The sequence below is a fragment of the Coturnix japonica genome, chromosome 1, assembly GCF_001577835.2.
Source record: "Coturnix japonica isolate 7356 chromosome 1, Coturnix japonica 2.1, whole genome shotgun sequence".
Classification (NCBI taxonomy): domain Eukaryota; kingdom Metazoa; phylum Chordata; class Aves; order Galliformes; family Phasianidae; genus Coturnix; species Coturnix japonica.
This window is the reverse complement of record NC_029516.1, coordinates 153791471-153863559: the sequence shown is the minus strand read 5'-3', so window position 1 is coordinate 153863559 and position 72089 is coordinate 153791471. Positions and strand designations below refer to the sequence as shown.

Here is a 72089-nt window from a genome sequence, read left to right as displayed (position 1 = left end):
TAATTTTACATAACAAACCTTCTGCAGATGAAATCAGGAGAGAATTTCCATGCTACAATTGCAAACCTAAGCAAAACTTCACCACAGAGATGACAGCAGGAAACAAGGAATAATGAGTGAAGGCTGTATGAGACAATGGGAAAGCAGCATTGTTTCATGGTTACAGAAGGCAAGGCAAAGAAAAGGAGGGCCTCTGAAGTGTTTGGATCTGGAAGTAAATGAAAGCAAACTTATTTAATGTTTTCCTGTTAGCTTTTGCTTCCAGGTACCACCAAACCTTTAATGATTCCCAGTTGTTTTCTCAGTGTCTACATTTCATTCCTATCCTCTCTTGGTAAGTGGTCAGGATTAGCAGCAGGTGCTCATTGCCAATATGGATAAACACCAAATTTAAGTACAGATGTACAAAAACTTGAGCCAACGTTGAAAAATTAATTAAAGGCTTTTTTTTTTTTTTTTTTTTTTTAATGAATATTAGTATTTCCATTTGATATAAGAACATTTCTATTTGGGGAAGGTAGTAAGGACCTTTACCATGGTCTTAGAGGCATGGAAAAAGGTGAAAAAGTAAAAAGGGATGATAGAATGGGCAAATTGCATGGCCCAGGCTGTTAAAGAGTAGCTACAGTTGTGGTCCCAAGGGAGGAATCCAAGCCAAACCTTCTAGTTTACCCATGTGTTAATGGTAAGAATAAATTGTGGGTATAGCAAGTATGGCTGTAGAAAGAAATTAAACTTTTAATAATTTTTTAACGTGAGATATCATTCTGTCTATATATATACTGAGTAGAACAGAGAGATGAGATTTTACATACTCAATAGTCTAATATTAATACGAACTCCTCTCTCTCTTCTTTTAATCAGTCTCAGGGCTTTTCCATATGGTTTTCTGTCCAAGTCTGATTGAAAAACAAATCACATCTTCATTAAAAAAATGTTGCTTGCTTCACCAGTAATTGCTCCTCTTACTATTTCCTAATGTCTTTCAATTCAAATTACCTTTCAAACTCCTATTTAGTTTTCATGTTTTCTTAGATATAATCTCAGTTTTAAACTGTTGATGAAAATTTACAAATGTAAAGGTATTTTAGCAATCTGTGCTTCAGTTCTCCATAATTTGGGAATGGTTAATATTTCATAGGTGAGTTGCTAATTTAATTGAATTTAATTAAGGATCTCTTCCATTTGAATTCATAATTAATTAACTTGTGCTGAAAATCACAGAATCACAGAACTGTAGGGGTTGGAAGGGACCTCCAGAGATCATCGAGTCCAACCCCCCTGCCAAAGCAGGATCTCTACACCACGTCGCACAGGTAGGCGTCCTGGCGGGTCTTGAATGTCTCCAGAGAAGGAGACTCCACCACCTCCCTGGGCAGCCTGTTCCGGTGCTCAGTCACACTCACACGTAAAGAAGTTCTTCCGCACATTCGTGCGGAACTTCCTATGCTGTACTTTCATCCCATTACCCCTAGTCCTATCCCCACGCACTACTGAAAAGAGACCAGCCTCAACACTATGGCTCCCACACCTCAGGTATTTATAAACATGGATCAAGTCCTTTCTCAGCCTTCTTTTCTCAAGGCTAAACAGACCCAGTTCCCTAAGTCTCTCCTCATAGGGGAGATGCTCCAGGCCCTTCACCATCTTAGTGGCCCTCCGCTGGACTCTTTCCAAGAGATCCCTGTCTTTTTTGTCCTGGGGAGCCCAGAACTGGGGGGGGGACAAAAACCAAAAGGTTTTTTTTATTTTCCAAGGGGAATGTGAGGCTCACCAGGGCAGAGTAGAGGGGGAGGATCACCTCCTTCGACCTGCTGGACACGCTCTTTTTTAATACACCCCAGTAATGCCATTGGCTTTTTTGGCTACAAGGGCACACTGCTGGCTCATGGCTCACATCGGTCGTCCACCAGGACGCCCAGGTCCCTCTCAGCAGAGCTTCTCTCCAGCAGCTCTTCCCCCAGCCTGTACTGGTGCATGCAATTATTTCTACCCAGGTGCAAGACTTTACACTTGCTTTTGTTAAACCTCATCCGGTTTCTTACTGCCCAGCTCTCCAGCCTGTCCAAATTCTGTCTGTCTCCAGCCTGTCAAAATTCTGCTCTTTACAATTTTTATGGTGCCTGCAGACATCATGGGGGCACATGTCCTTGGATACTAGATGATGTGAAAGAGATAATTTAAATTATTTGAATTAGTTCCACACCAAGCATGAGTTATTAAACTGAAATTGCATTTTTTCTCCCTCTCAAAACAAGCAAGCAAACAACAACAACAATAACAACAACAACTAAACCAATAGTGAAACAGCTCTTAAAAAACTACAACAACAAAAATAACCAAAACCCAGTGTTCTTGCATTTGTGGTGGCTTTCATCTGCTGAGGCTTTCTGAAATAAAATTGCCACAGTTTTTATCTGTATATTCCTACAAATCATAAAAAATATATTTCACCATTCTCCGGAGGAGCATTTTTCTTCTGCTATAAAATATACAGAATATACATTTGTGCTAAACTTGTTTGTTCTTTCTCTCTTGGTATGTCCTCTTTGATGTCCCTGTTTTCCAAGACTTTCCTATTTGTATACTCTCATCACAGCTACATTCTTTTCAGGAAAATTATTGCCTGCTGCTGACAAATCTGTTGCTGGATGTTATATATTGAAGGACTGTTGTTGTTTTTGTTGGTTTTTTTTTTTGTTGTTGTTTTGTTGTTGGTTTTTTTTTCCCCCTAATTCAATTAGTCATTCATACAAAACAGGAAAGAATTCCAAAGGTTTTAGTAAAAGTTTTGAATGTAAGTTCATGTTTTCCCACAGGGCTGAAATTTAATCAAAGGAATAACATGAGGGGAAAAACACCCAGCAAAGTAAAGAAGTGCACAGATGTGTTAGTCTTATTTTTGTCACAATGGAAGGAGGTGTATCAGCACAAAAGCTTACATCACTGACTGAAAATTCATTATTCATGGTATTACAAAGCTAAGTTGTTAATACCTCTGTTTACAGCCTCTTGTTCAGCTGTCTTATTTGTATGCTGACTTCAATGATATTGCTTGAGGAAGAAAGATCTATTTGTATGATGTGTCAGGACACTTGCTGACCAGCCAAACCTCATAAGTTTACTTTTTTTTCCCTAGGCTTGGATAATTTTTCTGTCATTAAAGGGCAAATTTTAACTTTCCATTACCATAAATGAGACATTTTGTCCTTTAACTTCCTGACTGTAAATGAGATTAAAACTCTACATCCATTGCTAAAGTCTTCATAGAGTTTTGTTCTAGGTGAAAGTTAAGAATTTTTCAATTTTTCAAAAGGAGATGGAAAACTCGTAAACCAGGAAAAGTCCAAGTGTACCATGTACAGTAAACTCCATCAGGGAGCAGGGCTGAATATTATTTGTGGTGCTCTAGAGAGATAGTGTGATGGTCACTGGAATCAGTACAAAACTCAAATATAAGGTCTCTGTGTAGCACAGGACCACCTATGAAAACAAGAGGATATTCCCCTTTCTGAAGGTTTTCTCATCTTGCAGTGTACTGCATATGCAACTCAAGAAGAAAATGTTCTAATATAGGGAATCCGACATACCAGCCACAGTAGGTCACATATTTTTCTCAGTGCATTTCAGTCTATGAGTCATAATCACTCAAGAAAGCAATATTATTTAACCAGTATGTTTCCAAATATGATGAGAATATAGCAATAGGTATCATTAGTGTCACCAAAAGAAGCATGGTATTTTAAAAGAATGAAATGGAAACCAGACCCTGAACAAGCGTTCATGGCAATGGGTCCTCCTTCTCTCCTGCTGTTCCCTTTTCTGAGAGTAAGGTGATAGAATTCTTTTATGGACACCTTGGAGCTCAAGCTCCACCTGCCCATTCATCATCTCTTTTTGAAAAGGCAAAAAGTCAGTCCTTCCAAAGACTCAGATTGACTAGATTTTTGGATACTTGAACTTGTAGATAAGTATGAAGGGTATCTTCCAGAGCACCTTTCACCTAATCTCCATCCATCAGCAGCACAGTTGACACTCTCAAAGTTCCTGTGCTTGCTTAGCTGCACCTACAGGTGCTTAGGGCAAGCCTGCAGGTGCAAGAAAAGACAATTCCAAATTGATAAAATCAAAGCCAGACCTCCTCTCAAAGGTAGTGGAATGCAGAGTTATGGTGAGAGACCATTCCCTACCTTGGTATGATGAAGTACACTAACCAAAAAGGTCCTTTGGGGTGCAGCAAGACATTAGCCCAATTTTGCTTCATCTACACAAAATCTGCCTTTTGACCGCTTAGGCATCCCTGTGGATCCCAAATGTAAATTCAGTCCAGTAGAAATACATTAAAATAGATCCACAAATAGGATTTGTGCTGCTGAGGCAAACACTCTTCTGCTTGATGAAAAAAAGAGTTAAAATATAACAAATTGGTATCATTCAGTGTCTATGGCCTTGAGTTTTTTCACTCCTTTGCTTATTAAAATTTTGATGTACTCACAGAGAAATCCTCACAAATTCTTCATTTATTCTTAATATTATTAATATTGTTCTGGAAGGTAATTTCTCCTAGAAGCATGCACCAAATATGTCTTCTGTAAGATAATTATTTTAGGTGTATTAATATATGTATATATTTCTGCTCTAAGGGCACAAGGAAAATTTCTGTAGTAAAAATGAAGGTGACCATTTGTTAAGTTGTCTTTGTTATGTAAGCTTTTAATTTCTAGACTCCCTTTAAACTCCTACTGATTCATTGTTCCCAGAGATATACGAATGTTCCAATAGAAAATAAGAAATTCTTCATCTTAACCCAAGTATAGCCTGCAATCAGGCTTTGCTTTGCACAGCAGGTATCACGTTTCATTGGATTTTTTTGTACTTTTCTTGATACATTCCGGTAGCTTGTTTGGCTCTTACTGCAATCATACATTACACTGATGTTTCCTATCATTTATACTTTTTTTTATTTTTTATTTTTTCTCCCAACTAACTGGCTAACTAATTAACTAAATCAGCAAAAGGCTCCTCAACCTTTCTTCACAGGAGTGGTGTTCCAGCCCTTTAATCAACAACCTGGATATAAAGTCTTTGACCACATCCCAAGTGCTCTATCAATTCCTTATCCACCAAACCTTCAAATTCATATCTTTCCAAGTTAAGAAGTTGATGTGGAACCATACTAAAGGCCTTGCAGAATTCCACTTACCGTTTCATACGTCCTCATCTTTCTTCTCCAGCGACTATGCTGTTGATCTTTCTGAATCTAAAACTTATATGCAAAGATGGACCCTTCTAAAATGCACTCTCATAAGTAATTATTTCAAAGCTCTATAGGTCCAAGGATCAGACTTCCTCTAGAAGGGAACTGTCGTTCTGTAACATGTTCAAACTAAGCTGAATTTTGCATCAGAGTTCAGCTTCCATTTTCCCCTGGTTTTGCTGCAATTAAGCAAAAGCTACAGTCTGTTTTCTTTTTTGTGACACCCAATTCTCTTATTTTACTGTTTATTAGATACTGTTAAGGATATTCACAGATACAATTAACCAAAAAGCCACATTATACTCCTAAAGAAGTGCAGCACTTTTATTTTAGGGAAAGTGTCAAAGTTTCCACTGATTTGTAAAACAAGTTACTTGCTAGGTGTAAGTGGGCAGATAACTTAGTAGGAAAGGGGCAATGTGAGATCAACTTGTTATATATATAATGATGCTCATCTCTGACATCTCTGTTTTACTAAGTGCTCAGCATACACCACCACTAGAGAAAATTGACTATGGTTATTGTAGCAGCTTTTAGGATTGTGGTCATGGCGGGAGACAACATACTTCTTTAATTTATTTATTAATTTATGTGGTCTTCAACTTCTTGACAATCTAAGACAAGTAGGGAAAGCAACAAGGGGCATGTTCCTGCCACTGAACTGAAAGCTAGTGAAAGGGAAATCCCTGTGACCGGGTAGGAGAAAGCAGGAATGCAAGAAAATTATCCTGCTAAATGAATTTGTCATATGAAAGTTTTTCACATATTTCCTACTTAAATTTTGTTATGTGTAACTTTTACATCTGCATATTCACTACTAGCTTGGGATTTAAGCAGTGGGTTCCCAGACCCTTTTCAGTTCATAAATTAACTTACTGACTTTTTTCTGAGTTGGAGAGCACTCAGCTTTCTGGTAGGAATATGTCCATCTTGTGCTGCAGAGCTTCCAGAGTTCACTGCTTTGGGGCAAGCCATTTAAACACAGAAATTTGTGCTTACTTTTCAAAACAGAGGTCTTAAGAATCAGGGTGAAAGAATATAGTACTTCCCAGCAAAGCCTTGAGGAGTACCGGATGATGAGTTTGAAGGGGAGCAAGGCTGTCTAGATCAGTGCTGTGTTCAGGGAAGACCTTGTTGTGCCAATCCTTCATTTCATCCAGCTTAACTGAATAAGGAGGAAATATAAATAAAATGATTTTGATAAAAGGGACCTGTGTACACAGCTTCTCTCTCCCAATCAGTTTTTTCTCCTTTTGACTGATACTGTGTCTCATCTTCCTTCCCTTCCAGTATCCTGTGCGCTCAACTCTGTAGTGCCAAAAACTCAACAGACAAGGTGCTGTTGAAGCACCCTATTTCAGCAGGTCCCAGAGAAGATAGACATTGATACGAAGCTCTTCAGACAGAGGCAAAATGCAAGTCTTCTCTTTCCTCAATGAGAGCAGATTGCTAAGTAAGAGATTACTGCCTCTGTCATAACCACTCCTGCCTCCTTCTAGAGCATTTCGAAGAAATAATGTCAGTATTCCACTTAACACTAGTTAACTAGTCAAAACACATTCATGCTTTCCAGATCTGTTGAGAAGCTTAGGCAGATGAATGTTTAGATTTCAAATGAATTATAAATAAGGAGTCAGTTTATTTAACTCTGAAATGTTTCAATGAGTATGAACCCAGATTCCTAGAGAACTTCAAAGTTACCTACAGAAATTCAGTGTTCCTAGTTTTAGGAGATCTGTCCATTGAAGTGGTGTTTTCTAGATCAGTTTAGGATTTATGAAGCTAAATTCCATTTAAGTATTATGTTAGATGCGTAAGTCTTTTCCTGGATTTCGTCCAGTGTCTTAGCTAGGAAACTATTTAGACTAGTTCTTTAATGGGTATCATACTGTGTGAAACTTATCAGCACCCTGTAGGGCAGACTAAGAATGCCAAGATCTCTCAGTTCCACAGATAAAGTTCTCTAACCTCCCAAAGCCCTTTCACATTTACGCTGAAACACCCTAGGAGATTTAAAATAAGTTAAATAATTTCCTTTGACAAGATTATTTACAACATTTCTCTGATAAATGGCAAAAGAAGAACTAATTGCTATATGTTAATGACGTATATTCATGTTTAAAGAAAATGTTAATAGTTTATGACTTGAGACTATAAGAAAGCTGTAATAGGGAGAAAAAAATAGGTAGCTTGTAAATGTCTAAAGCCAACTTCAGCATGTTCCATTTGCATGGGTCTGATGCATGTACATGTCAGTAATCTGCCCAGATATAAACTGTTATTGCTCTGAGAATGCTTTCAGTGACGCACTCCAAGAAATGGTATACCTTCTTACAGATTTGTAAAGAAACTCTATTTACATTATTTCATTTCTGAGAAAGCACAGAGCTCCCTTCTTTGCAATAGGCTGTCTGGACATGGTTCTAAAATGAATGTTAGCGAAAGAGGCTTGTGACTTCAGTCTTATATGGAGTTACAATTAGTCTGCCTGAAACTTACTGCACTCTAGGTGAAAGAGACCAAAAATGAAGGGGAGATTTCCTATCAGAGAATTTGCCGAATGTAGTTGGGAGAAATACAGGTGTTAGTCAGGAAAAAAATGGTGAAAATGTTCTATTTTGCTAGCCTGTTGGTTTGCTAGACTTGTTGAAGACTAGCAGTGCCTTTGTCTGTGAAAAAGAATGCTTTTATTGTCCATACAGTTATACAGCAGCTTGCAGTGGGCAAACAATCCTGCTACGATTGCACAGCACTGTGTGTGACACCTAGAGAACTGCCTTTATTTTCTGAAGTTCTCAGTGTAAGACACCCAGAGTACAGAATTGTCTTCCTTCACAGTAGGTCGCTCAAGAAGATCTGCATCTGAGAGCAAGTATTTGATGACAAGAGAAAGGGCAAGCCAGCATTTGGGCACAGGAAAAGCAGGGTGTCTTCACATACAGTCTGTGCATGGCCAGAAATGGTATCTTGGAAGGAGGATGGCTTTTGATCTAGCTGTAGGACAGCTACTTTGCCAAGGCTGGGGCATCTTGAGACTTACTCAGAACTTTTTGTGCTGGGGAAACCAGTAATGTGTGAAGTCATAAACTGCTGTGAAGTTTAGGAGCTTCCATTGTTTAGCAGAAATGGTTGAGGGAGATAGAAATGATAACTCTGGATTCAGGGATATAAATGCTACTCAAATTCCACTTTCGATATGTGAATTCTAATTAAAACCCAGATGTTGTTGCTCAGTGACACTGGCAAACTTTCAGCGAATATAGAGATTTCTGATTTATGTTACTATCTGTTTTAGAAAAGGTTGGCAGACTGTGCCAGTAATGCAAATGTTGTTCATTACAGTGTCATAGTGTCATTAGTTTGTTGTTTTCCTTTGATATCTGGAAAAGGGTAAATGTTATTTTTATCTTTCTTTAAATGGGAAGGGAATTGATTTCCTTTCTACTAAGACATGGAGGATGTGATACTATTTGTGAAAATATTATTTTATGAAAATTGTAGCCTTGTATTTTTAAATCCAAACCATATTTTGAGTGTTGATTTATTAAGGATTCGGGAAAATTTCAACCATGAGATTTTGTTAATCATTAATTAAACATTTTTGCAGATCATTTCAAATGAAAAAGGATTGTGTCATTATTTAGTGAAATGGCAATGAATTACCTTCATCAACTTTCTAAACTTTGCCAGATTGTAAAGGACCTCTGAAACTTCTGGAGCTGAACTGAGGCCAATGTACTTAAAATATGTTTAAACAGATCCAAGTTCAGCAATTTCTTCTCTGAGTGAGAGATCTAATTAGACTGCCATGAGACCACCAATGAATTCTTGGTGAGTGAGTGAGTGAGTAGCTGAATCTATACTTGCAGTCATGTTGCAATCTAACATTTTTTTTCTCCAGTAACTATTGACCGAATGATTACTGCATACTATTGTAGAAGTCAGATCCTCTATCATTTTTTAAAATAAAGATTAAAAAATAAAGTTAATAATTAATTTATTATTTATTTTTGCTTTTTATTTCGAAATCTCATTTTACAACACAAAATGAAAGGATCTGAAAATTCAAAAATTCCATGAATAAACATTTCTTCCATGTTTTAATCAAAATTGCTGTTTGAGCTTTTCATGGATTTATAAATAGGATTAATATAAAAAGTATTTGTTGCATTTGTTAGGCATCTAAATAATTTCCCCCTTTTCTATTAAATGCACTTTAAGGTTTCATGAATTTTATGTCCTTTGAACTTTTAAGATTAGATCAGTAATACAAAGTAGTTGATGTGCTCACAAATACAAGGAGACAAAAGATCACAAGGTTTGCAAAGAATCCTTAGCGGTAGGGCAAATGACTCATGAAGCTATTTATACCTCATTGGAGTCCTTTGTGGAATTCATGAGACAGAGCTGTTGGTCTGAACATTAAAATCAATCACCTGAGATTTCTGGATCTTATTTAGAAAACAGCTAGTTTCGTGTCAGTCTTTTTTTGCATCCCTACTGCACTTGCTGCTTTCTTTATAATAATTATGGTTTCAATTAGGAAAGTTTAGCTTGATGAGCCCCACCAGAAAATATCCAGATTGGCAGTAAGGTAGTTCAGAAGAAAAGCTATTCATCTATTTCTTTGCTGTCCTGCTTTCATTTTCCTTGATAGAATGAGTAGAGAGCATATGATTTACAGTTGAATTTATAAACTGACCACTGGCTTTTAAACATTTCCCTCCTCTTCATCCAACAAACTGTCAAGGAACTTGGGAAATATGCAGATAGCCAAAATTGGATAAGTAGTACTGAATGATGAAATGCATAAAAGCCACCCATGACCACGAAGGGTCCAGTGCTGAAGTATCCACCTGCCTTCCCATTCAGCAAGTCTACTCTAGTCTTGTAAGAGCCAGGCTGAAATGTCCTCCTTGTATTTGAGAAGCTCCAGGCACTTTGTATGATTTATGGGATGATGCGAAGCAATAAATCTTTGCTACAGCTAAATGTAACTATGATACTGTTTGTATAATACTTTTCATCAGTTTTGCTTGACCACATCTGTGTAAATTCTGAATTGCTGAACTCTAGAGCAATGACTATACGGGGAGTGTGACTGAAATAACACCATGCTCCCTATGCCTCACAGAGGGACTTTCCCAGCCTCCCAGAGAATTAGCATTGTTTGTATAAACAGGCACCAGAACTCGAGTTAACCTCTAACTTAGTGACCTTCTTTGAAAAACTAAAATACAAAATAAGACTTGCTTGGCAGAAACGTCCTAGAGCAATGCCCAGCTGAACTCTCCTTCTGACACAATATACTGCTGACTGAGCAAAAAGAGATCTGTGCTGGAATGGTAGCTGGGATGTTCTTCTAGCAGAGGGAGGGAAGAATCCCAATTAGGTGTACTATACCTGTTCTGAAGACAACAATTCTGTTAGAAGAAGGAATAAATGAAATTGATCATATGGGAAAACAGCACCAAAAATGCTATCTCAAAGTAATTAGTGCTACAAATGAAGTATAGCTCTTGGCATGGCAAGAATATCTGTGAACTGAGATGTGTCTCTAAGAAAAACTGTGTCATGTGAGCACTGAGACAGACAAAAGCAGTAACATGAGGATAAGGTGTATTTGCAAAACCTATCTATGAACCGAGTCCTGCAAAAATCCTTGCAGCTGGAAGAGAACAGATTGAATGCACTGTGCTGCACAATAATGGAAAATGAGGCAGTCTGCTAGCTCCCAGCATAAGCATTAAACTCAAACAGGCTTCTTAGAAAATAAATGAGAACTTATCTATTCAGATATGCCAGGTTTGGACTACAAGGATTTGTTGCTAAAGTAGTGTAATAAGATGCAGATTTTAAGAAAAAAAACAAACACATTTTTTGAACCCAGTAGGTTTTTAAAGCCCACAGCTGGCAAAAGGCAGAAGTACGTAATTATCACATTAGAGATTTGATATTTCTATTAATGTGACTGCATAACTCATCTGAAGAAAGTACAGGGACAGGGGTGCTTTATGGAATGGTACATGTGGGGAATGGAAAAGGCAGGGAACATGCAAGAGAGGGGATGAGTGTCATTTGCTTAATGGATTGTACAAACAAAACATTACATTAGAAATTCTATACGTTAGTACATATTTGAGGACTGCAGTTCTTTGTAAAGTTTCCTAATCCTTAAGGTTAAAAAGAAAAGCATATGTTTATTATATGAGAAGAAAGCTTTGTGCAGAAATGTTCTATCAAATCACAAAAATAAAACAGCAAGAAATGTAGCAACAGCCTTTGTCAAAAATGCATGTCAAAAATAAAGCTGCAAAACAAAACTTTTTTTCATCAAATTTTTAATTTATTTTTTTATTTTTTTCATAGGGAAAGAATGAAATAATCTGTTGGCTGAGAAACTCCCATGTTGATCTCTCCTGGAAACTTAGTATAGGTATCTGACACAAATGTCGTCTGTAGCCAAAGTCGAGAACCACCACAATGCATCACAAGACTCAACTTTCCATTAGCATCTTTTACTACTGCTTGCTGCCTCCTCTACTAAGAAACTCATTGTTACAGGGATACTTTATATAGCTGATTCTGCCTGCTGCAGAATTTATTATTTTCTGCACTGTCTGTGTCAGGGCAATCACAAGCACAAATACAGACTGAGTGAAGGATGGTTTGAGAACAGGCCTGAGGAGGACTTGAGGGTGTTGGTTGATGATAAAATCAATATGAGCTGACAGTATGTGTTTACAAGACAGAAAGCCAACCATATCCTGGGCTGTGTTGAAATAAGAGGGGAATAATTATTCCTCTTTACTATGTTGTCCTACCACCCCACCTGCAGTCCTGTCTTCAGCTCTGGGACCCCAGGATATGGACCTGTTGGAATTGATCCAGAGAAGGTCATGAGGATGATCAGAGGTCTGGACCACCTCTCCTAAGAAGACAGACTGAGAGAGTTGAGGTTGTTCACCCTAAAGAAGAGATTTTCAGAAGACCTCATTATGGCCTTCCAGTATTCTAAGGTGGCCTACAGGAAAGATGGGAAGGAATTATTTACCAGAGAGTTTAAAGACAGGACAAGGGACAATATTTTTAAATTGAGAGTAGACTTAGATTATACATTCAGAATAAACACTTTCCTCAGAGGGTGGTAAGGTGCTGACACAGGCTGCTCAGAGAGATTGTGGATGTCCTATCCCTGGAGGTGGAGTGATCCCTGGGGCTCTGATTGACTTGTTCTAGTGGGAAGTGTTCCAGCCCACTGCAGGGGATTTTAAGGTACCTTCTAGCTCAAACCATTCTATAGTTCTATGATTACATGATGCCATGATCCTGTGATCCCATTTAAAGGAAACCACGGCTTTGGAATCACCAGATTTCTTTGTGCCAGTCCTATCCAGTCCTTCAGTTTTATTCAAGTTACCTTTTGTCCCTTGGAAACTTCTATGATTTTATGACTTTTATCCACTATGTGCAGATAATACAGTTCTGTCAATGACTTCTAATAGTTTATGAGGCCATAAGTATTTATTATGTTTCTTTTTTTTTTCATAATTATTACATTAAAGATGATAGTTCTTATCAGAAACAATGCTTTCTCCAATATTACTCCACTTAATTATTAATTACACTTATTATGTGTATAGGATTTGTTGACTAGTTTTTCTATATGTAATTTCAGCTTGTGAACACTCCTTCAAACATTTTTACAGCTAGATAAAAACCAAGCCTGCCTGAATGTTTTAGAAATGAAGCTTAAATACTAGAGATTAAATCTGACATTAGATACCTTAAAAGACTTGACAAAGATAGTTGAATGCTGTGCACATTTTGCATCAGATTTACGTTCATTACAATGTCTCTTCCTTTTTTGGGTGAAGGACACTCACCCAAGCCAAGCAAGAAAAAACAAATTCCCAATTTAGAATCATGAAGTATCCTCTGGATAACTCAAGAGCTTTTGTTTACTGGAAAGGAGACCAAATTCATTATAGAGTGCCTCACACTTATGCAGACTTACGTATGGCAAAAAGCCCTACGAGCAAAGGTTAGTGAGGCAAAGTTTTCCTTCTGGGCCAGGCTGCCTGAATGTGCAGGCAGTGTACATATGTGGTGATTACACTCACAGCTGCACTTTTGGCTTTTGCAAGTATTCTGAAGGTACGGGAGAATGCATACATGAGCAAATCCACGCTTCCCTGTAACTCACTCAGTGCTGCCACTTCAGCTAGAATAATGTATGGTGCAATTTCAGCTGAGACCAGCTTCTGACTAAGTGTAAACTAGCCACAGTCTAACAATATGAGACTGTGCTAGATTAGAGGGAGCCTAAGGGAAGCAGAGAGAAGGAGACATTACATAATATAACCTTCTATAGGGGATGTGATCAGAAAAACTAGGATAAATATTATCCCAGAGTTTTCTGCCAATATGTTGGAACTATCCTTTTCTAAAAGACTGTACTGGGTGATCTGCAGTCTTTGATCTCTTTAGTATGTAGCTGGTCAGTAGTGTCAGAAGAACCCCTGTAATCAAGCTGACATGCCTCCATTTCTTCTGGGGAGGACAATAGGATTCACTCATACATAGGTCAAGCCCTGATCAATCAGTTGCTCCAGTTCAGGCCATATTATCAAAATCTAAAATAAGAGAAAAATGTTAAAAATTAGCTGGAAAAATGTCTGATGTATTGAAAACTATAGTAAAAAGAAGAATTTAGCCACTGTGAAAACTGTGTGTGGCTTTGTGTGACTGTCCAAACAGATGTGCTGTTTTCTTATCAAGCCTGACCACATGTGTTCCCTTAGTTCCTAGGCTTTCTGACTATGCTATTAGCTAGTAAGAATGAATCAGCTTCAGGAAGTGATTCCTAAGTGCATTATTATGTTAGGACAGTCTTTGTGGGCATGCTGTTCAGAGACTATTTCCTTTACAATGGGTTGTTTTATTCTCATAGCACATTAAACTTAGCCTTCTCTCAATACTGCAATTACTTGGCTTGTGTCACTCAGTCTAGAATGTTAAAAACAAAGTGAAATCTGTATTGCAACACAGCAGAATGACATCATGAAACTGAGGGCAGGTGTGAAATGTTATGGGACAGGATACGAGTCCATGTAAGAGGGTCTGAGAATGGAAAGGCTAATGCCTTGTACAGCTGTCTTAAGAGTACCCATGAACTGAGACCACAGAGTGAGCTATCAATTGGCTATTGATAACCAATTTCCATTCTACAGGGAGCTTCAAAGAAACTCAAGAAGTAGACTAGCACTTCTAGGTAATGGACAACCAAACAAGACAGAGGGATCTGCTGTCTTTGATGGCACAGATTTACAAAGTGATCAGTCCATAGTCTTCTAACCAGTGGCTCTATAATTGTTCTGTGTATGTCTTATACATATGTTTGCTGGAGAATGTCTTATCCAGAAGTATTTGCTTTCTTATTTGTTTTCAGTTATACTATAACCCACATAACTCCAATATAAAAAACCCTTATTTGGGTTGCACCCAATATTCCACATCTGTCACATGACTGAAATCTGATAATGTCATCTTAACCTCTTGAGTACTTTTGAAAACGTAGAAAGTGGCATACTGCCAAGCTTCTAAGCATATCAGTTGTGATGAAAAGGATTGTTTGGCTAGGGACTAGGGGAGCGGAAAATAAACCCTAAGAGTGAATTAGCTGGGTCTGTTTCTGAGAACTCTGGAATGCAGTTATCCAAAATGGAGTTTTTTTCTTCCTTGGAAGCAACATCAGCAAGTCAGCAAATCAGATTCCCCAGTTACAGTGCTCTTTTAGTAAATTCTGTAACTTGTTCCTCTGAAAAAGAACCAAATATGAGAAATTTACATTGAGCTGCATTTTGACTAGTCATACTTTAGGCCATAACCCAGGTTCTATTTCTCATGCTAGCACTATAAGATCAGACACTTCTGTGGATTCATGTAGGTGATAGTCGTAACTGCAGACCTTACTTTTTTCTGGATATTATAAGGCTAAAGAGCCATAATCTGTATACTATGGGACACATGATAGACTTAGATATTTGTGTCAGTTTCTAAGTCCAAGAGAATGATATGGATCCTTTCAGGACCTCCCACTCATAATGCCTTTGTTGCAGTTAGCAAGTGCTAACAAGACAATCAGATATTTCAACCTACTTACACCATTCGTTTAAAAACTTCATTCAGATTCAGAGTCACAGGTTTGCTTCCTCCTTAGGAAACATAATAAATTAAGGTTTGAGAGAGGAAAGGAAAGATACTGTGATGTAACCCTGCCTCCACTAAAATTAATGACAAAACTCCCACCGATGTCTGTATGGATAGGTTTTCTCCACTCAGATGTTATCCACCTACTGTATCTAATGACATAGCTGGTAAAATCTTAGTCCCAGCCATACTCTTTCTATCTCCCAAGTTAAGCTCATGAAGTGACTTATCTTTCCAGTACTGTGTGACTCAGTTAATGAATACTTCCACTTCAACACTGACAAAGGTTTATTGTATCTGAAATTTTGTCTGCTGATTGTAGCTATAGCCATTGCTCAAAAATCTCTTGCTTTCCTGGAGATTCTTTAAAGTGACAACTAAAATAGAATATCAAAGGAATAATGGTATCATAGAGGGAAACCTAATTAGATTACAGAAAGAAATGTTTACTACATTGAATTCTGCAGAAAAATGAATATAGCTGAATCTGTCATATTTAGGAAGGAAATCTGTTAACTTGATCACAGTATTCTCCACATGAGAATATTTCCGAGGTGCTGAGGTTGTGTGTATCACAACATCATCCCTACATTGGGGTGAGCTTGTGTCATACAGGGATTTCCCCTTCCCTCTGAGGCTTCCCTACAGGGGGTGTGGTGACCAGGGGAAAGAGAGGAGCCAGGTCAGTTTCTAGTAGTGCCTCATCACCCATGAATGAATAAAAGAACACCCAGGAATAAGAAAGATGTAAAAATCTGGCTTCCATCTTGAACATTTGTTACTCCTAACATGGTAATTTTCCAGTGAAAATATACTTTTAATAGCTTTCACACAGAAACCACAAAGAGTTAGATCATAACCTCACAATCTCATTAGATGGCAGTGTGTCAGCAGGACTGGAAGAAGAGTCACAAACATCACCAGCTGAGCCTATCTTGATCCCTTGTTTTAGTCTGGGATTTTGGTTAGAGGTGGAAATAATAATAATAATAATAATAATAATAATAATAATAATAATAATAAAAACAAACCCAAAGAAATGTTCAGCTCTGTGCCTAAAAGTGCTGAGGGATACATTATAGTCAGTGTAGTGCATTTTAACATATAAAACAGAACCTATCATTCAGAACTAAATGATCGTTGAAAACAGAGGGTGGAGAATACAAGACAAATGGCTTAGTTGGGCTTTCCAGTTTAGAAAAGTTTAGCAAAGAGAACCAGCCCGTTCTATCTACATAAATCCAGATCCAGAAGAAGCTAATGCTGAAGTTCCTGTCTGTGACTTTTCCCCACACAGGGGCTACTTCATGCTAAAGAGTTTTGGACAGTCTATGATTGCCCTGAAAGATCTCCACATAAGCTTCTTCTGGGGAGAGTTATCTATAATGTGTAGCAAAGTAAAAGGACAATCTAATTGGTCATTGCAAAATGCTTGGAAAACTTCTAAGTGACATCTACATAACAGAAACTTTTCCTTCAGAGAAAGCAGTGATAGAACTGCTGATTTGATTTAATTGTCTGGTGACCAGAGGTTTTGTCCAGGAATGGAAAATCTGAGGCCTTGCCTCAGTCTGAAGGATTTCAGTCTCTATTATGTGGCTGTTGCTACAGGGGCAGATCTCAGCCAGGACTGGAAGGGGTCCTTGCTCTGCCAAATGTCAGGCATTATATATTAAAAAAGAGGCATGGAAAAGAGGATACTATCAGCTATGGCTGGTGTGAACACAAAGAATTTTTTAATTTTAGATTCTACTTGTGGCAGACTGTAGTAAACAGTAATGAATTCAAAGGAAAGCTAATTGTGTAGAAGGTGGTTCTTGGTGACAAAGCTCTGCTTCCTGTTCTAGCAAGCACCATTTTCTAGTCATTATAACCCTGCAAAAGGTTTCTACAGCTCTTCATCTTTCCTTGTGCATGAGGAGAAGACAACTTCTCTCCTCCTTGTACTTGGGTAAGCACAGTTGCATATCTCATTAATGCTCTAAACAGTGGCATTAATACCCCATTCTCCTGAGCACATCCTAAGACAACAAATACACTCCATTGTCTCTCTATGATCAGCAAATACACATCAATTTTCTTTTTATTTTGGTTAGCTGAGTTCCTTTTCACAGGCAGTTCTGGCTGTGACCTCAGGAGTTTAGGGCCTTTCTGATTTTCATGTCCCAGTGTCATAGTGCCAAGAGCCAGATGACTTTGAAATGGGATTTTGGCTGCCAGATTCTCAGGGCAGCCCCTGGAGCCCTTGCTGCCAGAGGATGAGGACTCCAGAACTTTCAGACAAGAACATTTTTCAATGATGAAACTACTAATGCTGAATTTTATAGTCTGCCACACTTCTACTGCCATAACTCCACTTAATTATGGGGAGCTCAAATGATTGCATGGAGTAATTTCTCATTGCACTGGTATTTGAAAAGTACTTTTTATTATAGGAGAAGGAGAAAAATTACATAGGGGATTTTCCAAATGAGTCTTTAAGCATTTTTCAAGACTGTAGGTGGGCCCAGCTTGAGTGGAGGGACTGGACTAGATGAACCTCAGAGGTCCCTTTCAATCTCAACTATTCTGTGATACAAAATACTGTGAACTATGTATCCTAAATTTTTATGGTACCACTGAAACAAACAAACAAGTCAAACCTATGAGGCCAATCCATAAATTAAAGTCATGGATTGTTCAGTACTATGATGGGTCTCAAATTGTGCATATGTTTCAGGAAAGTATGAGTAAGTTTGTTACTGGCGTGAATAGGGATGCTCACACTTTTTATGGCTAAAACAGTTGTCTTTTCTAATGAAGGCGCACTTACTGGAATATGTGTCTAGTCTGATGGCAGCTAAACCAGGAAGAAGAGCGGAATATTGGAAAGTGACACTGAGATGACTGTCAGAGAGAGACTGTGGGAGGGTACCACTAGTCTGGGCAAAAACATTACTGACTGCAACAGTGGGGAACAATCCAGTCTTGGCTAGCAGATCGATAACGTGATCTTAATAATAAGACATTTCCATCTGTAATGTCTCTGATCTGCATCTGGAGAAGTTATAAATACACATTTGATGTAAAGCTGTTTTCTTCCAGACTTGCTTCTGTTTGTATTTTGGCTCGATGTCTCTCTGGCTCATGTTTCCAGAGCCCTTGATGAGGACTGGAGATGTTACACAGTAAGCACTCAAGTATTGTCTCAGTAGAGTTTGGGCATCACCGGAGCATACACCAGGACACATGATCTTGGAAATGTTCCTGGGGCTTCTGCAGAATTACACAGTAGGTATGTGCCTTTCAGTGGTCCCACGTTCTTTTGCCAAAGGCTCAGGACTGCAGAATAAGCCTTCCCAGAGCCACTGCAATTTTAGCTGCACCTAAGTAAAAATGTGAAAGGAAAAAGGACACTAATATACATCTTATTTTCAAATACTCGTTTGCCAGGATTCCTGTTTAATTTGTACTTGCTGTAATTCCTACATCTGACTGGCTGAGATCAAGATATGATCTCATGTCCTTCTGCCCTCGTTCAAAAGAATGGTCCTTCCCAGTTAAATCATAGCTGCCGCGTTCTAGAGCAGAGCACAGGGACTCACTCAGCAGTCTCACATGCCTCAATGTATGTCTGTATCTTCCACTGCTATATGGATTCTGTAATGAAAGCCTTCACAAAGGAGTGCTGCTACATTCTTCAGAGGAATGGATTTATGTGCCTATTGAGGTGGATCTCTACTTGCTGCTGAGAATGAAGGATCTGGATTTGCCAGACTGTAATAGACCAATAGTGTCAGGCTGACAATGTCAGGCACCTGAGCTGTGGGGAATTGCAGAAATGGTGAGAATCTTAAGATGTCTCTTAGATCTCATTTGCAGCACAGTCAGCAGCTGCAAGGGCATGGGATAAACTGCAAATCATACCTTAAGTCATTGCTGCCTGTGTCCCTGAAAATCTCCTCATCTTTTGCCAGTAGTTTTTGCATTGATGTATTTTTCACACTTAATAAACATGCTGTTTTAATTCTATTTAGAATGGCTTCAATGTGGCCCTGACTCAGGCCACATGTCTCTCTATGGAAAATAAAGCTGTTGAAAATACTGTCAGACATTTTTGCTGAGGGAAAAAAAAAAAAAAAAAAGAGAGAGAGAGAGAGAGAAAAAAAAAGAGAAAAAAAAAAGAAATTAAAGGGCTAACTGCCTGTGATTCAACCCAGACATGACTAAAACAACCCTGAAAAGTATCAGCAGGAGTTATTATGAAGAGCATGATTGTAAAGCAGGCATGGATTAAGCAGCATTCCTAATACCTCAAACATCAGACACACTATGATCAGAAGCATCTTTTGTTTCACAGTGTGTACCCCAGCAGTCATTGTGGGGCCCAATATTATTTAACAGCTACATTAACATCTTGGACAATGGAACAGAGTGCACCCTCTACCCTACAAGTTTGCAGAGATTACAAAACAAGGAGTGATCATCATAGAGGTGTTCAGAAGAAAAATTGTCTGACATAAACCTCATTAAGTTCAGTGAAGGGTAAAGCCAAGTCCTACCACTGGGGAAGAATTATTCTGTACAGGCTGTGGGCAAACTGACTGGAAGGCATCTCTGCAGAGAAGGAAATTGGGTCCCAGTGGACAGAACCAGGCTGTCCTGGGCTGCATTAGGAAAAGCACTGATAATATATCAGCAGAGGGCCATTAGGATTATGAAGGAACAGGAACATGTGGCAAATGAGGAGAGTCAAAGAAGGAAGCACAAAGTTTTTTGTATTCTTTTTCTTCTTTTTTCTTTTTCTTTTTCTTTTTTTTAATGAAAGACCTGAATAGTGCATTTTTTTAGCTAAATATGATCACCTCTCATCCCTCTCATGTGAGCCTCGTGGATTTCTTTCCACAGATGAGTTAATTATTGGAAATTAAAAATAAAGAGAACACTTGGTAGAAATGTGTCTTTTCTTCTTTCTTTCTTTCTTTCTTTAGAATCATAGAATCACTGAAGTTGGAAAAGACCTGTAAGTTCATCTAGTCCAATCTTCCACCTACTGCCAATATTGCCCACTGCACCACATCCCTCAGAACCGCATCCACATGCTTCTTGAACACCTCCAGGGACAGTGGCCCCACCACCTCCCTGGGCAGCCTGTGCCATTTCTCAACCACTATTTTGAAGGAGTTATTCCTAATATCCATCCTGAACCTTTCTAGCACAACTTGAAGAGAGTGAACCCTGTCTCTCTACAACCTTCTTTCAACTTTTCTTTGTCTCCCCTCCGTCTCTCCCTCCCCTCCTCCCTCCTTCTCCTCCTTCCCTCCCTCCCTCCCCTCCTCCCTCCTTCTCCTCCTTCCCTCCCTCCCTCCCTCCCTCCCTCCTCGCCTCCCTCCCTCCCTTTCCTTCCCTTCGCCTTCCTTCCTTCCTTCCTTCCTTCTTCTCTTCCTTCCTCTCCTCTCCTTCTTCTTCCATCATCCTTCCTTCGCTTCCTCCTTCCTTCCTTCCTTCCTTCACTTCGTCCTTCCTCTCTTCCCTTCCTTCGTTCCTTCCTTCCTTCCTTCCTTCCTTCCTTCCTTCCTTCCTGCCTCCCTGCCTCCCTGCCTTCCTTCATTTTAGCACTTGATCCAGACCAGCTCAGCTGGAGTTAAATATTAGGTACACTATATAAAAATGTATGATAAGATTCAATTTCGAGTATCTTAGTCCATAGTTACAACTATACTTCACATAGGATATGAGAATGAAGTACTGGACACATTAGTTTGCTGTTAGAGCACTCCATAGCAAGGTTTTGGCCCGTATTTTTGTGTACATTTTGAGCCAATTCCACACATTAAACTATGAAGAACATGTTCCAGAAAACGTTCCAATGGTATAGGCAAGACTGCACATATGTAGCTTTCTATCTTCCACCAGTTCTACCTCAGCTGGCTTTCTCTCTCTTGGTTAATTCCTTATGCTACACCACAGTGCACACAAAGGAAAACTTCACTGTCAAGTAAAGACAGCATTCTCAAAGCATCATCTTAATTCACACCCTCTAAAACAGGAGGAAAATAAATCCCCCCTTCCTTCAAGAAAATTAAATCACAGTGGTAACAGGTAGTAAAAGAATCTGAAAATGCTTTGTAGGGTGGATACACACTGCATGTGCCACTATATGTAATCATAAAAGCAAAGCTCCTATATCTGTTTTTGTTTAGCAGATCAGTTTGTATGAAATATCACATTTATCTTTCATACACAATGGAAAAGCCAACACTGAATACACATGAAATATGTCTTGATTTCAGGAAAAGACCATGGAGAAGGGTGACAGCTTCCATTTACCCTCTGAGCAGTGCTGTGAGGTTTCAGTCTCACCTAAAAGTTCTAACACGGATTAGCAGCCATCCTTCCATCCTTCCTTTTGAAGGAGCCCTGATTGCAAAGCAGTGTAACATTACACAACTTATAGGTGTCATATTGGTCACCTCACTAAAATACTCTATTAGCTCAACAGGTCTACAAAACATAAGAGATTTACCCCATACCCCCTGAAGAGTTTAAGGGAATAATGCTCATAGTACATGATTACAAATTTAAGGGAGAAATTAACTCTGTCAATGGGGAGGCATGAAGTTAAAGGGCACTAATTTGTGCTAAATGAGGAAGTGAAGCATCTGCTTGCTTCTGTGCAGGCATGTTTTTATCTAAAACTGTACCAGTAGCTTAGGAATATTTACAGTTTGCTTAATCATAAAAAAAGATTTATTTACACATAGAATAAAATTTAGCCAAATTCTTTATTGAGTATTTCTTTCAAGACAGAAATATAAAAGCACATCAGATGTTCCCTCTTAAACTTTGGTTTGCAGAATTAAGGCACTTCAAACATGTTTTTTCATACTCCATGAGTAATTGTTTTCCAACTTTCATTAACAAAGTAAACAATTTTTATGAGTACAACATTAGAGTTATGGAAATGATACAATTTACAGACAACTCCACATTAGTACCAGACATTAGCAAAGCATGATTTGATATAAAAGCTTTTAGACCTAATCTCATCTTTGTGACACCACTTTCCATGCAGAGTTAATTGTTTGCATGCAGTTTATTTATTCACTTTAAGAACCAAAGGACATACTTAGGGAAAATTTGGGAAACCTTCCTTTATCAGGAATGATTTTTCACATAAATAAAGTTCAATCTGGTCTCAAATACATTTTAGGAAGATCATAACATTTTTTCCCCCTTACTAAGAGCATCCATTAGCCACATTTACCATATAACATCTGGATATTCAATGTAGAACAAAGAGAGATACACTGAATATAAGGCTTATTTCTCTGTTTAGAAAAGGTAAGTTATCCATTTCACTATGACAATAAAAACATGACGAAATCTGACTTATAAATGACATACAATTCTACTGAACCAAAAGTGCTATGTTAACGCTCATATTTCCTTACAACACTCATTCTAAAAGTCACCTGAGGTGATTTTTTGTCTAGAAATGATCTGATTTCATTTATATTCCTTATTTAGTGGAAATAAAAATAATTAAAAAATATACATTCTGCATTGTTCCCTGCTGCTTTTGAATCCAATCCTGCAAACATTTACTAACCGATTTAGGAGTGAATCCTGGCTCTACAAAAGTTGGAGGAAGTTTTTATTGTGCCTCCAGCAGTTCCAGGATTCCTCCTTGCATAATGCTTACTGTTAGGAGCATTTATAGCACCTCCAATGGAATACCCCTAGTGAGCATTATGCCAGTTGTAAGCATCTGCATTTTCACATCTTTTTGTGGATTCATGGTTCAGTTTACATTATTATACAGAACACATTTTTCTATTGTTCTTTTTTTTTCTTATTTTCTTTTTTCTTTTTAAAAAAACAAAAACCAAAAACCAAAACATTTTCTTTTTCTCTCCAAGACCACGCTGTTTGTTTGTAATTCTGTGGATTCTATCTTGAAAACCTTTTAAGACTAAGCTAGTCTTGTCCTCCTTCTTGCTGATCCCCCTGGAGAAAAAAATGAAAAGAAAATATAACACATAATTATATGTGATATAGTTACTGTGTTTACTGATGAAATGAGGGAAGAATGAAGACTGACACTAAATCTTTCCCTGCTCTGCTAGCAGCTAGGGAATTATAGTTGTCTCTCAGCTTCTCAATCAACTCAGATAAAGTGGAATCCCTGTGTTACAAATCCCACAGTGGGTGATCCCATAGTGTCGTTTCCTTGGTTACAGCTGGGACAGTTATTTTCTTAGGAGTATCTGGTATAATACTATGTTTGGCTATAGGAGAAAACCTGTTGATAACACACCTATGTTTTAGCTGTTGCTGAGACAAGGAAGATTCACTTTTCCAGTTTCTCTTAGTGTTCGGACACCAAGAAGTCTGGGAAACACAAGGAACTGGGAGGGGACAGAACTGGGACAGCTGACTTAAAGTGGCAAAAGGGATATTCCATACCAAAGGGATGTTCCACACCATATGGTGTAATGCAAAAAAACCCTCAAAGCACATAATAGGAGTTCTTTCAGATAGAAATACATAAAGAATCTGTAAGTCATTTACCAACTCTTTCCCTTAGAACCCTTTCTTCTTAAGTTCCATCCCATTTCACCTTGAACATACCAGGGGAAAATACTTGAACTATGCTGAGTTTTTAACACGTTTTGCTTTTACCTTGTGTCCTCTTGTTTGCTTGTACTTTCCGTACAGGTGCTTCTAGAAAATAGAAACATTTCAGTCAGAAGTTATTTTTGAGAGCTAGTTCATTATAAATGTTGGAAACCCATTGTAGACTTGTAACATCTGCTCTTTCTAAATGTTTTTAATGAATTAAGGACTTTGTTAGAACCTGAAAGATGAATGCTTACAATAAAAACAGTTTACACATTTCCATCATTTGTATTCACGCATAGAATTCTACCAACATTTCAAAGATATTTTTAATTTTTATCACTATGAACTCGTCCATTCTTCACACTGATCTTGTGTGGATATTTGCATAACATGGACACTGGCCAGAACATTTTGCTCAGGAAAAAGCTATCTGATGCTGACAGTGAGGTGTGAACTCAGATTAATGTACTGTTCAGGACTCAGCCTCAACTTTTGGCAGAGGAAGTTCAGGTCTGCTTGCAGAGTACTGTACTGCACTGACATCTTTTCAGGAATTACGTATAAATGATACACTTGAAACTCAGATGTTGCAAGATGTTCACATTTCCAGATGCAATTAGACTTGATTTGCAGCTTCACTGAGAGCCCACAGTATCACTTCACTGAGATACAGACTTAGCCTGTTTTTAGCTGAGGCTAGATGGTGTGCATTTGTACCAAGTTCTTCAGCATCCTGAAAATGAGAGCACGTGACCCACTTAAACTAGAATGTTTTCAGGTAAAGCCCTGTGGTCAAAAATCATACCTTTCAGGCAATAGTTGAATTCCCTGCATGCCTTATACTTCTCAGTATAACAAATAACTGGTGTACCTTCAGCATTTGGTGTAAACTTCAAATTGTAAGAAATGTAAATCCATATAGTTTCTATGAGTTTGAAGCTCAAAAGCTGACAGAATAAATACATTCTTAACCTGCATCATGAGAATTAAAATTGAAAAAATACATACATAAAAATGGAAAAGAAACCCAAAGCAAACTACTTTTTAATTAGGAATGGTGATCACCAGATAAAAAAATATATATATTGTTAGACTTGAAGAATTAATTCCTGGCATCTACCCAGGCTGAACTTTAGTTGGCTCCTCATCTTGGGCCTCAACTACATTCAGCTTTTTAAAATAAGGTGCTTCCTTCACTAAACGGTAAGATGAAAATAGAGACCCTGTGGTATTTACTCATTACCAGAGCTTGCATTCCCTCCACCCCACTCTTTTACTAAGTTGAGAACTCAACAGATCACAATGATAGAACAAATTAACATTGACAAGGAATATCCCATGTTATAAAAAAAAGCTAACAAAAAACTCACGTGGTCTTCTTCTGGATGTGCTGCTTAGAGAAAGGTGCAGGTTCCTTCAAAAATTTTACCTACCCTTTGTGGTTTAGGTATTTGCTCTTGTCTACTATGCCTGCCAAATCTTTTGGTTACTTTCAGATATAAGATAAGCCTCAATATTTTCCCCTGTAATGTTAAAAAATTCTATTCCAAATCAAACATAAAACTCTTGTTAAAATATTGACTTCAGATTCAAGTAACTTTTGTGAATAGATACTGTAAATCTGCATCCAGAATGATTACTTCAGACAGAGGAGGCCTAAGTGATATTGCATTTTTAGATGAACTAACCTTCCAAATGGACTTTCTTGATTTCTCTCTCGATAATCTGTGGTTCTCCCTCAATTACTTTAGTAACCTTGGTGTACTCAGTTCCAGCTATGATAAGCATTAAAAACAAATGTGTTAAATCTGGGATAGGATAGCACAGAAAACTTCAGTGGGAAATGTCATTTTGAGAGTGTAGATGTATGCAGGCCACAGTAACCATGCTGCAGTCCTGCTGATATCCTTGGTCCCGATACAGGTGATTCCTTCTCTAGAGCTGTCAATAATTCATCACAATCTTGGCTTTTAGGTTGTTTCAGCACAGACTGCCAATTATAATAAGCAGCACTGTACATTACATGAGTTGAATTAAAGCCCATCTTTTAAATTAGACAAGGGGGAATGCATCTATTTTTGTCTGGACTCAGACAAAAGTTAAGTACTTCAGAAATTTTCAGGAAAACAAGTAATTTGATGTAGACAAGAGAATAAAAAAACATTACTGCTATTATAACCAACAGCCATAAAGTATTGTGTGTATGTGCTTTTATTGGCTGAAGGTATGGTAAGATATTGTCATGGCAGCTTAGGGTAGCTGACTGGATGGATAAATCATGGAAAAGATAGAAAAAAAATCAGATTAAAACAAGAGCTTGAAATCTGCCTATATGCTACATTCTGCCAAGCAGGATGCTTATGCAATCTAACATATAATAGCAAGGAAAAATAGCAAGAATTCAAGAGACAGTATTGTCTTTTCTAAGGTTGCAGCAGATAAATTGTTTCTCATTTTTCATATCTGTCGGATCACTGTAAGATTTATCTTTACAGACTGTGTGTATTTAATTGTATACCTCTGTAATGGAAGAATTTGCACATTTCTGGAGTAAAGTTTACACATAATCTTCATAGGCTGTTTGGGGCAAATGGAACATAGCTTGATATACTTTTTCTAATTTTCAGTTTTCACTTAAATAGTTACCACCGAAACAGGCATCTGCAGAGAGTAACTAATAGTTGAGATGCTTAGGTACAATAAAAACCCTCTGGGGTTTTCATACCTCTCTCCAATGACTGCTGACTAATCCTGGCTAGAGCAGTAAAACTAAGATCTGTTTCTTTAAAAGAGCAAAGAGAAATATGTTAATCAGTATTCATATCCATATCTTGGCTCATTTATAGGACTAGTTGCATTATCAGCTAGCATGGTTTTGTTCAATGGAGAAATTGCTGCCTCTCAGACATCATTAAATTTTTACCTGACGTTTAATTCACATATACAGAATGATGCTTACAAAGGGCTAGTAGATTTAGTTCTGTGAACACATGGCTGAACTGTGAGCTCATTCGGTGGTATTCAAGTTAGTAAATTACTATAAAGTGAATGAATTGAATGAACAGTGAATGAATGTGAATGAAAAAAATGAATAAGATTCAGAGAGAAATATTCATGAACACTGTTCAACTTACTACCTTCACTAAAACGCAATACTTGAATTCTCTGTTTTATTTTCCATTGCTATTATAGTTTGTTATTTTAATCTATATAGTAAGCAGAGAACATTCCCAATTCATAGATAAAGATTAATTTCATAAGCACAAGTTCTTTCACCAGTTTTCTACAGCTACTGGTTATACACTGCCAAGACTGTTAGAAGAGAAAGAAGGAAAGGAAACCATTCCTTGGAATGCTGTATTTGGAAAGAATTAAAGTTAATACCTCGATATCCATCACCTGTAAGCACTGAAAGAGGGATGATCAACATGCCTTTGATTATTTACTTGAGGGCAATGAACATTTGTTTCGGGATAACTGATGAGTAAGATATATTTGGCCTATTATGATACTTTGGATTTCAAAGCCATTTTCCACAGATTTAAATTTGATGATGAAAATTGTTCAGAGCTAGTGGAATAAATCTTCATTGCTCTCCTAGGTTTTAATTAGACAGCTTTTTAAAGACTGAGAAAACAATGAAAATATTTTTTGTGACTGATAACATATCAAAATTGATTAAGCAAATTTGGCACTTAGTCAGACATCTGGCACTTCATCATAGAGCATTGAACATTTTTTTTATTTTTTTTTTTTCATCCAAATTTCACTTCTGATAGGTCAGTCTTTAAAAAATGTTGAGCTGAACGTATCTGAGAGAGGTTTCAGTTGTCATAACCTGTTGCAAAAAGGTTAGTTGTAAGACGCCGAATTACCTCCCTGCAGAAGTCTTTTGATTTCTTCATCTTCAAGTAAATGACCATCACCTTCAATAAATTTGGTCACCTTGGTAACCTCTGACAGGATACAGGTTATGGCAAAAAAATTGATTTACAGAAAATACATGACAATCCTTTAACAGCACATAATCAAATTTATCATGTTACAGGGTTTTGTTGAATTACAAATGTAATCTGTGATGATATTAAGCTCCATGCTAAACACTGGAAACACCATTTTGCATAACAAGTATAGCTTACTATATATTACAGAAGATCAGATTTGGACATTTCTTAGTTTCTGAGGCATAATCTCTGATTTTCTTGTATGAGCACATTTGAAGAAAACAAAACGCACATTCAGTTATTACTTAGTTAATATCATGCTGACTTTTTGTGTTTTATTTATTTACTTATTTTAAAGAAGATAAGGATACTAACCTTCCTCAAGCAATCTCTTTAAATTTTCTTCATTGTCTGTACCACCTGCAGTAATTCTGGTATATTTTATTTCTGGACCTGAAACAAAGATGCATAAAACAGGGACTTCAATTTTACATAACTGTATTGTCTTTTAAACTAAAAAAACCAAAACAGTTTAGCTTTTTTTAATTTTTTTTTTATTTTTTTTATTTTTTATTTTTTAAATTCCTATCAAACCTCACTGTGATTCTATCTTTAATCTGTTTCAATCTGTTTTTATGGTGGTTTTATCATTTACTGTGTCCCAACTGTGTCCCAAACTGAAATGAAAGAGAGTTACAACTACAGTCTACTATTCAGACAAGTAGTTCAACTAATTTAGCACATATGCTTACATTCTGAAAGTAAGACACAGTTTTAATCACTTTGCTGTATACAGTCACATAACAGGTATTTCCTCAGTGCAAAATGGTCTGGGACCACTGCTGTAATGGATGTTGTCACATTTATAACAGCTAAGAGTCACTTGAGAGTTTAGAACAGAAATTCTTTATCAGTTTCTCTGACAGAGAGATGGAAAATCAGGTCTAGAATGCTGGCATTTTGTACACACTGTACATAATGGTGATGATTTTACATGGATTATTATTGAAACTTGTATTTCAGATATGAGAAAATATGATTTTCTTTTCCAGAAATATTCTGTCTTGATATATTCAGAAATATGTATATCAGTGCCTGATATATTCAGAAATACCAGTGGATTTTTTTCTCATTTTCATTTTTGTTTAATTCCATTATGTGTAAATAGTTGCATTAGAATAACTTGCCCTATTTCTCACTTCTCTTCTCTCCTGCTTGAATCACATCTTAAATTGAATTTTTCTCAATAAAATCAATCTGAATACCTTCTGCTAAATCAATATGTTTCTGCAACACTGTCTTTCCATTGCAGCTTTGCATGCAGACAGTATTGTTGCTATAGCATTCCAATTGGTATCTATCAAGGGGATCAAATGTATTAGCAAGTAATTTATACTATTTAACTCATTTCAATTTCTGTATAGATTCTAGAATTCCTAAACATAAAATCTCCACTGCAGGTCAAACATAACTGAAATGGGTAGAAGGAAAGATTGAAATTTACAGCGGGAAAAGATCAAGGAAAATATGTTATTCAGTTCTATTCTACATTAGTACAAAACAAATGCCTGCCTAGTAGGTGTTAGAAAAATACAGACTCCCCTTACAGAGAAACGGAATATTATTATTATCATTATCATTATTTCTGAAATAAGTGCCAAGGAATCCTGAGATGAAATGCGAAAGTAAGCACTGGAGGTCTACTGTTGATGAAATGAAGGCTGCCTGGAGATATACAAATAACACAAAAATTCACATACATGCACACCCCAAAAATTAATCCTAAAATAAGATAGAGTAAAAAGAAATAACTGCAAAATAACAGTCTAATCCTGAAATGGTAGCTAGAATCAAAAAAATAAGAATGATAAATAAATAAATAAAAAGAGAAAAGATGAGTTTTTGTGTTTTTGCATGCAAATTGTTGTGACACTTTCTGAACATGTATATGTAGCAGTCACAGAAAGAATCTGAGCATGCACAGTGACAAGTAGAAGGAATAAAATTTGCCTCTCCAGGAGATGCAATTTAGGCATTAGTACACGACTTAAGCGGTGTTATTTTTGTATGTAACAGAGAACTTCACTGAACAGCTCAGCATGAGTTACCTTGAATAATTCTTTCTTCTGTTACTTTTTTCTCTGTCACTTCCACAGGTCTCCCATCAATGATTTTGGTGTATGTTTTAATAATTGGTTCTACAAGGATTTTTAAATTGAAGTTATTAATAAACAGATGAGCAGTGTTTGAAGTGCTGCTTTTGAGAAACTGAAACTTAATGAGGCACACTAGAAATTACCATAGCACAATTTCTTTTTTAAAGTCAAAGTGCTCACAGTAGACCGGGAACTCTCCTAGACTTCAAAGTTCCTAGCAAAGCAGGACAAAAAATGTTGATTTCCTTGTCTGACAAAGCTTCCGTTCTATCACAAGAATCACATCCTAAACAGTTCCTAACTTAAGCAGGTATCATGTCAGCATGCAGAGCATTTCTAACTCTGTCATCTTGGCTGTAACTATGAGTTACAGCTGGACAGATAAAAAGGCAAAATACTTTTGAAATGCGTGAGAAATGAGAATAAAATGATACAATCCAATATAGCAATTCTCATTAAAAATTGGTCAGTCGTCCAACATGAATAATCTTCATCAAAATGAAAACTGATGGGAAACAGATAATGTTTCAAATTTTACCTAATACAAATTGAGTTGCTGAAAGCATACCAACCTCCATGAATCACTTTAGTTATTGTCTCCCCCTCCCTGACTATTTTGAACTCAGGTTCTCCTTCAATTATTTTAGTGAGCTGTGTAATAGATGGGTCTGTGACATAAGGAAAAAACAGCATGTTACAAATAGCCATAAAAATAAGCACAGTATTCCATGGGGCTGAGATTAAGCTAGCAATATTGTTCCTACCCAAAACAAATGATGACCATAAATAAGTGGGTTTTTTTGTTTGTTTTTTAAATCTGAGAAGCCATTTGCAGAAGTGGCTGTACAATCCTGCACTTCCTTCCATACTATCTTAAATGTACATCATATTGCATATTCATTGTTTAGAAATATTTTTACTTCTGTGCATTAGGCATTTTTAATATCTGTAGACAAGATTTGGGCAAAAACAGACTGTCAGCAGCAGAAGGAAATCATACATATTGGTAAAATACCTACTCTGACACATTGCTGGAATCTTATCGTTACTGATTTGCTAGTCTTAATCATGTAAAGTACTGAAAACTTGGAAATGACTGGAGAGAAAAATGTTCATCGTGTAATTTCCTACTAACTGTACAAGTACCCAAGAAGAAACTGGGTCTTTTAATCAATTTGGATAGTTTATTGTTTATTTATTTATTTATTTATGAATGGGCAGCATAAAGGAAAATTAAGGTAAAATTCAGAGATAAACCAGGCAGGCCAGCAAGACTGGCTACCAGTCTCTGAGTTTCACGGGAGATGCCATCTTGATACCAATGGCCAAAACAAGAAATGTGGTAACCTCTTAATCTTGTGAAATCCCTGAAGACCACATTGATAAAATGTGCCTCTGCATGACAGGATGCCGTATTGTCTGGTCTGGGATAAGTTCATTAGGAGTTGCGTTTCAACCAGATTTATCTCCTGAGATCTCTTTCACACTTACTTATGTAGAAGCAATGACTCACAACCTCACAACTCCAGCAGAAATCATTAAGATTGCAAGTGGCAAATAGCAGGCTATAAAATAACTTACTTAATTTTCTGAATTCTTTTCTTTTATTATTATTATTTTTTAATAACATCTCCCTTCCATAATTTTCTGCTGGAACTTACTGACAGTATGTTGCAAAATTTAACATGCAACTTTTTATACAGGCCATTTTGGGCATATGTGGTTGCGATGAGAGCTACTACTCACTGCTGTTATTGCAAGCAAGCTCAAAAGGGCCTAAATTGACTCTCTTGGGAATATTTCTGAGTCATCAGTAGGCAGATTCTGTTGGCCAGAGATCATTGTTTGGATAGTATCCCAAAGCAGAAATACCGTACTGGCAGGGATAAGGAGTGACAGTCCAATGCTCACTAACATGTAAAAACATTCTATCCCTCTTTGGTGAATAGTACTTTTAGTTGTACATTTGCAGAGAAATGCTTAGACATTTCTTTTTTCTTTTTTTTTCTTTCTTTTTTTTTTTTCTTTCTCATCTTTCAAACAATACTAAATTGCCAAAACTATCTACTCTGGCTTAGGATTTAATAAAGAAGAGCAGGTACCTCCAGAAGGTGATTCACCTTCATCTTGTGAAGATCGCTAAAATACTTTGGTCAAATTACAATATATGGAATCAATTTCATTTCATAACAGAGACTAGGAAACTAAGACTAGCAAATATACATATATATAAATATGTGAGATAGTATCTAATGCTAGGTGGGACAAAACACAGAACAAGCAAACTCATCAGTTCTGTTGGATGGGAGTCTTCACAGAAACAATGCCTAATCAGTTTGCATGAACATTCTGCAAGATATTCTGACTGCCTCTGCTCTCAGCTGGGCTAGCCTCACTTTTTATTCTCTTCAGTCTCACCACAAATCTATTCTTTAAAACATGCTTTTGATGTGAGAAAAATACTTTGGCTAACTGTCTTTCCCAGGTATCTGACAGATATTGGTATTTAGAACTGGTTGAAAGCTGTAAAGAAATGAACTGTTGATTTTAATGTTTTTTTTTGTTTGTTTGTTTGGTTGGTTGGTTGGTTGTACTTCAGTGCATAACAAATCTTTAAAAATAACTACTTCAATACAAAAAAACTTTAAAAATGTTTCAATTGTACAATCCAATTTTCTTTATATTAAGTACAGTAATAATTATAGAAAGTAGAGTAATACTAAGGCATTTAGAATGCATGCTTTAAAAAAAAATAAATGTTGTATTAAACAATGTGTTTTTAAAATGCCCATGGGATAGAAACACAAACATCTGGGTTGAACAACTGTGGGAAATCTTTTCATAGGAAATATTTCAGCCAGTTCTAATCACAATATTTGTATCTTTGCTTTTTCAGCAAAGTACCGATCAGCCTGGAGTTGTTAAGTTCAAAATGCAGTCAGTTAAATAAATAAATACAATATATATTCTGTATATGTATATATATTTGAACATATACAGATACATATATTGGAAGGCCCCGTTTACCTTCCTTTCTGATGATAGGCTGCACGTTGCTTTCAATTATGTTAATTTCTGAAAGTATAAAAAATGGAATATAAAACACATTCCATTCTTAATGGAAATGATAATTCTTGATGTTAAGCATCTGGTCATAAAGATGCGAATAACGTCACAGATATTAACAGAAGGCAAACTAACTTAATATGCTTCAGAGTATGAATCTCAGTTCTGTTTACTAAATGGTGGAATATACTGCAGACAGTCTTCTGATGTGCTATTTTCTTTTGTTTGTGCCTCATAAAACCCACTGGTCTTGAAATCCATGATAACGTAAGTTGAACAATAATAATAATGCCTCATACAATTCTCTTTCTAAAAATTTATACTATTTCCTGTCATATGTTAAATTCCAATCTTGCCTCTTTTTTCTCCTTTAAGAGCTCACGTGGTGAACAGGTGAAAACATCTAACACTGAGAACTATATTTTCATTTCACAGAATATAGAGAGCATGATACTCATAGGTATCACTGCCCCTCTACAACTAAAACAGACATGTTCATAGAACACTGCAGACAGATCATTATCTGACTCACAGCCATTTCTGTAAACCTTCACTTTTAGAGGTCCAATCCACGTTCAACTAAATCAGCAGTTATGACTACTTTCTTAATGACTGACATTCAAATTCCTTGTTCCACCTCACAGGCATGGCTTCTTGTGCTACTCTCAATGGTTATGAAATATATATTCAATTTTATTTGTTCCAAAAGCCTTTAAAATTCAGTATATTCTAACCTATGTTCCAACATATTGTAACCTACAGTTACAAACTCTAACGATATGTTCTTTGTTTCTATTGAGAAATGTGGGTAGTCCTGCAGAAATTTAATCTGCCTAACTTCACATTCTGACACAAACTGACATGTATGAGGAGCAGCTGAGGGCACTGATTTCCTCAATGCAGAGCACAGGAGCTGAGGGAAGGCCTGATGGCGGCTGCAGCTCCTCACAGGGACCAGATGGGCAGCACTGAGCTCTGCTCTGTGTGATAGTGACAGGGCCCGAGGGAATGGCACGGAGCTGCATCAGGGGAGGGACAGCTAGGGGTGAAGGAAAGGGTATGAAGCAGAGGGTGGTAGGCATGGAATAGCCTGCACAGGGCAATGAGAATGGCCGAGTGCCAGAGCTCAGAGAGTGTTTGGACAGTGCTCTCAGACACAGGGTTTGAATTTTGAGAGGTGTTGTGTGTAGGCCAAGTCACAGTGCACCCTGTGGGTACCTTCCAACTTAAGATCTTCCACGGTTCTGTGATTTTATGATTCTATGATGCTTATGCGCAGATCGTAAAAGCAAACCCATGGAAAAGCTGTGAGAGAGCAAGGAAGTTTCCTTTTTTCATATTCATTCCTTATAGAGGAAATGGTTGAAGCAACTGTTTCTATAAATACTCATATTTGCATGTATGGAAAACAGGTAAAAAAGGCACACAATGGAAGCATTTGTGAAAATTAAAGCATATCAAATATAGAGTTTGGTCAGTGCTACATCTTGGAGAGTATCTGAAGCCATATGACTTCTGTGCAACAAGCACTGAACTTTGGCTAGAAAGTGGAAAAAATTATCTTTTCCATATGCATCTTATCTGCTCCAGAGAGTCTGCAGCTTAGTTCAGGGATGCTTCCCTGTCATTTTGAAAGGGATAAAAAAATATACAAATACATGCAGTAGCCAAAAAAAATCTTCTTTGTGTCTTTCTCTTCCTGGGCTTTATTGGCCAACCTCATTTTGCCAGAAATTACTTTCTTATTCATTGAAAAATAACTAAAAATCTACAACTCAGATTGGATCTGGTAACATTAGAAAGCAATTTCAAACCCATCTGAAAATATTTAAAATTAACTTACTGTAAAACGTCAGTGGAATCTCTTTGAAAGTACTGTCACGAACAAACTATAAAAACACAAAAGTAATTTTTAAGTTTAAAAGTGCATTTGCATTCCCATTTTCTAAAGATTGTTCGTAGAACTCAATGGTTAACTGATCAAAAAGTCAGGCTATTCTATTTGACTATGTCCTCTCATTCATGACGTAAATTGAACATAGCCTCAAGAGAGTATTTAAGACAGGTCTCCATTTTTCTCCATAGGCTTTGGGGCTAATGAGTAAAGTGGCATAGTTATTTAACTGCTTGATATTTCTCTCTAGGACAGACTGCCTTATGGACTTGGAATTTATCTGTGCTGATATAGTGATAAAGTGTACCTGAAGCAAACAGTGGATTTGGGCCTGTTCACATAGGAGTTACCTACGTGCAAATATTCTGCAATTACTTGGTGATGAAAAAACTTCTAACTGTTGCACACAATGTATCATTCAAGATTACACTTGGGAGGCTGGGAGCAACTCATTTGTTGCATTCTGACGAAGCAGAGCCAAAGAACCATTTCTGAATGATAATGTAAGTGATTTTGCAGATCCAGCCAAAAGGACAATTATTATAAAAATACCTTGATTTGAATATACTTGATCAGCTTCTTCAGGATTGTGAGCAACTGATCATTTCCAACAGGCAGATCTGAAAAGAAGAATTGGGCATGTAAGAGGAAGCACCTACATATGTTTCGCTTCCATTTAGAATGGTCAGGGGATGTAAACACTCTCATTAATTCACAAAATCATGTAGGTGTACACACACATTATTCTGTATTGCGGTTAAGATAGCTCAAGATATCTCATCTTCTGTATACCAGACTTTCATAACGTTTCAAAGACTTGCCATGGTTTCAGACAAGGAATTCGCAGTGATGTACGCCTTCTGTTTTACATTCCACATATAAATTGTCTTTTTAAAGGAACTAACTTTTTACAGTTATTGCACCTACATAAGATACAGACAGATTCAGAAATGTATGTAAATACCATGAACTAATACTCACCTGCTGGATATAGGAGTTTATCGATAACATGAATTACACCATTGGTTGCCATGAGATCAGGTTCTCTTGACTTCAGTTCATTAACCAGAAGAGTATCATTCACCTGGTAAAGAACAAAAGTTACTGATACTAAAAACAAAAACAAAACCCTTAAAGCTACATTCTGAGAAATATCACACAGAATATCAAAATATAGACATTGAATGGCAAATCTCCATTACAAGGTTGTAACAGAAATAATTCTTTTTCATAACTTAACTGTTTTCAAGTACAGTTTTCCTCCTTGGATAGTTTTAAGGATGTTTGTCACACCAGGCTCAAAGCCACTTCCAATGAAAACTCCTTGTGTCAGGTGGTAAAGGAGAATGTTCCTGAGAGCATTTTTGTCTCCTATTTAAATAGAAAAGTAAGAAATACAAGTTAAGAGATTTTCTAATTATGCTCCACCAGAACCATTAATTTCAGGAACACTAAGCAATCTCCAGTATCAAATACCATCAAGATACTATATAAACTGCTACTTTAACATCCTTGCAATTAAAGGGATCCATATCTTACAGTGTTGGCACTGAAATTAATGCAAATATTCTCTTAAGCAAAAACCTTTGGGGATGAATGGGGAAAACTCACAGCTCACTATACACACATGTATTTTCTATCTTAGGCAGGACAAAGTTTCAGGCAGACTAGAAGAATGCCATCTGGAGTATGATCCTTTGCTGGTCTTACCTACTGTGAGAGGAAGAGAAATTGAGAAAGGGAAAACAACCCCATTCTGGGTGTGTTTTCCTTATTTCATAGGTTTCATTACTATTTGGGAAGAAAAAAAGCCAACATTTCCAAGAATAACAAAGGAAATGGATTCTGGAGTCCAAACTAGTGTCATGGCAGCTCCCTGGAGTTCCACATCTATGGAACCAAAGGATGGGCTGTAGGAATATCCATAGGCTGCCCAGGAGACTGTACCAAGAAGGACAGATTTAAAACATAACACTACATGGGATACTGTCTAATACTGATTACTCTTACTAAAAGTTTCAGCCTTGATGAAACTGTAAAAACAATACTGTAAAACTAAATTTCATCTGCAAATGAAATTAAGTAGAAACTACATTACAATGGTAGGAAAAGCAAGTACATAAAACTCCTTGAAAAGCAGAATGGGACACATAGTTGTTTTTCAGGATTGTTGAAATGATGGCTGGGCTGCAACATGAAGTAAAGTTGAGACGAAATGGGCCTCAATTTCTGTTTTTTTTTGTTTTGTTTGTTTTTTGGTTTTTTTGCAAGCAAACCCATTCTTAAAAATAGAATGATAGTGTCAATACAGTTGCTTAAATTCACAGTACTGAGACAAGCTACTTTTGATTTTATGCCTCTCTGATGATATTCATTTAGGTTATCTGTTAATTGATTGGTTATCACTAAAAACACACTACACTGGAAGGTAATTTATTCCAGAGTCATAATTTTAAATGACTAAGAGGGAATTCAAATTTACAGTGACTCATTAGTGAGTTAATGACTTCACAGAGCTGGGTTATGCTAGGACAGCTACTTATCAGTGCTCTAAGCTGGACTCTTTGAAGTAATTAAGGATTCATAGGATTTGGTTTCAACTCTTTGAACTTTGATTGATTTGGAAAGTACAGGAGCAGAAAATGTGGCTGCTCTTCTGGATGTTGAATTCAAGGTAAGTGCTATTCCTGCACTCATACAGCAAGCCAAATTCATATTCATATAAAATAAAAAGATAATGTGTCAACAAATGAGGATAATTTTTAGTTGCTGTTGGATGTTTTTTTTTCCCCAAAGAAATATTTTCTCTGTCACTGAATAAATAATTAATTTAGGGAAACCTCATGTCTTATTTATGTAAAAGATTATCTACTTTATCGGACACTTTCTGTCTAGGAAATACACTAGCTATTTTTCCCATTATTTTTTCTATAATTGCTTATACTTGTAGTTTTCTTCTGTTACTTACTTATCAATACAGCCTTATCGTCATCGGTCAAACCCTTAAAGGCATCATTAGTTGGAACAAACAGAGTCCATGCTCCAGGCCGTGACAGAACATCATCTAAATCTGCAGCTTTCACCAGACTGAGGAAAACACTGTTTAAAACAAGCAAATAAACCACAAATACATTATTTTGAAGTGCAGTAATTATACTTAGACTTGAGCACTTTGTTCCTTCATTTGTTCTAAGAGCCCATCGGTTTTCAAACACTCCCACTATTTCCCAGGAATAAACACAGTGGAGGACAAAATATGTGGAAAAAAAGGAAAAGTAGCAGACTGAGGGAAAAAAAAGGATCTGAGAAGTAAAAATATTGTGAGTCCAGATCAGAGCAGAACTGAGGGAATAAAAATCCTGCAGATCAAAGAGATGAAGGGAGAATCACAGTGGCAGTTGCTTTCTCTAGAGGATCAGAATATTTGAAGACCAGGGACAGAAACAGAGACTGGGAATGTATGAGTCTGTAATCATTCTGCACCGATATGGGATTGTATCATTGGTTAGCTTCAGACTCTGCTACATTTATAGCTCTTGATGTGACATCTAGACCTTTCTATTCTTTCTTGCCTATTTTGCAGTAAGGAACTGTTTTAAGGAGGCAATAACCTCTTTCTGGCCCAATTTGCACCCCAGATATCCAGTAACCCATGGTTCACAACTATTTCTCAATCCAGCTGTGGTGTATATTTAGGTACAGTCTCTAGCGAAATCTCAGTGCTGTCAAGTAGCAACTCACCTAAAACGCTTATCATTTCTCAGCATTTCATGCAAAGATTTTTCTGCTGGCTTGATGATTTGTCTGAAGACGTGAATAAAACCATTCCTTCCTTCTTTACTTCCTCTGACCATGCATGAATTTTCAACACATACAGACTGATTAAAAGAAAAACAATAGTCTCAAATGCACCTACTCAAAGAACACTTAAGTATTAAATTAAAACATTTGAACATATTTAATAAATGCGATGTTTGCCTATTTCCCAACTGGCTGCTAAGATTAAAATTAATTTTCATTTGGATTTCCAAACGTCATATTGCATTGTTTTTCCAGGAAATATGGTACTGTTTGGGAAACCAAAAGTAAGGAAATCTGGAGTAAGTTAACAGAATGCAAATGTTTCCAAACTTAATTTTTTTGCTTGTTTGTTTCCTTTGAGGATTTTTTTACTTAGTTATAAAAATTAGTTTTATAAATTTATAACTGAATGCCAAATCTTTAACTTTGTTTCATTTTCCCAAAAGAGTAGTTTATGCAAAATTCCCACAAAGACTGAAGTATCTTTTTTTTTTTTTTTTTTTTCCCCCCTAGGTTGAAAGCTTAATTTTTTTATTTCTTAGTAGTGGTAATTGTAGATACTGTCATTTTAATTCGGCTTTGTTTTTTTGTTCTTTCATACATTTTCCTTTTCATAGTTAGGATGCATATTGTTGGAAAGTTCCATTCACTTACTGTGCGATACACAAATACTCTTAGCAGTTTTCCTCCAATTGTCTCCAGTTCTTGTCCATTGTACAGTTCATTGAGCCCAATTTTCACTTTTATAATGTGATTCTGCAGGATTGTTTTAAGAAGCCGTTGATCCATCTGTAAGGTGTCATCTACAACACCAATTAGGTAATAAATTATAGTTATTTACACAGTGAACTTCCATTCAAGTAAGTTTAACTGTGGACGTCTGTATCATTTCCATTCAAATACTGAATCTTTACTTGAAATGCTTATAATTTAAGACTTGGAAAAATACGTGTAAATAGAAAATGAATTGTTAAACATTTTCTGTAAATTATCCTTTCTGAAATTTAGAAATAACATTTTGACACAATCATGATTATCTACTAAAAACAAAATGGCTGATGATTTCTGTGTGCCAGCTGTATTGCCGATGAACTTATTACAAATTTTGCTTTCTGAAAGTGCACCTGTAATTCTTCCCACTTTTCTCTGCAGCTGAAGGTGAGGTTAGGATGTTCATGTGATCATTACTGCAAATATCTGCATATGTTTTAAAGCACATTTCTATCAGTTCCTCTGTGTTTTAATGGACTGTAAAATACAACATCCTTTTAAAAATTTTGGGAGTATAAATAACTAATCTAATCTAATAGTAATGCAGAAGTTAAGAGTAACGTGCAAGTTCATTAATATCATTGCTTTCCCATTACATATCCGTGCATATTTAGTGTCTTAGAAATAATATTTTTGTTAAACGATGCTACCACTGAAAATGCTGTGCAACCTAATGGTTACATTTATTTTGTCTTTACATATGGTGTTAATTTTGGAAGGCTAGAGTATCTCTTATACTTAATTAATTCTTAAGCAATACTTAATTACTGTCTTTCCTTGGGACATAGAACAAGTACTGGCAGTTATTTGGAAGACTGTCAGAGTACCATACATCCTTCTTTTTTATTCTGAAGTTTAGATAATAATCTTTAAAGGCTACTAACCTGAGAAAGCACGATTCTGTGGTACAAGGAGAGTGTATTGGCCTTCTGGTCTTAGAGAAGATGCTAGTCCTAGTTGTGTCACCAGGTCTGTAAAAGTAGTCTGCTGGGCACCTCCAAGCTCAATGACTTGCTTGGCTGCAAATAAAAGAGAAAGAAGAGACATTTTAAAACATTATTTTTTTCTTTCTTTTTCCTTAATTGCATTTTTCATTCTTTCATAACCTTATCAACAACAATGTATGTGAAGGAATCTAGGTGGGATGAGAGGAAATGTCTTCAATTTAATAAATTTATTGTGCACATTACTAACCAGAATCAGGAATTAGCACTCTATCAATGAGGTGGATAACACCATTGCTAGTCACAATATCTTTGCGTTTCACCATCTTTACTCCATTCACAGTAAGAGTTTCACCATCACAGCCAACTTCAACTGTGCTTCCTTCCAAGGTTTCATAGACAGCTCCACCCATAATCGCTTCAGAGCACTGCAGAGTATTTAAAATATGGAACTTCACAAGGGCTGCAGGGAAAAGAAAAAACTTTGTATACAGATGTTTGGATATACAGATTCATACATCACAAAATCATAGAATGGCTTAGGTTGGAGGGAAACTTAAAGACTATCCAGTTCCAACCCCTGTCACAGGCAGGATTGCCAACCATCAGATCAGACATATTTCTTCATGAGATAAAGTTATAAGACAATGCCAGTTAAATTTAGGTGTCTACTTTTAGCTTGGTGATTTGGCTAAGTGTAGGATTCATAACCTAAAATGTCACATATTTGCATACTAAAGCATTCAGGAAAACAGTACTTGCTTGTTACTTAGCATTCTAAATGAGCACAATTTAAGTCTGAACTGATCAGGTAGGTGTAGGCAGGGAATGTATTTCAGTTAGAAGCCAAACCCCAATATGCAGGAAAAAGAAAGGAGGCATCTCCTGTCAACAAGATCTGAATTAACCATTTCCATTCAGGTTGGATGTTAGGAAACACTTCTTTACAGAAAGGGTAGTTAAGTACTGGAATAGGCTCCCCAGGGAGTGGTTGAATCGCCATCCCTGGAAGTGTTTAAGCGCCATTTGGATGTGGCGCTCAGGGATATGATTTAGCAGAGAATTGTTAAGAGTTAGGGTACTATGGTTAGGCTGTGGTTGGACTTGATCTTCGAGGTCTTTTCCAACCTGAGTAATTCTATGGTTCTATGATTCTATGATTAAGTGTAAATGACCAAATATGTGGTCTTCAGACTTGAGGGATGAATACATACTTTATTGCAGAACAGATTTTCTAAAGAAAGCATTTTACTTTTCTGTATCCACTCAAACAAAGAGCTAACATCACACATTCTTTTTTATCTTCTCTTTATGTACAGAGTTATTAGTAAAACCATAGCAATCCTAGATAGCTCTTCTCTAACATCAAAACTGAAAAGTGAAGCAAGCTACACATTAATTGAGATAAAACACTTCATTAACGAACATTGCTTCAAACCCTGATGTAGCTCATGAACAGTATACTTCCAATTATCTTGTGATTTTCCAGTAACGTTATTAATAGGTTCTGAATAGGTTCTTCAGAGGATAATGTAATTTCTACTTTCTGATCTACTAACCCATATTTCTCTTGTGCAAGAAAAGTTTATATACCTTCAGAAGCCACCTTGTCACCCATGATTCTTTCTAAGACTCCCCTTGGAAGACGTTCAAAAGCTTCATTAGTAGGTGCAAAGAGTGTGTAATAACCAGGCTTTCCAAGAGTATCTAAGACATCTGATGTGATGGCAGCAGCCTGAAAAATAAAACTGGTTATTAACGCTGGTTATTTAAAGCACTGCCCAAATAGCTTAACCATCTAGTCACAGGAAAACAGAATATTAACTAAAAGCTAACATATTTTGACCCCTAAATTCTGAAGTCAAATCTTATTCTTCAAAAGTACTGTTGAATTTACACTGAAAGCTAGAGTTGCTCATGAGAGTTCATTAACAGCATTTAGCACAAAATATCTTCTGTGCTTTCAGCTAGTGCCCTGGGTTCTTTCATGTGAGACTGTGCTCTGTGTTACAGAAATATGTGTTAAAAGTGAAATGACAAACTGGTATAGAAAATTAATTATGTGGGTAAAACATGCCTTGGTATGACAAGTTACCTCCTTAATTTAGCACACAGTGAGTCACTTCAGTAGATTTACTTTTTGTCTTTTACAAATTAACCCTTCGTACCTATGAGGACAATACACAAACAGAAAAGAAAGAAGAAACAATGAGATCACAGCATTTCTAATATTGTCCACTTACTCTGAGAGATGAAAGATCATCCTCGACTTCAATGAAATCTTGAATGGTATTTCCAACAGCAGTTAGGACACGGTCAATTACATGAACAACACCATTGGTAGCAATCTGGTTGCCATGAATGATCCTGGCACAGTTAACAGTAACAACCTAAGTATGAGGAATCAAGTAGAAGACAATTAATACTTATTCATTTGATCATATGCCTGGAATCTGATTTTTGCGGAATGAAAGTCAATGTATTGTGAAAAATATGTTCATCCTTTCAGGGTTTTTTATTTTTTTTTATTTATTTTTATTTATTTTTTTTAACATTAAGTAAAATAGTGCAAGATTTAAAAGACTGACTCAACTCTTCTGGAAAGCTGACTACTGCAGGCTACACTGATTTCTTATTCATGTTTTATTTGCCATTGCGGTCCTTATTTTTCATATTTGCTTACCATATCTGTTTAATACGGTAATTATATATATATATACACATATATATATATAATATATAAAATTGATGTAAACTGTTGTCCAACACTGATATTTACATGCATTTGAGGCAGGGACCAGTGACATGACTGGGAGACTTTAGCATTTATGAAAATAAAATTATTTCTAGAAATTAATGGATGTCTGCACATGGCAACAATAAATATTCCTACCATACCCTCCAATTCAAATTAAAAATCTGATCTAATTAAAAGACCTGATTTTATAGTATTTTACATGAAGATTAATAGCAGGTTTTGCTCTTCAGTTTCTGATGATGCAATATTTTGGCTATTAAAGGCTTGAATTTTAGGAATGAAGTCAATTTGCATTAGAATCTTTACATTTAAACAGCAAACTGTACATATTCATTAATTCTTGGTGATCAGCATGCAAAGAAAACTGAATTTGTTCAAGAGAAAATGTATTTATTTTTATCTGTGACAACTGAATTGCTGGCTACTGATCTTTCCATTATATATTTGATTAGTCGTAGAATGAAATAAAATAAATATCGGTGGTTAAAATTACATTATTATATTTTAGAAGTCTAATCTATATACTTACCCCATTAGGATAATGGTTAATAAGCAATTTCTGGCCATTATACATGGACACCAGTGTCATGCCATTCTTAAGATCTTTTGTCAACATGCGCTTGTTTACCATGTGGTGGTGGAGAGCATTATATAGTTCAATATTTACATTGTCAATTAAATTCCTGTGGATTTCCTGAAGAAGAAAGGAAATTAATTAATTTCTTTCAGTTAGAAAGATGTACGTATTTCTTTACCTTAACATTTACAATCAAAACAATCGAAAGATACTTCCAGCTAGGAAACACATTGTTTCAGTACTTAGCAATCTGTCTTTGTTCAGATGCTGCTTTAGACTAATGTGATTAAAAACTGAAGACAAGAAATCTCATCACAGGCAAATCACTGAAGGTACTTTAGTTCAGTATTTATTTTAACTAAAAGCATTACTAAGAGGACATGTAGAGTACAATCATGTTTTGTCAGTGACTCACATTATGCAATTGCCAGAATTCCTGTTGGTAACCCTAAAACTATAAGAAGACTAGCAATATTAAAATTTGACATGCAAATGCTTAGGTAAGAAACATTGCTGCTTAGCATTCCTGAAAATAAATTCAGATTGTCTAGCTTCAGTAATGTACAATAAACAGGTACATTCCCGTATTATAATTTGTCTAATATCTGCTTTATACCTAAAATCTTATTCTTGTTTGTCATCTAGATTATAATAAACTAGTTATTGTTACTTTATTAACTAAAGCATTATCTGAAAGAGAAACATACACATATGCAAATACACACAAATGCTTACCGAACTTAATTGCTCCCAGGCTTCATTACTTGGTGCAAAGAAAGTGTATGAACCTCTTCCCTCGATCTCTTCTCTCAGCTTTGACATGTCAGAATATTGCTGAGTGGAGGTAGCTCCCACAATACCAAGAGTACCATATACATGATCAATAGGAGCAACTAAAATCAACATCAGACAAAAATACAGTAAATACTTCAGCCAGTTTCTCACAACTAAGTCCAGTTTATTTCTTCTGTTTGGACAAGTGTATTGCTTCTATGAAATTGTTTAAATCAATATTAAAACAACATGCTTGAATTAAAATTCCACTGTCAATGTATTCTAAATTCATCCAAACACATCTGCTTGTTATTTATTTTCCGGTTGGTTTAATGAGCTGAAAAAATAGATCAAACAAAACAAGATATTGTGATGTTTTCTTTAAAAAAGATGTTTTGTTCCAAGCCTCATATGGAATGGGAACCTATCCATTTGGGACCTTTGAGAGAGGATATGAGTCAATTTTATCTACAATCTCAAAAACTGCTGAAGCAGGTCACATTTGGGCACCATCAACCAGAATTATTCTTGTTAGGCCTCTTCCTGTGGTTATCATGTGTAGAGATTGATTCAAACAGAGAGCAAGAATGACCATAATCTCATAGTCAAAACTCTTCTATACGAGAATAGGATGCAGATTTCCTAATTCTAGGCCTCCACAGGTCAGGAACTGACATATGAGCTAGCTGTCCCAAGCTACTTTTACATTTCTGGAGAACAGGATCTCTTGGAGTTTGCCTGACCTCATTCTACTGTAAACATCTAAAGTGAAATGAATACACCTAAACAAGATGAACTCTCCCTTAAATATGCTTAGCAGAATGTAAAAGATGAGCACAAATACAGGGTTACAAAGTGATGAAAAATATGCCATCTCAAAATATTCTTCCTTGTTGCAATTAAGTTTATTTATGCAAAATAGAATAGGAAAAAAAAAAAAAAAAAAAAAAGAGAAGGGAGAAATTAACAATCTCTGCCTTCATTTTCACTCCCTAGTTTATTTAAAGCCTTTTAGTTAGCAAGATTCAGGTCACCTCATGAAAATGAATAAACAGAACTTTGATATACCACATTCCATGCCCTAGTTTATGATCTCACTAGTGTGCTATGTGGAGTGGGATGGGAACAGGAATAGAGATTCTCCCTCAGCTGTTTTGGAAATAGAAATCTCTATCGTTTCTCTCCAGTCCAGTAGCTGGAAGCATTTGCGGAATTTAATTCAAACCGCAGGATCAATAATCAGCTGAATGATGCAGGCTGATTTTCAACTGTTCTGACCATGTACAAATGAAACTTCATATTCTCAGCCAGTAATTTGTAAAAAGAGGCAATGTTTCCTCAGGCTGAGAACCTTCTACAGTCTCACTTTTGTAGCGCTTTTCATATACTGACTCATCCATATGAAAATAAACTGATACCTGCAGGACATCCTCTCATACCATCCATCTTCATATAGCCAGGACAACACTCATATAAGACAGTTCTGTAAAATATACAAAAAACAATTGTATGTCAACTTTAGTTTGCAACCCCATTTTTTTTCATTATTAATTTTACAATGTGAAGTACACTTTCTCCTAATCTTTTTGCCTTTTTTAATTATTCAACCTATTCTGTGTAGATTACAAGTTGGTTGTTGTTTTATTAAGTGTAGTCATTAAGCTTAACTGGTTGAAAAAAAAAACAACAAAAAACATGAAAAAGGTTGCAGAGTTACAAAAAGGTGACACAAACCTATCAGAATAGCAACAGAAGAACATTAATTTGATAAGTCTATTTTGAAAAGATCAGGTGGGACTGAGGGAAGGCAAAAATGAACACAGTGGGGATAGTGAGAGGAACAGGTAGCAATAGTGTCCAAAGGGAAAAAAAAACCAAACAATATAAATTAAAATGACAAAACCGTATGAGGTGACCTACAATCTGAATACAATATAATAGAATAGAAATTTAATGAGTGCTTTGGAGAAGGTCTTGGAGACTGTATGATGAAACAAATTGGGAGCAGAGCCTCAGTGTATCAAGAAGACTTTGAAGAAGCTCAGGAATGAAAGAGGTAATTAATTAAGCACAGATGTAAAACAGATCACAGAAAATAGAGTCACTAAAGTCAGGGTAGTTGGACGTAAGGGAAAGTTCCTTGGTAAATATAGTGAGGATGAAAACCAGATTGCAACAAATCAAGTACAGAGTTAAAAGTGTATGTCATCAAAGCATACATACAATTTAATAATAGAGTAGACCAGGAACTGTTAAATAAAGATGTCAGTAAAATACTCCCTTTCTTGAACATGCGTCATCTATACATAGCAGCAAACCAGAGCTAACTGGTAAATCTGTACTGTAACATTCAACTTTGTACTGAATGCCTAATGGAATATAATGTCCTTTTAATTAATATGACAGGAACAAAAGATCTACTATAGAGTTTCTTAACAAATTCTCTTCTAAGTTAGTGCAAGCTTGCAAAAATCCCCACAGAGTAATTACTGTGTTGATTCTGGCCCTTCCATACAAGGAACGTCAATAAACTATATAATCTTATCAGGATCTAAAGCTTATTTTAAACTTGCAGACTTCAGATATTTCTTTGCAAATTATGATCTGCTGTGGATGGCAATGAAGATCTTGCTAATAATATTACTTTTTATATGTGAGTTTGGTTTTGGCAGTTAAGAAGTTCTGAACAGGATTTCCTTGAAGATTTTTTCTTAGTCTTTACCACAGCACTCTAGCTTTTAAACTGTAGACTCTTCAGTGGCTGTTGAATAGGCAGACTTCTGTCATTTTTCACATGACAGAGCTGTCAAACTCTAATCACAAACATATCAAACTCTACAACTTACTCAAATGACAAGATGGACTCAAAATCATCACTATCTAATGTATTTGAAGAGATTTTAAAAATGAACGAAGACTGAAAGAGCAATAGTGTTACAAAAAATGACTTATAAAGGTAGGACTGGAATTCCATAATTTACAACAGTATGATATAGATTTTCAATATTTAAAACAAAGCAAAACAAAGCAAAACAAACAACAACAAAACAAACAAACAAACAAACAAACAACCCACAACATCCCACAACAATTTCTCTGTGCTAGGGAAATATGCAATCTCCATTCTATTATATACAGATATGCACATAACCTTTCACCTTTCTGGCATGTGCTTCTTTTCAGCAAATAAGCCACATATTCAAAATATTTGTACATTTGCACATGTTCTTTTGCATGTATTTCATTCTGTAAGGCAATTTACTGAATGGCTATTTCCTGGAATTGCAAGATGAACAGAGAGTTTAGGTTACAGATTTTCTAACTAATAAGGAAATTAAACTTACAGCCTTTCAACTTCCTACCAGTTGTACCCTTGCCAGTAGCTAATTAATGAAGTCATCTGACTTGTGCAACAGAAGTCAGAATATGAGTCTAACTGTGTGAACTGCTTTGTCATGAGTAGGTCTTCACTTCCCCAGGAAATAAATAAATAAATAAATATGTATTTCCCTCACCCTTTCACTGACAGTTTCTCTAATTTTTTTTTTATTATTATTATTTTTTTACAATATTCATATGCCCTTAAGGTTGACCACAATTAGAAGATCCATGTATCAGTTGTGCTCAAGATGTGAGAAGGATGGTATGAGAGAAGAGTGGCCCATAAAGAGGATCCCAAAACAAGATTAGAATGCTATAAAACCTGATGCACGATGCTGTTTTTCCGTACCACTCACTCACAGACACATGCAATGTTCCAGCTCACACAATAAAATCATCCCCATCTGTATGACCTTGCTAGTATAAGATGGTGTCTAAGTGAAGAAAGTAGAGTTTGGGAAGTTTTGGCATGTATTTTTTAGTACTAAGATGTCTCCACTTCATCCAAGGGAATATATCCAAAGGAAAAGAGAACTGATCTAGACTACCATACATTCTTGTTATTCTTTGTTAACAGAGAAGTATTCAGCTTATTCACACCAGCTCTGTGACTCATCTGTTTCTACTCCTTGCTGGCATGGAGATAAAATACTGTATAAAAACAGTGGAACACTTTTTGGAACACTGGCATTTGATTTTAGCAAGTTTTAGCTTATATCCCAACAGGAAATTTGCAGGAGTGTGCAGGAAATGTAAACAGAAGAAACTTCCTTAGTTATGAGGGACTTATTAACACAGAGATATTAACATAAGAAGAGCCATTGTCATTTTAATTACAATTCCTGCTAAAATAACCTCTTTAGTAATGACTTCACATAATATTTCACACATTCATTTTTAGTGAGTCCAGAGAATGTAACGCCAAATAAGAACTAAGATTAAGTTTTAACAGATTAAAACTGTTCAGTTTCAGTTACTACCACAAAAAAGTCCATGACTCTTCTTATTAAACAGTTTTCTCCTCTAGTCATTCTGTTTAAGTTCCTGTAGAATGGTAAGAGTGTTAAAGAGGATGGAGATACTTATGTGCTTCTCACAGTCAAATTCTACCTGCTCAGTCTCTTCAACTGGTTGGCTGTAGTGGGTTTCCTGCTTAGGGCCTAACAAAGAATCTGTAAAATCTTTCAGCTTTGTCAGAAAAGGGAATAAAGTCATGTATGATTTCATTGAGTCCAGACTGTCTGCTGCATTAAATTACTTTTCCTGACACATTAGAAGAAACCCATTTTTCATGGAACAATTCATTTTACTTCTGGAGCTGCACAAAGCAATGTGTTACTTTTCATATTTGGGCAGAGAGCAGACTTTTGCTCACGGGAACACATGACATCTATCTAGGAATAAAACCACAGAAGTAATTTGTTTTCCAAAACTGACTTGAGAATATCCAAATTTCATCTTCAGGAAATATCCCTCTTCCTAAGTGTCTGTAGTGGAATAAAATGTAGTGCCAAGGAAGTTAGTGGTATGGCAGATTTTTCTCAAAAGGTGAAATATTTTGGATAACTTGTAGCGTAACCACTGAAGAAAGAAGGAAGTCAGTATTATAACGCCACCTGGAGGAGCAGGAAGGATTTTGATAAAGACTACAAGCCTAGGAATACTAAAAATCTGAAGGCAGAGATGTGGCAAATGATCACACACAGTCTAGTCTGACTGGATTGATCACTGTGGTACAATCATCAGTTGCCCAAAACTCCTTGATATTTAGTACAAAAAATGGGTCATATTAAAAAAAAAAAAAAAAGTAAAAAAATCAAAATAAAGCAGAGAGGGACTGAGTGAGATTCAAGACAGTAAATTAAGTTCTGAAGGAACTACTGAGGATTTGGAATAATCAGACTACTTGTCTGTCTGGAAAGTTAATTATAATTTGTTCTATTTTCACTCTAGTACAATGTTATTACTTTCTTCCATCTTCTTAAAGAAGCAATTAGTAATCTGATAAATATTACAATAGCAGAAAGCTTAGGGTGACAACTTGGATCATGAAAATAACCTTTTCTTGAGTTCTGATAGGGACAAGGTATCCTCACATCTATAATGGCTTTAGAATTCAGACTTCAAAGCCATGGCTGTACTTGAAAGACTATGTGTTGGAATCTGTGCCTCACTGTATTGGGTATTTAACTCAGTTCTGTTAATTTATGGCATGCTAGCAGAGCAAGGAAAACATTTTCTCAGGAAAAAAATGGGAAAAAACTTCTTCCCACTACATCTTTCTTCAGCCTTTTCCCTAAGGGTCTTTTCAAAAACTGTGTAATGACATATAATATCTTTTAGGAATCTCAACAACACAAAGCCTTCAACAGCCAACAGAAGTAATGGAAACCACAACACAAGCCCTTTTCAGATCTTTGTCTGACTTCTAACTGCAAATTCAAGACTAATTTTAACAGTGCAAAAAATCGTTAGTGGGGAAACAAAATTAATGGGGAAACAAGAACAGCAATTTCCTGTGACAGCTGCTAAGAAGGTTATCCAACTAATTGTGTATCAAGAGGAGAAACTGTGGTACAGCTGAAAAATACCCAAACAAATACTTGTTCATTGCATTTGGTAAACAGTGTTAAAATACTCAATTTTAAACATGACAATTGGGGCAGACCAATTTCTGGACTGGGGTTTTTGTATGTGTTCTTGCCCTGAAACTACTCTTGTGGCAGATACAGAGGTGGTGACTCTGATACTGTTGACACTTACAGAAAAGGCAATGGCTTGTATTCTGGAAAAAACGTGACAACTGAAACACATACAGATTCCAGAAGATTGTGAAACTCATCCAGACTTGTTCTGTGTTCATAACATTTTTTTTTTTTTTCTCTTTGTGAAAAGGCATAGTCTGAGCACATAACTCAGTGCTAGTCATGCAGAGTTCTTCACACAATTGGTCTCAGTCCCCTCAGTGTTTTTGAATAGGTCACATAACCTTATATCTCCTTATGTTTAGAACAGACCTATGTAAACTGAACTGAGAAAAATATTCCTGAAACGTATGCCTGGAAATCTATTTAACTTTAAAAGCATTAAATACCATGCTATCATTTTCACATATTTTGTGATTTTTGGCAGCAATTACTGAATCCAGGTGATTTTAGTTAAAGTAAAGCTGTAACGCTGTAGAACTATGAAATTAATTTTTCCTGCTTCTTCATTTGAAACAAATATTTAGTTTCGTACAGAAGAGAGTTTTCTAATTGAATGTTATCCTATTTCAGTAAGTGTTTTGAACAGCAGATACTTACGCTTTCTTTCCACAAATGGACCCCTGGTACCAGTTTCTGCAGGTGCTGAAGTATTTCTTTTTGGTTCCCATAACTTGCTGAAGGGCACAGACATTTGGGCTAAGGATGGAGTGAGAAACATTTTAAAAAGAAGTCTCTACACATCTATAAAAGTGCTATGTAAGATAGTAGCATATACAGATTCTGTTAAGCAAGAATGAGAAATGAACATCTGGCTTCAGCTGCCAGGGCAGGTGTGCATTCAAGCAACCAAAGTGCAAGTTCCCAGGACTACCCGGCTGGGTTTCTTGGCAAGTCCTCCCTCCTGGTGGGGACAAATGATTCCCTTTCGCTCTGTCTCAATATGACTTACATTTCTTCCTTCCTCCTGGGAACTGAATTAATTACCAGCCACCAGGAACTTAGCTGCTAATACCATCAGGCTTTTTTCATTAAAGCTTTTTTTCTTGAACATATCTGTACAGCTGAAGGTCACAGGGAAATGGGGAAGAACAGTGACTGGCTCTTTATGTGGAAGGAAACCCTGTAAATCAATCAGCCGTTTTGATTACCATCCATTTGGAGGACCGCAGGCACCTAAGTAAACATTCTGGGAATTACTGGGGACCAAAGGGTAAACTGGCATGTAAATAAAAGGCACTGCAGAATTCAAACAAGGAAAACTTTTTACTTAGCATGGTAGTGTACAGAAGAGGAATTTTCTAAGAGCAAATTCCAGGAGCAAAAGCATTTTGTCACTAATTTGTATAAATTCACAGTACAAAAGTTCCAGTTCAAGAGTTAGAACATGCTTTACAACAGTGGGAACAAGAGAAGGAGAGTGAGAGGGAAAAGAAGGGAGGGAGGGAAGGGGGAGAGAGAATTCAATAAAGGAAGGCAGACAGGATGGCGAACAATTCTTTTCACAGAACAGTTTTTACTAAAAAATATTGAAGAGAAATATGTTGAGGCACATCATTTCCATGACACCAGCTGTTCAAATAAGTTCCGTATCTCTGAGCACCCTGGCTTGTAAGTGCTATCTCTGGGGTGCCCTGCTGAGCAAGTTGCCGCTACCCCAGTGGGAACAAAAGTTTTACAGAGAACTCCCAGTGTCAAACAGTATTAATGAATAGTTAAAGATGTATTCATTAGGACAGAAAAAAAAAGCAAGTAAATGCTGTGGAATAAGTGTCAGTTTTATCCAAACATTTGAAAATGTGTTTTAAACATATCCCAAGCCCCATTATATTAATCATGAACTGTAATTAAGTTCAGTGTTTCTAGAATGTATGCATTTTGTTCAATAAGTGGGGATCTAATTTTTTCCAGGTTTTACTAAGTTTTATATTATGTTGTCGTCCTTTGAGACTCCCCAGAAAGCTCTGAATCTGGTTCTTATAATAGTAATTTAGAACAAAATAATTATTGAATTATAGGAAACAGAGTCAAAAAAAGCATGTTTAACATAACACAAGAAGAAAGAAAAGAACAACTGTTTAGAGATTCCCTTTTAAAATGCAAACAAACTCCCCATACTTACCCTTGGTCGCGTGCCCTTATTCGACTATGAGTTAAAATCTTGTCATAGTGAGCAGATGCAGCTGCTTGTTCAAAAGCAGACAAGAAAAACGTGGAAAAGGTGAATAATAAAACAATCTTCATCTTTAGTCCTCTGCTGTTTCCTCCAAGTCTAGAAGAGAGAACTAGCAGAGGCTCTGGAGGGCTGACAATTTATATACATGCTGGAAGGTAGTGGGAGGGAACCAGGGAATCAACCTGAAACTTTGTACCACCCTCCTTAGAGTAGCAGTTTTGGTTGCCAGCTTCAGTAACCTAAATTAATATCATACATTCACCGTATGAGCAGTTCTTTTTTTATCCCTGATTGACTAATTTCTTCCTCATTACAGAGGGGTTAGCATTTTATTCTGCTGACACAACAGCAGAAGTTTGGGAAGTTTAGACTTTGAGTTATGATTTGGTATTTATAGCTCTGCAGCATCCAGAAGTCGGGATCATTGTGTGGCTCCGTTCAAACCCAGATGAAGTTTCTTCCTGCTGCTTTCTTCTGTTTTCTGTGTCCTTGTAGATATCAGCTCTGAATTGTTTAACTAGTGAAGCTGATGAAAGTTCCAGTCAACGATCTGTTGTCAATACTCGACAAATGGAATTTATATCTTCAGAAAAAAAGGCTGTTAACACACATACTGATTATGAAGCAGTTATACAATCAAACACCCTATTTAAGCATGTATTTTAATTCTGATAGTAACACTTATTATTGCAAAATGCTTTTAGTTGGAACTTCATGTAGTCTCATAGAAATCAGAGTAGCTGAAAATTTGAAGAAATACTTACTTATGCTCAATAGTTGGTCATTGGGAGCCTCTAGTGAAGCAGATGGAAAATGTAATGCTGAGCTGTTAAATGAGAGAAATGAGGCAGAAAGATGAAGTGCTGAAGATAGTCTGAAACATTCAGCAAAGGGGCAGTCTTAAGGGACAGTCAGTGTTTGGACTGTAGTCCATGAGTTTACAGTTTTAATGTTAAGAAAAAAAACTGCAATTGTATAAAAGGGTTCAGATATTAATTCAGTTTCAAGGTGTCCCTTGTCATTTTGGATCTGTATGAGAATACATCAGTTTTAATGACAAAACTTTGCTGTAGAATATTCTCCAAAACAGGGAAAATAATAATATGGATAACTGGAAATGGATTCAGTGTTGGACTGGCATATCTGAGCGAACCTCTCACTACAGAACATAGACAAATGGAACAAAGAGCAGAGTCTGGAGACACTTGCTATTTCCAATGTATATAAGTAAATATTATTACGTGGTATCATATATACATATCCTAATGATCTAGGATATCACCATGGCACTTTGTGTCTTCTAAGGTTAAGAACTGGTACACTTGGTTAAAAGGTAAAAAGACTTTCTACTACTGCAGCCTATGTCATCCTGCCTATAAATGACTCGAGTAGCTGAAGGCAGTATCAACTGTGTGTGAATTCACACAGTCTTGCTAAACCACCATCTTCAAATCAACTCTCAGAGGTGATGGAGTCAGCATAGAATTACCAGTTTTAAGAGAATGTCACTGCTGTGCTACTTCTGTTCCTCTTAGAGCTCTTTATCTCAAGTCTTTGCAGCAAGAAATACTGTGAGAAATATCACCTTCTGGATGCCTACCTCTAACAGGTCAGAGCAGCAGATGTTAATCCTAAAACCATTCACGTTCCTATTTCTATATAATCAATGCATATTAATATAATATAAAACAAAACAAAACCTGTTATTTTCAATTCTGAGTTATGTAAGTCAGAAGGATTGCTGTATATCAAACCTAATATCACACATGGTGGCAGAGGTGATAGGCAGCATAGAAAATGGTGAATAAGTGTGCAAATGTGAAGTAACCAGATTAAGGGCTAATTAGAATTAAACCTTGTAGAAAACTTACTGACATCAGAGTTCAGGGAAATGAAATAGCAGGAAGAGAAAAATAATAATCATAATCTATCTTAACTTTCTGAAAAATCTGAATAATTTGGTGAGTGGAGCAAAAAATGTACTGAACCTAGAATGGAAAAAGCTCATCTTCAGCTGCATATGACTATTTTGAAAATCCACAAAAAAATGAAAGCTCTGCAGTCTGATCAAACTTACAGGGAACAAAAAGCTTCAAGAGAAAAAAACAAAACAAAACAATCCAACCATCTGAATGCTATTCCATATCTATGTTTATATTAGTCCAGATATAAAATAAAAAATGATACCAGCCGCTCCCCCCCCCCCCCCCCGCTTTTCTTTTGCCTGTGATATAACAGTTTGCTAGATAGCATACCGGGATAATTATTTTCTAATATGAAAAGTGGAGTATTGTGTCCTGTTCTGGGTTCCCTGGTACAAAAAAAACGACAGGGATCTGCTGGAAAGACTCCAGTGGAGAGCCACAAAGATAATAAGGAACCTCTCTTATGAGAAAAAGTTGAGCAAACTGGGTCTGTTCAGCCTTGAGAAAAGAAGACTCAGAGGAGATCTGATCAGTGTCTATAAATATCTAAGGTGCAGGAGGCAGAGGGATGAGGACAGACTCTTCAGTGGTGCATGGCAATAGAACAGTGGGAAATGGCCACAAACTGAAGCATAGGAAGTTCTACACAAGTGTGCTTAAGAACTTCACAGTGAAGGTGATGGAACACAGGAACAGGCTGTCCAAAGAGGTTCTTCTTCTCTGGAGATGTTCAAGACCCGCCTGGACACCTACCTGTGCAGCCTGTTGTAGGGGCCCTGCTTTACAGGGGGGTTGGACTAGGTGATCTCCAGAGGTTCTGTCCAGCAATCACCATCTGTGATTCTGTGATGCTTTTCTGACTAAGCAATTCCATTGTCACTTGTGATAATAATGTGGGTTGTTTTTGTTTGTTTGTTTGTCTCTATTTAGAAAGATGGTTATCCTACCAAGATTTTTCTTCCTTTGTCTACATACTTTGTGCAATCGCAGATACAATCATAATATATAATATTCAATCACAATATAGTACTTAACTAAGACATGTAATGCTGAAAATCTGAGTATAAAATGCATTAAAACACCTAATGTATTCTAATGATTATTGTAATAATAGGATATTTTATTATTCACAACAGAAATGACAAGTACCAAACAAGTATGGATTTTTGCCTTCCACAAAATTCAAGCAGTATCAAGAAGAAAAGTGTAAAGTACCTGCTGATTTCTGAATATTGTTACTATATTGTATTTCTCTAGAGACCTCTAGTGGAGATAGCTCTGTAATGATCATTTCCTCAAAACTGCTCTTACCATTTACTACTTCATGGATTTTTATTTCACTATGACTAAAGTTTCATTAAACCCCATGATATTTGCTTTTGAATACTGAGGGATTTGACAAAGCTTTACACTATATTGAAGTAACTGGAGCTTGTAAGTTTTAACCTCTTGTAGATTAAAAAAGTCACCATTTGTGACTTGCAGAAATTTAGCAAATGAGAATAGTAGGAAATGAAAAGTTCTTCTAATACCATTTCCACAGTTTGAAGACACTCCAGGTTATTTACAGTGCACATGCATGTTATAAGTACTTAGCTACTGCATTTCATAGCTTTTTATTGTGTTTAGTTTGTTGTACGCTCTTGTGCACTGTGGGAAAAAAAAGTGAGTTAAAACATATTAAGATGAAAAGAGAGGTATACTGCATCCTGAAGCTGGTGTTTGCATTGCTTGATTTCCTCTGAAATTTTGATTCACCAAATTTGGGAGTTATGCCCTTAACTTCACTTAGATTGGAAATTTCCATCTGGAGCAAACTACAGTGTTTCTTCTTAAAAATTGGTTTACTGTTTGGAATGACATTAGTCTGAACTGTATGAACCCCTAAATCCATTGTCATAGAATCACAGAATTACCCAGGTTGGAAAAGACCTTGAAGATCATCAAGTCCAACCACAGCCTAACTATAGTACCCTAAACCATAGTACCCTACCCTAGGGACAAACTAATAGTTGGCTGTAACAGGTGTGTAAGAAATTTTGTGTTGACAAAAACAAGGTGACACACCTTAGGAAGTAATGAGTTTATATGCACAAGAGTATAGAGCTAGTCAGAGCTGGCGTCACATGGCTTCACTGTGTATCTTCTTTTCGTTAACATTGTAAGGGAGCTGCAGTCAGGGAAAAAGTATTTAACACCTGATGATTTTCTGCAGCATCACTTAGGAATCCTGGCAAACACAGCTTGAAATAGGCATGTAAAAAGTCTTCCATTTCTTTAAGACTATGTAGCAGATAACCAAAAGCATAATCTGTTTAATTCAGTACCAGTTTGCATCTTCCAGAGATTAAGGTCAGATAATTCAAAAAGACTTTAAAACTGAACAAAGTAGAGTAAGTCTGGCTACCAAAACAAACTACTAAGGGAAGAGAGGTTCCTAAGTGTAGTGAAGGACCCGGCACTAAGTAGATTAGATGCAGCTTGGTTTCCACACAAAGTTTTATACTAATTGGGATTGTTAAATTTCATACTGGGAAGAAGGAGACTTGATTATGTGGACCCACAGAAATGCAGAGCTATGAAGTACATAAATAAATGAATTATTATTAATAATAAAAAAAAACGTTGAGGAAGTTTCTGAAGAAACTTGAATCAAACTTGGTTTGACAGAAGGCAAGAAAATTCCTCCACTATCATCATTATGCAAATGCTAATAAGCCCCCATATGTTCCCTGCTTGGTTTTGATCACATCAGAGATATTCCTTTGAAAGGTATCCTAAATTGCTCTGTAATATAATGGCACAGTTCAACCAATGCTTTTAGTTACGATCACTTAGCAAACTAGGACTCAGCTCAAAGTCAAAGCTAGTCATTTCAGTTCACCTTATATCCCAGATGAAGAAAGGGCAATTAAGGTTTCAGGTGAGGATGACTCTGTAAATGCCTCTCTCTTAATCTTCTCTGTTCAGAAGAGAAGTTTTGGGTGACTAGCTTCACTAGATGTCTAAAATTTAGGTAGTCCAGTACAACCTTAGAACAACCCCCACCAGTTGATTTCAAGGAATACATTCATAGAAGTATAGTATGTTGGATAAGATTATTTCACAGTACCATACTTTTTCCAGTGATCGAAGGGGTTATTACCTTTATATGCTGCTATTTCACAAACTAATGACTATCTCCACTGGGTCTTTTAATGGCATTCTGTATTCAATTTTATTAAGGTCATGCTATTAATCATAGCCACACCACACCTGCAGGAGCTAATTAATTTTCCTCCTTCTGTTGAGTTTATTTATTCAAATGATTTCAGACTCTTCTTATAAATCTCATTGGGTTTCTCATTTCCAAGTAAATTACAATTAGAATCTTCCAATGTTTCCCCATCACCCAGCTCTTCCAATCATTATGTTGCCACTGTCTGAACATAGCTTCCTTTGTCAAAATCTCTCAGTCAACAAGATGTAAGAAAGTTAAAACAAATCTCAACATAACAGTGGTTCAGAAGAAATCAGTACTAATTCTGAATGCATTTTACTCTAATTTACTGAAAGGCTTAGACAGAAGACTGAATACTGATTTTTATAGTCTTAGATTTGAATTTCATTTGGCATGTTTTTGCAAATGACTTTTCTTTGCTCATTTCCACTATTTTGTATTCATATTTAATTCTTATTATATGTGCTAGTCTGTACTCCAGAGCACAAGCAACATATTAAGCAAGATGTTCAGTGAAGTCATTTTGTTTTATTCTTCCCCATTATTTTCACCATTGGGTGCATGACACAGTATATGCATGTATATGGGAATTAAATGACAAACAGAAGTTTGTAAGTCAACTGAATTTGGAATAGAGGGAAAGGATAAAAGAAGACTCAAAGTTATAGTTATTGTCAGAGATGGATATCTGAAAGGACAGGGGGAATGGTTTTAAACTGAGACAGGGGAGGTTTAGGTTAGATATTAGGAGGAAGTTTTTCACTCAGAGGTTGGTGACACATTGGAACACATTGCCCAGTGGATACCCCAACCCCGGAGGCATTCAAGGCCAGGCTGTATGTGGCTCTGGGCATCCTGGTCTGGTGGTTGGTGACCATGCACATAGCAGGGGGGTTGAAACTAGGTGATGATTGTGGTCCTTTTCAACCCAGGCCATTCTATGAGACAGCAAGACCTTTTCCTCTACAGTATGTAAGGAAGCACTTATTCCCACAGATCCTTGGAAACTATGATTGTTTAATTATTAGGGAACACAATAGAAGCCTTAAAATCAATCTGATCCCTTTGAAAATGACTTCTTATATATATTGGGAAATTCTGCAGTCCCAAACATCAAAAGATTCTACTTTCTCTGAGTTTTTGTTTGCTGATGAAGTCATTTGCATACTGCATAGGCCATAGTGCAAGATTCTATGAGTTTTCTAATGCAGCAAGGACTGTTACAGCATATCACTACCTCTTACATATTCCAAATAGCTAGTCAAATCTTCTTTGAATCATAGAATTATGGAATTACCCAGGTTGGAAAAGACCTCGAGATCATCAAGTCCAACCACAGCCTAACCATAGTACCCTAATTTTATCAACCCTCTGCTAAATCATATCCCTAAGGCTCTTAAACCATATCCAAAGGCTCGTAAAGACATCCAGGGATGGCGATCCAACCACCTCCCTGGGGAGCCTATTCCAGTACTTAACTACCTTCTCTGTAAAGAAGTGTTTCCTAACGTCCCCTCATCTTGTCATGTGTCACCAGTGAGAAGAGACTTGCACCACTCTCACTGTAAGCACCTTTCAGATACTGGAAGAGAGCAATAAGGTCTCCCCTCAGCCTTCTTTTCCCCAGACTAAACAGCCCCAGCTCCCTCAGCCTCTCCTCATAGGGTTGATTTTCCAAGACCTTCACAAACCTCATTGCCCTTCTCTGGACCTGCTCCAGAACCTCCATGTCTTTCCTGTACTGAGGTGAGGCCTCACCAATGCTGAGTACTAGGGAAGGATGACTTCCCTGGTCCTGCTCACCACACCATTCCTGATACAAGCCAGGATGCCATTGGCCTTCTTGGCCACCTGGTTTGGATGAAGGTCAAGGCCGTAAGCTCTCAATTCATTTTTATATGAGCTCACCTCTATATATTCAATTCTATTTCTACTTTAACTTTCTCAGATATGTAACTTAATCATGCAGAGTTGTAGCCAACCCATCTGACCACCTGCCATGGCAATGAATATGCAGGACATGTTGGAAAAGTTTTAAGTTGAACTGAGCCTTGACCATGGGCTAATGCTCCATAGCGCTTGATGATTCCCCTCCCTGTTTTGACAGGTCTCCCGTGGCTTCCCTTACAGCTTTTGGGACTGTCTGGCTCTGCAGTGATAACAAGCTAATGACTTCTGTGTACATGTTCTGCTTCCTCAAACCATATCTGCATATTCAGCTAAGATACCCTGAGCAGTACTACAAGCATTTTTTCCAGCTCCTCATGAAGTGTTGATTCCTCGTCCAACAGCAGGTGATGCTCTTGCCATAGGCAAACCAATTCCCAAACAGAAAAGGAGCACATCATCAGATAAGGCAGCTTGAGATTTGATTCACAGTATTAGTTCTTGTGCTTATAGAGCACATAGTAAGTGTCACCAGCAAACTGAGATAAGACTTGAGTGAACCAATCGATAGGAGTCAATAAGTGATTCAGACAGCAGTGGAGTGTAGCATATGGCCTCGAGCATGCAGCAAAAGCCTCCATCAAGAATGACTGTGCTCTCTCCTGTGAACACTTCAAGACTGTTCTGGGATTAAATGGCATGACAGCAAAGCAAACTGTGTTTCTACATCATCTCTTCTTTACTGCTTAAAAGGGAAAAAAACATAGACAAATGAAAAGAGCACCCACTAGTCATCCAGGACCATTCCATTTATTTACTTATTTAACAAATTTCCTTGTAATACTTTTTTTGGTGAAGATTTCAGCAAAATTGACAGCAAATTGTCAGCAATGTGCATTTCAAATCCCCAGTTAAATGCTCATTTACTCCGCTGGAAAGCTTTTATGGATTTCAAAGGTCACTCAGTACACTCCAGTGCACATTACATTTATGTACTTCTAGTTAACAAGAAGGTCATTCATTGCAGTGTCTGCACAGTCAGGAAGCACTAAAGAGAGGCTCCCAAAAATTACACAGTAGCAATTACATATATTTGAATCTTGTGGCAGCTATTCACCAGGTTGAAACCTGAATTTCTTGTTACTTACGGACTGTACAGTACTGAATGCTTTGAGTTCTTCCTATTACAGCTTGCAACCTAATGTATGTAACTTCTAGATCATTAAGCAAAGGTGCTGGAATTACTATGAAAGTTGAGAGCATGGCCACTGAGAAGTCTTTGTATAATAATTAAAAATGTAAAAATAAAAGAGAAAAAGAGAAAAAGAGATAGAGAAAGAGAGAAAGAAAGAAAGAGAGAGAGAGAGAAAGAAAGAAAGAAAGAAAGAAAGAAAGAAAGAAAGAAAGAAAAAGAAAGAAAGAAAGAAAGAAAGAAAGAAAGAAAGAGAGAAAGAAAGAAAGAAAGAGAGAAAGAGAGAAAGAGAGAAAGAGAGAGAGAAAGAAAGAAAGGCAAAACCAAAAACAACAACATGAATAATCAGCTTCTTTGTTGAATTATACTTGAAAGGTATTTAAGGCTTTAATCATTTAATCACATCAGTAAGGCTACAACAATAAAATAACTGGTATTGCTTTGCACTGAGTATGATGTAGAGAGATTTCGATGTGGTTACAAATGAAACAAATATTTTCAGCTTTTATAAGGTGGTGATGATAAACGTGAATAAATGGCATTCTAAAGGAAGTGAAAACAAGGACTGCCAAAATAAAGTAGAACTTGGAAGTTTATCTTGCTGAAATTGAGCTAGAGGTACTAAAATGTATGGGATGGGAATGGATTTGATATTAAAATACAAGTTTGTTAATGACTTTTTTCTCAGGTTTCAAGCAATGTCATAGCAAAAGAAAGGTGAACTAAAGAATGGAGTGGTGTAAACTGAATGTGGGAAAAATTGTTTAGGCATCTAGAGGTTTTTTTTTGTGTTTGTGTGTGTGTTTTGTTTTTGTTTTGTTTTGCTTTGTTTTGTTTTTGAGAAATGTGTGATAGATTTACAAAGACTTGTAGGCTGCTCAGAACTCTGGGTGTTTTGGTTTTGCAATGGGAGAGTGTTGAAACTAGATGATCTTTGAGGTCTTTTTCAACCCAGGGCATTCTATAATTCTATGATTCTATGATTTCAGGAAATAGAACTTCTGATTTGTTGCATAATCCAAATGTACTTCCAGTTCGAGTTTTAGTTTTGAAGAATTGTGCTTTGATTTCTGAAGTCAATGCACAGGATGATCACAACTGATAATGCAATGATTAATTCTGAAAATAGCTTACATACAGATGTAGAACATATAATTCTCAAACAAATTAATGAAATTTAATGATTCTTTTTACAAGGTGACAAATTCCTTGTAAAACTCAAGTTTCAAGAGTTACTGTACATTCAGGTCTTCTACTGAAGCTGTCTGGGACTCTCACTCAGTATGAAATACTAGGCCTACCATTCAAGTTTCTATTCACATCCTAGGTTTGAAATTAAAATTGCTGAACATGACTATATACAGTAATTTTATTTTTTACATTTGCATTCCTACCTAACCTGTTGGGGTTCTGTACTTTCTGGGGTCGGGAAAAGTGTCTCGTGCTATTTCGCTAAAACCAGCTATGGTGTGTGGTGTTTTAGGGTTTCCTTAGTGGACATTTAGGCTACTTTTAGTAAGTGTAGAAAGTACAAATAAACTGTGAGTCAGAAATTCTCCGTCTATTAAGACTAATTCAAAAACAGTTTGTTTGGGCCCTGAAACAGCTTAAGATTTCTATTTCTAAGAAAAAAAACATCTTTTCTAAGAACTGTAGTAACTACTTACTTAGGTTTTTAACTTTTGAAAGTGATGAGTTAACTCAATAAACCTTGTAAACTGTCTTGATAGTGAGAACTCAGTTCAGAGGCATTGTTTCATTGAGACCCTTCACTGAGTTTATGTATGAGTACAAAAGAAAGCATAATTAGGAGGACAGCAATAATCTGTTTCCAGTCTCTCTCTGCAGTTCTTCTATGCAATGTGATAAGTTGAGTAAAAATATAAATACTTTTCTGGTAAAATTCATGAGACTGTCTTCCTTATCAATATTTAAAATACACAAACTGTCTTCTGAAAAGCTAAATCAGTTTGAAAACATGAGTACTGTCTCCTTTATGAAGCAGATTGTATTAATCAGCCTCAGTGATACTACACTTCTGTCTCTTATTCAAATTCTAATTAAATTCAGTAAAATACTTTTACAAAAAAAAAATAGTTTTCTCTTGGAAGATGAATATGAGTTTCAGATTTAGATTTCAATTCAGCATGTCATGTAGACATTTCAGAGCATGCAAAGTCACATTTGCTCATTACTACAGTGTCCAGATGTAATTCACCATTCATGGACCATTTTTCATTTTTGGTCTTTCCCAGAATGTGTGACTTTTTACATGAGGTGATATGTGCCACAGATTTTACTACATGCAGTTTAGAGGTCATGACTTTTAAGACAATATTACAGATATGAAATAATGCAGAGTATAATCTACCTTGACAAAAGTAGATTTAGTAATGAGAGGTGAGAAAAAACTAATTTTTTACATGATGTGCGGAAAGGCTTGTGGAAAAAATTGAGTATATCAGTATGGCATTTTGGAGGGAAAAAGGAATCTTTATGTATAATGTCAGACACATAATTATTATTTCAGTGGTTCACTGGGTTACCATAGCAATACAACCCAGTGGCTTTTGAAATACTTTATTTAGATCAACTGTTGGGGGAGGGGTTATTGCACTCAAAATCAAGCTTAATCAAAATGACAGTTGTAATTTTTTTCCCATAATTACACTATGCAATGCGTGGCTTCACCAGATTTGCCTCTTACTGCTTATTTACAGATCCATCTTTTGAAATCATCCTTGTATGCAATACTTAAGGCATCGGTATATTATGGAATACCCTGAGTAGATTGCTCTAGGTTAAAAAGAACACAGCAAGCATCAATAAAAGATTATATTTGTGGCTAATTAGAAATCATTCTTGAAAATTCATGAACATAAGAGTACTGAGCAATAATGCTGATGAACAAAATTGTTGTTTGATTCTTCTGGCTCTGAAAAATGCAGTCTCCTATTTTTTTTTATTTTTTTTTCTCAGGGAGAGTTTTTCCTTTTCAGTCACGCATAAAACATTTTACCAGATTGTTTAAGTGATTGAGTAAACTTACACATATTGCAGTACAGATGATGCCTTTGTAGTGCTAAAAAGTGTACTACAGATGGCAAAATCTGTGTGATCGTTAAGTAAATTTAAACTCCACTGAATATGCTGAATTTTAATGAAATGTTAACTAATATACTATTAGACACATGGCAACCACTTCTTTAAATATCCAGACTGTGACTTTCTCACTTTAGTGATGCTGGTTGCTGTGGAGTATTGATAACAGGAAGTTTATATTCTGTGACTGACTCTGAGACTATCCAGGCAAACAATCAGTACTTGCAGTTCACATCAAACTCAGAAGTTTGATTGATTAGTGTAAACAATGTGCAAAGGATTAGTTACTTAGATGCTACCGACACAAATAGGAATAAGTTTATGAATCTAGTTATAAATGATAAGGTAGAAAGTAAAACTGAATATACTCCATTGAATGTCAGTGTATGCCAGTTTTTTAAATCACAGAGTCACAGACTGGCAAACTTTCTAATGGTTACTTAGCAACTTAGGAGTTACATTTTCATGTGTGAAGAATTCCATCTACAATTCCATGAAACTTAGAATTGTATTAAAATTCTGTTCTCACAGTATCTTTAAAAAGTTGAAATTTGAAAGGGAGTGCTGCAGCTCCTGTCTGCAGACATGGCAGAAGGGTCACTGTCAGGGACTGGAAGAGATCTTGCGAAATTCAGGATGTCCTAATACGGGGTCAACCCTTTGTCACAATTAGGAAGCTATGTGCACAGTGCAGAAATAGCTCTTAAAAAAACAAAAAAAACCAAGAACATACTTTTAGAAGATGTTATCTTAGTTTCGATACAAAGAAACTTTTCCAAGGATCAGCAAGTGGCTCATTGGTTGCGTATTTTGCCCTCCCTTCCTCCGCGTGCATGCTGCGTCCGTATATTTACAGACAGAAAATCTGGAAGGACAGTCTCCAGGTCCATCAGAATTGCTTGGTGAAGTGCCTTGGGACCACCTCCTGTTTTCCTCTGGTGTTCTAGGCAGTGACACCACAAAGACTCTTTAGCTGTTTCTTTCTATTCCTCACACTGCTATCGTACCTCCTGCACCTCCTGAAGTCTCCTTCCTGAGCTCTGCTTAGGCTCGTCTCAACAGCATGGAACAGTCTCAGCTTAAGAAGGTTCAGCAGGTCATCCCATCAGAACTGGCTACTCATCCCACTCAGTGGCTGTCTTGGTTAGTGTCTGCTTGCCACAGCAGAGTGTTAGCTCCCACCTATATCCGTACTGCTTGTTCCATATCAGTCTGGGGACAAGATGGGCATGACATGGCCCACATCTCAAATGCCTCTGCACCAAACAACAGTGGGATCCCTTGCCTTAACAACCGAAGGAGATCCTGGTCTTTCCTCTTTTCCAGAGTATGACTGTGGACTTTCTCTGAGAAACACCTACAAGGAAGAAGGCTAGGAGATCATCTCAAGATATCCAAGGGAAAAAGAAGTGGGCCACTGGGAAGGTAAAGACTGTACAAGATGTGGGGAGATTTGTGCCAGAAAAGAATCATGAAAACATAGTATCATGTAGATTGGAAAAGACCTTTAAGATCATCAAGTCCAACCATCAGCCTGACCTACTGAGTTCCATCACTACACTGTGTCCCATAGAACTTTGTCCACACATCTCTTAAATCACTCCAGAGATTCCACCAGTTTTGGGGCAGCCTATTCTATTGCTAAGCTTGTACCATGGAAAGAAAATCCTGATATTTTCTCTCAGCTTCAGGCAGCATTTCACAAATCCCAGGTACTTCAGGGAGGCTTCAATGTAAAAAGCAACCTCAGTCTGTACTGTGGATCTGGAGGATGAGATGTAGGAGCCCCCAGACCCAAATGTGTAGGGAAGGCCATTGGGGGACTGAGCATGTTTTTGACGAAAGACTGCTTTACTCTTTCCATCACTGCTGTCTGTGAGAGAGAGAAGGGTTACCATTACATGCTGGGAAACAGAGCACAAAAACAACCTCCATTTCTGCTGCGTCAATGAATATGTATGCATTTCCCAGTACGGTGGGCAGTACACACATGGGCTAGGATTGGCAGTCCTTGTCCATGTTCTCCTGTGTCTGCTTCCCTCCTGTAAGCCCTGAAAAAACAGAATCTGCTTGCCTTGTCCCACAGTGACAGCTCATAGTGCTCTCCCAGAGCTAAAGGTAGGATGTGAAGGGCTCATTCATTCCCCAGTTGTGGTGTGGGCTGGAAGGCAGCAGTCTTTGTCAGTGCTTCTCCCTACACGCAAGCTCCCCTCATCAGCCTCACAACTTGTCCTGGAGGGTGACACTTAGGCTATATTCCCTATAGATAGAGGGGGTAGAAAGGCAGATATGATCTCAGTGTCCAGAGAGCAGTCAGTCTCTACCCAGAACCTTAAGCTAAATTAAACACTTTTCAACGAATAAGTACTAGATTTATTTATTTATTTATTTATTTATTTATTTATTTATTTATTGTGAGCACTTAGATAAATAAATAAATATCAAAGACAACAAATCTGGAATAAATCCGTTTTCTGGTGAAATATTTAAAACACATTCACTTAAAATACTTTATAGATGTGAACAAACTTTAAATACTGCTTAAAGCACTCACTTCTCTCCTTCAGAAAAGCTTAAGAAGGATCAGCCAGCGTGAGCCCTGTGTGACTCATCAGAGCCGGTCAATACCAGACAGCTTGGTCTTGGATTTCGAATGTACTGAAGAAAATGCTTATATATGAACTACAGACCAAAATATTTTCATGAGCTGAGTAACTGGGGTTTAAATAAGCTTAAAGTTTAAATAATGAATGGTTTTGGCAACAAAGAAAATAATTATGTTATTCTGTTATTAATTATAATGACAAGGTAAATGAATTCACACTTAAAAAAGCTGCATGTGGACTAGTAAAAGTTCAGAACATCCTGTGGATTCACCTAAATCTGTCTTTTTTCCTAAGTCAGGGCTTTTGGAGTGTACATGTTGAAATCAGAATCTCACCTGATATGGCTTTTTGGGGCATAATAATCTCTAATACTTTTATCAATTCAGATGTTAATTATGTCATTCAGAAGCACTGTGGGGTCCTTTTCCTTGCTGCAGACACAAAGGGAATGGATAATTTAGTAGTTCTATATAAAATAAATTCCCCAAATCTCCTTTTACAGTTTTTTTACCCACCTATACTATGCGATGAATGTTGTGGAACCATTATTGTAATAATCTTCTTGCTCTTTGGTAAATTCTGACTCAATTCCTGTAAGAGAATTTGCACTATTCATATTTTCCTCTGCTCTCCATTTTTTTTGTAGAAGGTATTATCAATTTATATCAATTTTAAAACATATTTGTTAGTCACAGGATTTTACTCACCTCTCTACTCACAGTGAGAATCAGATATCATTAGGAAGAAAAGGCAGATGTGGAGCTTAAATCCCTAATATTGTCCCTAAAACTGGTGCCCCACATAATTCACTTATAAGCCGAGGGGAAAGTATAGACAGAGAAAGGAATGGATAAAACAAAAAACAAAACAAGCAAAAAAACCCAAACAAACAGTGAGGTAAAAATCTGAAATATCTATGTATTGACAGCATAGCATGGCACAGGGAATTCTTAATGTAGATGTTGCTTCTGATGTACAGCATGAGCTACAGCTGGATTTACATCATGAGCTGTGAATGGATCTTGTTATATTACAACAGCTACCTATGAGAAGGCCCTGAGGAAAGGCAGAATTCTGTATGATGGAACATAAACAAAATGTGTCCTGATCATTGTCATCCTGGCCTTCTCTACGTCCATAGGGATGTGAGAGCCATTTTGAAGGATTTTAATATAAAGGTAGAAATAAATTTTCCTGGTAGCCTGAAGGTACATATACAGTAGCACTTAGGATTTTTTTTTTCTGTCTTTTCTATAGGGAAGGCATACATTTCACATTTCTAGCTTACTTCAGAGGCTTGAGGATCAATTTGTGCTGAAGGAAAATGCTGCCCAGAACTAGTAGAATAAACTATTCAGTACAAATCCATGAGGGCCTCTTTGTGTCACAGCAGAAGCCTGCAGCTCTATATCAAAACCTTTGACAATTTTTGAGGGAAAATACTCCCTTTGAGTTGCAGAGAGGAAGGTACTTTTGAGATTTAAATTGTGCTCATATACATGAGTCTATATTGTTCTTTTGAAATGAGAAACTGGTATTAATTTACTGTCCTTTTCCTGAAAATTCCACTATTCTTTCAACCCACATCATGCATTAGAATGGAGTCTTCATTTTCTTCACTGATTATTGTACTCTTAGCAATACAGAAATGAAATCCAGTCATCTTCAGAGAGAAGCTGCATGTTTATGTCCAATCTACCATTCAGTAAAGTTTTGACTTCAGTGAGAACACTTGTATGTGCAAAGCAAAGCACAGTGGTGTTTATAGATTAGGAGCTGCTTACTCTCATTAAAAGAACATTAAAAAAATATTCTAGTCAAAGTCTATCTGAAAAATAGTTTCAAAACAAATTCCAGTGAGCAAGATTTCAGTTTAAGCTGCTCTAATAGAAATTCAAGCTTATTTTTCTATTTTTGTCCTAAATTTTCTTTGGAAATAGGACTCCAACTTCCTCAGATGTTTCTTTTGTGATTTTTTCTCTTTTACCTATTACTTGAGGTACATTTAAAATATTTATTTTACTCCACAAGATTATTATCTTCTCCTACTAGAGAAAAATTATTGCAAACACATTCAAGACATTTAGATGTTCCTAAAGGTTTCCTTTTTTAGTGCAATGTTACCTAGGGTCTGTACTTTATAAAAGTCTGAAAATTCAATCCTTGAAGTAATAGAAGCTGATAAGAGGCACCTGATAAACATCAAGACTAATCCATCAAAAACTAAGGGAGAATTTAATAGTGAGAGCAGAGATAGCTAGTCACTGAATTCTCTTCCGGGATTCATTTTTTCACATGCAAGGTCAAACCAATAATACAATGCAGCAAATGCCATGTGTCTGTCTCCTGTCTCCTGTTTTACAAGATGTAAAACATAAAGCCTATGGATTTGTTCAAGGCAGAAGCAGGGACAAGGTAGAAATGATTGAAAGCCACCTCTTGGTTGTTTTTTTTTCTGTATGTTTCAAACAAATGTTCAGAATCTGATGCATTTGTATTCCCAAGGATTTACTAAATAGGAGTGGGAACCTTCCAGAGATGCTTGTAGGCTCCAGTTTGCAGTGTAAGTGCTGCTGTTAATGTCACACCAGTGGATAGCTGCCTTTCTTTACAGTGATACCTCCACAGCCTGGACTAAGGTGCAGCCTCAAGTCAACCACTTCACAGAGATGTGGACTCCTGGCAAAGTATCCATTTTCCCAGCAAAGTCTGTATTATGCTAGTGCATCACATTCTAGAAGAGGTTAATCTTGAGAAAACTGTTATTTTCAAGGGAGACCTCAATTACTGCTGATGACAATACAAGGATAGAGTCTGACTAGTGGTCTTTTGTTGTATATGGGTCAGGTGCCAAATTTACTGGACTATTGTGTATTAATGAGTGTCCTTCTCAGATTATCTCATTAGACATGTTCTTCTTTGTAGGCCAGGCCTGTTCCGAGTAAGAAGAAATAGAGAACTCCTGAGCTAATCTTCTTAGCTGAAGCTTTAGATATTTAAGATTCTTTAACAGTATATATTTCATCTGAAAGTGAGAAGCTTGCTATCTAAGATCACAGAAGTATGGACAATATTTTGTAAATATTTATCTCAGAGGAAGAACGAATTGGAACCTGTTCTTCTGCCTTTAAAGTAGGTCTATCACAATTTTGAAAAGAGGACCTCTCCTCTTCTTGGCCTAGGAGTCTAAGCCAGACAAAAACACCTCCTCTTTCTTTGCATCTTTAGTTTTCCCTGGAGTAACTGAAGTGACTCTGCACAGAGGTTTTATTTCTAATTCTCAGTGTAAAGTAATTTTAGGTATTAAACAAAGAGGCAGTAAACAATCTGGATGTTTTGTAATGGAAATGCCTAACTGTTTAAAGATACAGCACTGAAGTACTTAATTTTCAGTTTATCATTTAGTTAATACAATCATACTATGGTAAAGCAAGCATTAATCTATCTGTAGAGATCATTTCAAAAGCCTCCTTGAAAAGAGGTAGATAGTCTAAACATGCATGTTTGGATATTAAAAATGTATGATTGTTCACTGCCTTGATCTCAAATCAAAAGCACATCCTAAACAATTCTAAGGAATTTACCGGAAAAACAAAAAGATCACAAGGTCATGATTAACAAACAAAACATGATTAAGAGCAGAAAATACATTACTAAAATACAAGATATTTATGTTCCTATGTAAATCCTCTATTCCAAAGGAGTCGAAGGATTGAGCAGACCATGGAAAGACATGGAAAGTGAAAGCTTTCTGTCATAGCCTATCGACAAATTATGAAACTTAAACAAATGAATAAATAAAAAGCGTTGCTGTTTTTTGGGTTTTGTTTGTTTTTTTGTATTTTTTTGTTTTTTTTGTTTTGTTTTTAATCATTTTCATTTTTAAACGTTTAAAAAAAAATAATCAGTTAATAGGTCCTACTGCAAATGGTGGGAATACTTTATACATTTTCATATTCACTTTCACCTACCATTAACTGAAATAATTCTGTCTGAAAGAATCAGTATGAAACTCAAGTAGGAAGATATAAAACACAAATAGGCCCTGAGATAGCAATTAGAATGATGAACTGTAATCCTAAACTCTCATTGCTTATCATCATCAAAAACCAGATGGCCTTCTTGTGTGAGTAGGTGTTTTAGTCTGAATGTTTTAATATAAATGTACTGGAGGTAAATTTCAACTGCAGTTTCATCTGGATGTAGTTTTCTTCACTCGCAGATTAATCTTTCAGAGTACTATTCATTATTCAGTAGTGCCTGTTTGAGGTCTTATTATCTAAAGTCAGGTAAAAAAAAAAAATAAGCCACAATAATATGAAAACCCCTTAAACAAATTAAAATCAGACTTAATGTGGAAGAAAGGATTCTATGCACTAATTCAAGCATCAGGGAATCCCATCTTGAACTGCTTCATAGGAACCTGTGGGCATGGGAAATTAAGTGTATTCCCACCAACTACAAATGATTTCTCAAAAATAGAAGATTAATAATAATAATAATAATAATAATAATAATAATAATAACAATAATAATTGTAGTAGTAGTAGTAGTAATAATAATAATAATAATAATAATAATCTTTTTGCATTCTGCTTCAGGATTAGTGTGAGGAAATAACTACAAAAATAGAATCATCCAATCATAGAATAACCAAGTTTGGAAAAGATCTCCAGGATCATCCACTCCAACCGTCCACCTGCCACCAACATTTCCCCACTACAGCATGTCCCTCAGTACAACATCTACATGTTTTTTGAACACCTTGAGGGATGGTGGCTTAACCAACTTCCTGGGCAGCCCATTCCAGCATATGACCACTCTTTCAGAGACTAAATTTTTCCTACTATCCAACTTGAACCTCCTCTGGTGCAACTTAAAGCCATTCCCTCTCATCCCATCACTAGTTACACAAGAGAAGAGGCTGACACCCACATCATCACAACCTCCTTTCAAGTAGCTGTAGAAGGCAGTAAGGTCTACTCCGAGCATCCACCTCTTTAAAACTAAACAATCCCAGTTCCTTCAGCTTCTCCCTGTAAGACCTGTGCTCCAGGCTCTTCACAGCTTTGTTGCCCTTTTCTGAGCACATTTGGGTGACTCGGTGTCTTGTAGTGAGGGGACCAAAACTGAATGC

The 72089-nt window shown here is 36.6% G+C and overlaps 1 protein-coding gene across 17 annotated transcripts; it reads right to left on the bottom strand.

Annotated features, from left to right (window-relative positions):
• Positions 1–22214: 22214 nt before the first annotated feature.
• POSTN (periostin) lies at positions 22215–53198 on the bottom strand. Of its 17 annotated transcripts, XM_015851915.2 has the most exons (24): positions 52967–53193; positions 51445–51543; positions 46177–46241; positions 44720–44877; positions 43937–44101; positions 42893–43039; positions 42243–42384; positions 40900–41112; positions 40590–40724; positions 39589–39737; positions 38875–39011; positions 38102–38232; positions 36374–36504; positions 36115–36217; positions 35686–35753; positions 35083–35128; positions 33201–33248; positions 30746–30841; positions 30126–30215; positions 28393–28470; positions 27949–28029; positions 25762–25848; positions 24134–24175; positions 22215–23458 (listed from the first exon to the last, which is right to left on the bottom strand). In XM_015851915.2, exons 1-24 carry the CDS (start codon positions 53086–53088, stop codon positions 23424–23426), a joined length of 2568 nt encoding a protein of 855 aa, XP_015707401.1. In that variant the 5' UTR covers positions 53089–53193; the 3' UTR covers positions 22215–23423. The 17 variants fall into 17 exon arrangements, with proteins under 17 accessions (XP_015707401.1, XP_015707404.1, XP_015707405.1 ...); XM_015851918.2 differs by lacking the exon at positions 30126–30215 and having other exon boundaries at positions 52967–53197; XM_015851919.2 differs by lacking the exon at positions 30746–30841 and having other exon boundaries at positions 52967–53195.
• Positions 53199–72089: the final 18891 nt, after the last annotated feature.

Coding starts and splice junctions, on each gene's coding strand:
- POSTN (XM_015851915.2), bottom strand. CDS start 53,088: ATGAAGATTGTTTTATTATTCACCTTTTCCACGTTTTTCTTGTCTGCT. Junction 41,113..42,242: donor TGACAAGGTGGCTTCTGAAG/GTATATAAACTT, acceptor TTTTCCCTGCAG/CCCTTGTGAAGTTCCATATT. Junction 35,129..35,685: donor TCAAGTATATTCAAATCAAG/GTATTTTTATAA, acceptor GTGTTTTTATAG/TTTGTTCGTGACAGTACTTT.